Source organism: Protopterus annectens, chromosome 9.part0 (genome assembly GCF_019279795.1).
Source record: "Protopterus annectens isolate FY-2018-M chromosome 9.part0, PAN1.0, whole genome shotgun sequence".
Taxonomy (NCBI): domain Eukaryota; kingdom Metazoa; phylum Chordata; order Ceratodontiformes; family Protopteridae; genus Protopterus; species Protopterus annectens.
The window spans coordinates 531,015,145-531,087,233 of NC_056743.1; positions in this window are offsets into that span (position 1 = coordinate 531,015,145).

Here is a 72,089-nt window from a genome sequence, read left to right on the forward strand (position 1 = left end):
GGGGGGGGGGGGGGGCTCACGTGCAACACTCCTTTCATAGAAAGTTAGACCATAAAAATAGACAAAGGAGGTGGAACCATGGGCTGACAACCTGAGATAGCTGCAGGATGTGCTTTGACAGAAGCATATAACAAACCATCTCTAAGTAAGTCACAAATATTTGAAAACCAGAAAAATGAAACCCCTTTTAGGCTAGGAACCACATACAAAAGCTCTTCCACTTATAAACATAACATTTTCTAGTTGCAGGTTTTATTGCCTCCTTAAGCACCTGCTGCATATCCTCATGTAAGAACTGCCCGAACATTTTGAAAATAGAATCATCCAGGCTGTCAGTTGCAATTGCTCTAACTTGGGGTGTACCATTTGCCCATGATGTTGTGTGAGCAGCTCTGGTCTGTGAGGAAGCTTGTGGTAACTGCTCTTGGCCAATTCCATTAAAAGGAAGAACCAGCTTTGTCTGGGCCAAAAAGATGTTACCACAGGGATTTTCCTAATTCTTTCTGAATCTTTAGAAGAACCTTATGAATAGTTGGAAAGGGCTGTAAAGCACATAGGAGCATTCCCAACCAAGGGAATGATAAAGCACTTGTCTTCCAAGCATTGCTGCAAGGATGCCCAGAAAATAATTATTTTCAGTTGTCTGTTTTGAAAAGAGGTGAATAGGTCTATCTGAGGTGCTCCCCAATACAAGTTCTAGAAGACTTCTACATGAAACTCCAATAAATGAGAGTCTGTCCAAGATCTGCTTAGTCTGTCTGCCACTGTGTTTCACTCTGACAGAACATACGAAGCCTGAAGGGTCAAAGAATGCTTTAGATCCAGCTTCAAGGCCATCAGTGCCAATGACCAAAGAGTGTAAGATCTTGTACCACCCCTCCACCTTCTTGCTCAGATACCACAATATGGTAGTGTTGTATGAAAACACTAGCAGAGGACCTTGAGTCCATACGTAGTGAAGGAATTTTAAGACATGAACCACTGCCAACATCTCTTTTACAACTATGTGCTTTGATGTGTCCTGAGAACTCCACAAGCCTTCCACTTGGAATCTGGGAGACAGCTCCCAACACAAAATTAAAAGAGTCCTTCTAGGCAGATTAGACTGGGGCATGAAGAGATAAAGGGAGTCCTGGATTCAGAAACAGTTAATTCTCCTACTACTGCAGCTGCTGTTTCACAAATCTCAGTACCTTGAAATAAGGAATAAAGGTGATGGGTCCAACAACTCATCAAGCAACAATGACTTTTTTTCATGTGTAGTCTAGTCTAACTACTGGTATTATGAGGATCACTGATGCCATGAAGACTATAATTTTGAGGATCTCTCTTGCTGAGGATATATCGCGAAAACAAATTCAATAAAGGGCTCTGATAAATCATAGCTTTGTCTGCTGGCAGGAAGACTATCCTTTTTACTTTGTCTATCCAATACCCCAGGAAAAAAAAACAACCAACAAGAGGGTGTGAGAAGGACTTCTGAAGGTTCGATTTTAAGCCCAGGTGGAAAAGGATGACTGTGACCTTGTCTAAGGATTCCAAGCATCTGGATCCATAATCTGCACAAATCAGCAAGTCATCAAAATAAAGAAAATGTGGATGCCTAAGGTTCTGCAATAGGCAACTACTGGAGATAGAAAGACTTTGTAAACTCCCAAGACAGAGTGGATAGCCCAAAGGTTTATACAGAAATCTGATAACGTAAGCCAAACACAGCAAATCTCAAAGATTTCTTGAAATTTTGAGAAGTAAGTGTATGATGATGAGTCTCCATGAGATCTAAAGTCACCATTAATCAGTGGTCTGGCTGCAACACTAGGACTGACTATAAGGTAACTATTTCGAATTTTTGAACTTTTATAAAGGTGATTCGAAAGGAAAAATTTAGGATAGGTCTCCATGAGTACTACTTTTTATTTGGTTTTCAAACAATCAATCAATTACAAAACAGATAACTGTTCATATAGCTTACATGGTCCACAGCTAATCAATACATCAAAGTTATATATCAACAAGTAATATTTTTCAAGCAGGTCTTTAACTTTATACCATGATTTATATGACTGTGTAACATTAGAAGTTTTCAGCTTTATAGTATGTAATTCACTACTTCAAACATTTTTTGCCATACTAACACACACAACACTAGAAGGGTAACTTTACTTTCAAATTTTTAGTAATTAGTTTTCTGGCTATAGCAAGGATAGACCAAAGAAGAGATGCTTGCGTTTTTGGAATTATCTCAGGAATCAAAGCATTAAATAAAACTAAAGATTTAGAAATTGTATAGCTATCTGACCATTTAGCTTGAATAAAGTTATTAATTTCTTTGCAAAAAGGGGAGATGACTTTACATTCATAGCCCATATGCATCCAAATAGCTATTATTTCAGAATCACAACTCCAGCTTTTAATTCTATTAGATTTATGCACAATTGTAATTTTGTTAGGAATGACAAAAGCTCTGTGTAAAAATGTCTAAGGTAAAATTTTCCAATATAATGAAGATGTAGTTTTATCTGTAGATTTTAGTATTAATTTCTTATATTCTTCAGAAAAGCCTTTATTAGTTTTGAGGAGTAGTTCCAGCAGGAATTGTCTAAATTTGTGAAATCTAACTTAAGAATTTTATAAATTTCAGACAGACTGGATTTATTTTTCATTGCATTATTACTGATATTTATTAAGAATTCCAATAATTTGGGGAACAATTTCTTATCTAGGTTAAATATCTTGTTTACCTCTGTGTTCACAAACTCTATAAATATTTCTAAAATTAATCAGTTCTCAGAATCTTGATTGTATTTGAACCTTAAATTTTCCTAAGTATATATATATATATATATATATATATATATATATATATATATATATATCAGTACAATTTAAGAATTAATGCCAATAAATTAAATTACTTTATTTAATTGCTAGCATTTTGTTGAAGTTTTGAGTTTCTACGCAGTCATTTGTATATGCACTTGGGAACATAAAACATATTAATTATTTAACACATTGGTTAGAATATGTGACCTTTTGGAATGAGGAAATAATGTGATTTAAAATAATGTTATTTAAATACGGAAGTTGAGAAGAGGGTATAATACAAGTAAAAACGAACACCGCCGGCTCCACAATAAAGGGTATATCCTGTGGTTAAACACTGCAATAGCCAGAAAATCCAATATTACTGAATGGTGCACAAAGTACAGTCACTGGTCGATGGACCAAAATTTATTAAACATATAAGACAGAAACAGCAACCAAATCCCAGGTTGCTGTTTCTGTCTTATATGTCTAATAAATTTTGGTTCATCGACCAGTGACTGTACTTTGTGCACCATTCAGTAATATTGGATTTTCTGGCTATTGCAGTGTTTAACCACAGGATATACCCTTTATTGTGGAGCCAGCGGTGTTCGTTTTTACTTGTTTGTGCTTTTAGCGGAAGAGGGTATAATACCATTTATGCAAAAATATTTTAATAACCAGATACAACTACTTGGTACTATTTGTGTATGACTGGTTGTAATTTACTTATTATTTACTAATAATATTTCTTGATGTATTTGTTTCCATTTTGAATCATAAGATGAATTTACCCTAGTAACCCTACCCTAGTTCAATTACTCCACTCCTACATCCTTCCCACTTGCCTCCTTCCTTTCCTCCACTTTTATATGAACTGCAATTACCATCTCTACAAATTTTTTCACCTTCCTTCTTAAATCTTAGATTCTCTCTACTTTATTCTACCTAATCACCAACTTCCTGTGCTGATGAATCAACCTACCATCTTCATATCTAATATATTATATAGATTAGATATTCATATCTAATCTGTATATAGATTTTATATAGATGCATGGAATCAGGAATACCCGACAGGGCTAAATCATCCTCCGCATGGAAGAGTAATCCTGTCTGGTGGGCATCTGCAATAAATAAACTCTATAACAAAAGGAAAAAATTGCCATCCAAGACCAAGAAGGAGTAGCTGCCCAATTGGAAGCAATGTCTCCTTACACTGAACAAGCAAATAAGAGCACTACTGAAATCCTCCAAAGCAAACTTCGAGTCCAAACTGGCCACATCTACTAGAGACAATCATAAGGCCTTCTTCACATATGTCTGCAATCTCAAAAGAAGCATCTAGATCTGTTCAGAACTGGTGGTCAAGGACACCACATATACAAATGCTGTAGATATAGCAAACTTGCTGGCTGACAGATTCAGTGAAAACTTCACCCCTCTGTCCCCCCATCGGTAAATCAGGACATCCCCAGTACCTGCTCCCTCCCCTTATATCTAGGGAACAGGTCATCACTGCTCTCTCAAAGGCAAAAAAATACAGCCTCCATTGGACCCAATAACATACCCGGTTGCATCCTATGTGAACCCAGGCAGGAACTTGCAGCACCATTAGGCGCCCTATTCAACCAAAGCCTGAGTACTGGCTTCATCCCAGCTGAGTGGAGGACAGCCACCATCATCCCTTTACACAAAGGAAAAGTGTCCCTCGATCTGGGAAATTATACATCCATCAGCCTTACTAGCCTGATCTGCAAGGCCATGGAATGGATTATCATGGACCTCATTAACAAGGTCTGCTAAATATGATCAACTTCTTTGAGGCAGTCACCAAAGCCATGGACTAGAGGAAGATGGCACAGACCACTTACCATGACCTGGCCAAAGCCTTTGACACTATTCCCCACTCGGGCATAAGAGATAAATTCTCTGAACTAGGAATCAATCCATATGTTACCAGATGGGAAGCAAACTGGATCACTGATAATACCCACCTAGTCAAAATAGGGGAAGCCACCTGAAGCAGTAGACCAGTAACAAGCAACGTACCCCAGGGTTCAATCTTGGGGCCTCTATTATTTGGGATATACTTTTCTGAGGTGCAAGCCAAAACCAGTCATGGCTGACCAAGTTTGCAGATGACTGCAAGCTGGGTGCTGTTATCAATTCCGCTAATGATGTAGACATCCTCCAAGAGGATCTCACTCAGGCAAATGACTGGTGCCAGAAACATGGCCTCAAGCTGAATACCAAAAAATGCATCTTCTTCCCCTTTGGGAAGAGTGACGTCCTCACAAATTATCACATTAACAACAATGTCCTAAGCATCCAATCAGTTGTGAGGATTTGGGCACCCAGGTTGATAGCAACCTGAATTTTGGCCACCATGTTCCTTCCTGTGTAAGGAAAGCCTTCTACACAGCCCACTTCATAAGTAAGGGTATCTCATCCAGGGACAAGCAGGTCATAACAACCCTGTATTCTTCCCTTATAAGGCCCATTATTGAGTTCAATGACCCTTTAAGCATGTACCTCACAAAGCACATACAGCAGCTGGAGAGACAACAGAGGTTCCTCACCAGGAAAATCCAGGGCCTCAAACATTTACCATACACAGATAGGCTAAAAGCCCTATCCCTCTACTCAGTTTCACACAGACTCCTCAGAGGTGATCTCTGTCAGGCATACAAGGCAATCACGGACCCCACCTTGATGGGACTGCTGCATATTCGCAAGTAAATCTCCACTCAAGTAACTCACACACGTGGCTTCAACCTGGTCTGTGACATCAACTGGACTTGTTGGCGGGACGGATTTGTGTCCCAGAAACTCCCTCATCTATGGAATAGACTCCCTCTCCACATCAAGCAGAGTACCTCTTTACTCCTTTTTAAGTGCAACCTGTTTAACTGGGTGGGAAACAAACTATACCCCTGGGATTCCACCCATGACCCTGCTAGACAGGGGCATTGGGTGGTGACTTGTCTAAACATGGGCTAAACTCTTGGCTAGGCTTATAAAGACCTCAGGGCCAATAGCCTAGTAACCTCCTATGATATCTTAATTCTTCCATTCCTTTACCTCACCGAATTCCAGTTTTAAGTATGTTTCTGTACAACTTCTGCTAATAAGCAAGGACCTCTGCATTCTGTCAAATAACCTGACCAATTATAGTCTCTTTTTATTGCCAACACACCTATGTAACTTTATCACAGTACAACTGTGCCTCCTATAAATATCTTATCTGCTATATTTTGTTAAACTTCCTATATAAAATGTGAGATTGCTAATCTTCTCTGTAAAAATGTTAAGTTTGTTAGATATGTTTATACATGTGTGTTTACCTTCCCATGTAAAAATTTATATATTTTTTGGGGGGAGTATCTGAAGTTGACTTTTCTTCTGCTGTTAATTATGTAAAATCTCTATATATTTATTTTCCTTTTCTTTGTACTAGAGTTTTCTCCCCAGGCCTCCAATGAAAATGGGTTTTCTACCCAGATGGACTTTCCCAGTAACCAAATGTCAAATAAATAAAAGTTATCCACAACTCTATAACTTTTGCAATTGTTGAAGTAGCATACAAATGAACATCACAAAATCCTATTCAACCATTATCCCAACCTTTTCTGTATCAATGAAAGGAAACTCTTGGTTTGTAAGGATGACAAAAAAAAAAAGTAATTCATCATCTTCATTTTTTTTTTTGGAGACAGTACTAAAGACTGTAAGATTTGGTTGTATCATTTCTTTACTATTAAACATACTAGTTATACCAAGGTATTTTATTTGATTGTTATTCCAATTGAAGTTAGAATATTTTTGGTATGAATTTTTTATTAATTAATAATGTACTTGTTTTATTATGATTAAATCTTAAGTCTGAGATTTCTTCAAAATGAATCACAGAATTAATTATATGTTCTAATGAATTTTCTATATTTCTATTAGTAAAATATTGTTGGCAAAGAGTTGAATCTTTAGATCAAAATCTTTTATTTAGATACTATTAATGTTCTTATTAGATCTGATGACTATTAGCAAAGGGTTCTATAGCTAATGCTAAAAGTAGAAGTGATAATTGACATCCTTGTTGTATGCCTTTTTGAAATTTAAAGGAATTAGAAAAAATAACGTATTTTAAAGATAAGCGCAGGGGTTCTTGAATAATTTAGAAATGAATGCAATTAGCGCAGGTGAGAAATTATATCCTTTAAGTTTTTTAAACAGGTATGACCAATTGAGTCAAAAGCCTTATCTAAATGAGGACTAATGAAAGTTCTTTTTTATTTCTATTTGCATACCATATTAATATATGTATTCTTATTATATCATCCTGTACTTGTCTATTTAAAATAAACCCAGTTCGATCATTGTTAATTAGTTTAGGTATTAGGTAGTAGATTAGTTCTGTTAGCTAAAATAGACATGAATATCTTATAGTCCACTTTTAAAAGTGAAATGGGTTTGTATGAGGAACACTTTGTATGATCCTTATCTTGTATTAAAATAGGTGATATAAGGGAATATTTCTAAGACAGGAAGACTTTATTACTCTATAGACCTTATCTAATATTTTAACTGCATCATCCTGTAGTATTTTATATAGTTTTGGTATAAGGTCATTTAAGCCCGGCGCCTTATTTTTTTTTTTTTATTTGCTCTTTTAATTCTGTTAAAGTGAATGGTCTGTCAGTTTATTTATTTGCTCACTTGTTAATTTATTCTTTACATTTTCCCTTAAAAAATATTAAACTACATCATCATTACCTAGGTGTTATTTATATTTTCATAAAATATTGCAAACTCCTCAAGAATACCTTTAATATCTGTTCCACTTACTTTTTTATTTGTGTGTTATCATTTCTTTGATATTATTTAGTTTATTCATTTTCTTTGATCTAAGAGCAAGTTTATGCAAGCTTAAAGAGTTTGCTGAATATGTTTGAAGATTAAGTTTTCCAGGTTTATTGAAACTTTATGATTTAGAATTTCAACAGATTTTGTCTTTATAACAATAAAATCAAAATGAACACTGCAACACATTGAGCAAATGATATACTCAAAAATATACTGTAAAAAAAATCCAAAGAGTGTTACCAACACACAATCCAGACTTAGAAAATATAAAATGCAAACTCGTAGGCAAATCTGACTCTTTAATATAAAAAACTGGTTAATGCTTTCACAGTACAAAAACCCATTCAACTAATCAGCATCTTCAGGGCTTAAAATAGAGTGAAAATATCACCTACAGGATAAAAACTACAGTTAAACATTTCATCACAATCATCAACAATGACCATTATAATAAGCAGACAGCAAATACATAAATATAATTTGAGAAATATAATGCAATAAACAAAAAGTTCTACTTAATGTATGCCTCTAGATTTCAAAAAATGGCTTTAACAGAATTATATTGTTTAATCCTTTACTCATGTCCACTCGCATTCTAATAATTCACTTGGCTCAACAGTTTCAGTATAGTTCTTAATATCACCCTTGTGGTCACTCTCCTTCAGTCTATCAACCACCATAAACTTAAAAACATGATCTTTACTTATATCCCTCCAAAAAAAATCCTGTCAGCAAGTTATTATGAATAAGGAAAGTTAAACTGGTGTTCAGAATTTTTATTATATGTTGACCAAACTGAATAACTCTACCATCATCTTTCCCTGTACCTCACATTATCTCTCTGGTCTAGCATAGGGAGGAAATCAATTAGTTTTATATTTATTAACTTATAGGTCAGATAGTAAATAGAAAAAAATTAAAATCATGTGTAAAGTTGTTCATAGGATCATACGTTCTTAAATTAGTACCATGCCAACCCTCCTTGTGGGCCATTCCAAGTCCAGCAAATTAATTCATGTGAGAAACAAACCCTGCACTTTCTGCCTATAAGGTAAACACTTTAACCAGCATGCCAACCTCCTACCCTTGTACATGTTTAGATTCTTTAACTATATAAATATTTACTTATTCTCATCTCTTTATATTTCAGTTTGTATACTATGTCTTGTACTATTACTATTACTATATTCCTAGGTTTTATATTTTAGCTATAATTCTAGTATACAGTGTCATATAATAGAACACTTATATTAACAATTATATATTTGATACTCTTTAATCTAGTACTATTGTTAGAATCCAACCTATTTTTTTCTTAAATGTTATATCTAATAGTTTCTGAACAAATATCTGGAAACTATTCCCTTTTAAGATTCAAACTTTCCACAACGCACTGTTCTGAAATATTACATTTTATTATTATTAAAAACAGACAATAACAGAGAAACACAGTCCTGATTTTTTATCAGAAGTGTCATTCTATGGGCTAGTGTATAAACTATCCTTTTGGTATACTACAAGCATTCAGAACTATTTAATAACTGACAGTGGTTTAGAATGCAATTCACTGTCTTCTGAATATCTTACTTATATTAACTGACATCTTAGTATATGGTTCAAATTATTATGATTGTTTACTTTTAAACAGGAAGAAGTAACCTGGACAGTTATTAGAATTTTAGAACTTCCACAGCATCACAAAAGTGCTCATACCTCTAAACTGTTTCAAGCTGGTTTTCATGATAAGGGCTTGAAAATGAACAATCCATCATTTGCAACCCACACAAAAATGCCCACAAGTGAAGCCAAGCCACCTACACACCACACATCAATCCCTCAAACACCTCCAAATTACAAAAAAAAAAAAAAAAATCTTACAATATCCCAACCATCAAAAACCCATTACACTCAAATAAATATCATTTAATGATTCAGCAAGCACTATATGCATGAGATGTTTAAAGCAGGCTGTCATTTTTTAAAGGAGACATAGCATATATACTTGCATTAAAAGAATGACAGTTATGTGTGATCCAGGTTTAACTTGTAAAAATGTGAATGTTACTCAAATGATTTGATATAATTCCAACAGTAACTTTTATAAATGTAAAAATCTATATATTTTTTATAATATAGCATGTCTTTCTTGGGTGCTATTGCATGTCAAGTATACTATTTGTTGCACACTAGTGGACCATTTTAAAAACCCAGAATGTAACTTTAACATGCCTCTTTAGGGTCATTTGTTACATTTTGTATTATATTTAATAGCACATTACAGAACTATGCCAAGGTATCAGAAAGTATGCCACCTAACATAAGTTTCATCATAATAATGATTAACCTTTAATAAGATGAATAGTTTAACATTTTAAACTCTATGTGAAAATACATGGTTTTAATTACATACTTAAATAATCAAACTCTAACATTTTAGAAAGGGAACTAGTAACCATTTGAAGTAGGAAAAGAAAGTAATAAATAATTTACCTTGTAAAAAGTAATATGCAGCACCTGTTCAAAAGTATTCAAGCACTTATTAAAATGAATATGAATTCATAACCATGAAATACATTAATTTTCATTTGTTCTTCATTTTTTACTATTTTTGTCTTATCAACTAGCTATGCCTTGTTGCATTTCTATTCATAGATTTTGAAAGATTCCATTCCATTTCTTCTTTTTTTCTAGGATTTTATTTTTCTGAATAAAGTCCATTGCATTTCCCAAGATCTTAAAAATCTTCTTTCCTTCTGGAAGGTGAGTCCTTATTTTTACTGGAAACAAAATTTGTTCTTTAATACTGTTATTCTTCAAACACGTAGCATACATTTTTCGCTTGGATATCACTAATGTAAAATAGTCAGTGTCAAATCTTGTAGTATTTCCTTTAATTTTTAACTGGATATTTAGTCCATTCAGCTTTTAAGACTAAATCCTTATCTTGACTTGAAAAAATCTTATGATCACTGACCTTGGTGAAGATATTTTTTTAAAGATGAGTTAGAAAGTTATCTATGTGCCCTTTCAATGCCAAAGGAAAAAGCTTTAGTTGGGTTCAAAGTTTTAGGCGGCCAGGTACAAGTTGAATCTTACTGTCTCCCTCTTCTTTTACAGGAATTCCATAAATTCTGATGTTATCCCTTCTACATCTGTTCTCGAAGTCCTCTATTTTATCCCAGAATAAGTTTTGTTTCAGAAGAAATTCAGTGTTATTCTCATTTTCAAGTAATCTTCCATCAAAATCAGACATTGCCTCTTCTTATACTCGAGATTTGTGATGATTGTTGTTTAAGAGATTCATGCAGCATTTTAACATGTTTTTCATATTCCTCTTTAAAATTGTCTGTTTTGCGTTCTAATTTATATATCATTACGGATAACTCACTGATGTTACTTAGTATAGCCTGTGTGTCTTTTTTCATAGTACTGTCCTGTACACTGGGCTCAGAGTGGTTCATTCCAACACAATTAATTCTTTCTACTTTTCTTGACAGGAAAAAACAATTAAAAGTGCTTTAAACTTGTTAATTTTCTGTAGTAAATCTTTCAGCAGATGCTCCGTTATAAATCCATCAAATTTTGTAACATTATATTTGAGTAATTTAGTAAACATCATGTCAGAGATGTTAAAATGAAGCAGAGATAAAAAAAAAAAATATTTCTGTTAACTGCTCACCATCTTAGCCACATCCCAAAGAATACTACTTTTTTGGCACCAAAAAGATTCTGGAAGAAAACCTTTTGTGTATCACAGACACTGCTTCTATGACCCCCACTTTGACCATGTGATGGAACACCTGAGGAAACTGCTCTGTCTGCTCTGGAGGATGTGGGAAATTCCTCTGAAAGAGGGATAATTTTCTATACATTGCCCAGCATATCCTCTCAGAGTTCAAATTATTCTCAGAATCCATTTATCTGAGACTATTTGCAGCCTGGATTCATGGTTGAGAGACAGACAGAGACTGCCAAGGGGAAGGTGGAAGAGAAGGAAAGGTGGAGGAGTAAGGTTGCTCTCTGACTTGTTATAGTTATTCCTTTGCAGGGGAATTAATTCATTTTCAGGAAGAAACCCCTCTTACTTGGTTTTGCAAATTATCCTCCTGTCATTTCCATTTTAATTCTTTGAAAGAAGACACCTGGTTTGGAGAGAACTTGGGTACATGAAACATCCAAGATACCCCAAAGCATTAATTTGCAACTACCATCCCACTGTTTAAAAATCTTTGCAGCAGAACATAAAGGTGTATTCAAAAGTCTGCATTTTAAATCATCAGAAAAGTCCTGATTACATAACCCAGCATACCATCTTACAACAATAGAAGAATAAACATTTCTCCAGACTGTATCTGCACAGTCGAGTACATGTCTCGAAGCATGTTATCGAAACTGTAGTCAAATAATTAACAATTTCATTCACATAAGTCTACTGCTCTGTAGGTAAGGATGCAACAAAATCATCAAACTATAAATATAATGCTAAATATTTTCCAGGTTGGTAAGAGATGGGGGATAGCCACAGAACTGGACATATCATCCTCCATAAGGTTACATACACTGCCCATCTCTGGTATAGTTCCCAACTACTCCCAAGCAAAAATATCACTAAATCTAGCAATCATCTGAGGAAAAGTGAACACTTCTCTGGACGCAAGCTCAGTTTCACCTTCTGAAGAATCAGAGTAACTGGACAGGATGTCAACTATAAAATGACCACCTTCCTCAACAGACTCCTCATCACTCTCTGCAACAACATAAAGTACTGTAGCCAAACTAGCACTAGAGCCAGAGATGGGAACATAACCACCAGAATTGTCTGTCTACTGAACACTCTTAGCCAAGGAAATCACATTAGCCTTAAAAACAGCTATAATGTGATTATCAGCTCTGTGATGGTCCCTAAATTGTGCTAGTAATCAAGAAGCCTCAATCTTCACCACTGAGGGACTGCCACTAGGAGCAAAAATTATTACACACAGTATTTTCACATGCAGTTTTCTGCACCAAGCACACTTTTCCTTAAGAGCACACAGGGTGCACCCTCCAGACATGTGGTTGGATTATCTATCTCTCTCCAGGCCTCAAACAAGACTCCACATTGACTACTTTGGAGCTCTATTGCCCTGATCCAAGCAGCTGACACAAATACTTGGATATTTTATTTTCACATGCACACACACATAGGAAAGGCTGGCACAGATTTATCAGCTGTGCCCCCTCTGCCCAGAATATAAGGTAATTACACTGCCACCAGTTAAGACTCTTAAAAGGGTACCCAATTATACAGAATACAATTAATACTAGTACAAATGGTAGGGTTTAACCAATGCAGCAAGGCTTTCAGGGTCATCCACAGTGTCGCTAATATAAGCATACGTACTCTCAAGCTGTTAAAAGTATTCTCTAAAACACCAGTCACAATGAAAGATGTAGAAATATTTATTAATAAATAAAACAGAAAACATGAGAATACTGAATATCTAGTTACAATAAACACCAGAGTTTCAAATCACAGAAGTTATAAAAAATAACACAGCTGGATAGATTCATACAGATGCAGAAAATCAATACTTAACTAATCTCACTATATTTTCCTAACTGACTAAAGAATTACTGTTTATTTATTTATTTCCAGTTTTTTACCGGGGAGGTCCACTGGGCTCAAGAGTCCATTTTCAGTGGTGGCCCGGGGAGAAAAGCTCCTCAAAACACAAGTTACATAGCATATAGAAATACAAACATTAAAAGTTACCTAAAGATATTGACAACTATAGCAAAAATTTCCATTTCATTACAGTATGGGGAAATGGGGATCCCTGAAGCAAGTTACATTACAAGACAAAAAGCAATAATTACAAAGTTACATAGCATAATGAAGAGAAACATGAGTAATTGCAGTCATTATGGAGTTTTACAGTAGAGCAGCAGGTAGAGTTGTTGAATGAGATGGTGTTGATTACTTATTTGCTAAGATATTAAAGACAGAGTTTGTAGGAGAGGATGAGAGGCATAGAATATGAGGTGGGAGGGGGGATAGGTTACTGCTAAATAGTGAAGGACTATAAGAAAGGTTAGAAAGGGAAAGGAAAGGATTAGCCTGGAGAGTAGGAAGAGGGGAGGCTAGGAGGTAAGGGGTGAAGAGTGCAGTTACATTTTCTATGAAGAAGTAGGTAAGAGTGAAGAAGTCTTTTGAAGTTGCTTAGGTTTTCACAGGCTCTCAAGGTAGAGGGCAGGGTGTTCCATTTTTTGGCTAGAGTGAAGGAGAGTAAGAGCTGACCAGCAGGACGTTTAGGTTTGAAGATGGAAATAAGGTTTTGGTGAGTGGATCTAAGGGGTCTGAGAGGGCTATATGGTAGGAGGATATTGGATAGAGCTGGGCAGTTGGTGGGTTGAAATAGTAGTTTGTGGGCTGTGACAATATAGATGTAGTCTAGCTGATTGGGGAGTTCAAGCCAGTTTAAAGTTTGTAGGGAGGAGCAGCGATGAGAGATGGCATTTGCATTTGTGGCAAATCTGGAGATTTTATTGTAGCATACTTCTAGTTTGGAGATGACGGTGGTAGATAGATTAGTAAGGAGTGGAGCGCCATATAGAAGAGATGGGAGAAGGTATGCTGTGGCCAGGGTATGTCTAGTAGAGGGGAGAGGAATTGATTATTCCTGTACAGTAGGCCGAGTTTAGTGTGTGTTGTTGATGTTAAGTTGGATATGAGTATTACATTTTAAGTGTTCGTCGATGGTGACCCCCAAGATTTTGGCAGAGGGTACAATGTCAATGATAGAGATGTTGAGGCTGGTAATTTGAAATGAGTTTTATCTAACGGAGTGCATTTGGAGGGAGTGAATAGGAGGATTTTAGTTTTGTTTGCGTTAAGTGAGAGGTGGTTCTGGTGCATCCATTTTTCAGTGGTTGAGAAGGCAGTTTGAGTTAGAGACTTGAGTTCAGTTTGGGTGGAGGCGTAGCAGATCAGAGTGGAATCGTCTGCGTATTGCACAATTTTGGTGTTAGGAATGGCTTTGTGGAAGTCATTTATGAAGATGTTAAATAGAAGAGGGTCTAGAATGGAACCCTGGGGAACTCCATTGGGGGTTGGAAGGAAGGGGGAGCAAGACTGTCCCCATTTCACTGCTTGTGACCTGTCTGAAAGATAGCTGGAGAACCAGGATAGAGCTTCTGTGGAAATGCTAAGGTTAGCTAGATGGTTTAGTAGATGGGAGTGAGAGATGGTATCGAAAGCTTTAGATAAATCTAATAGAACAGATGAAACAAAGTTACCCGAGTCTCGTGCTGAGTTGATGGAGTGTAGAAAGGAGAGAACGGCTGTGTTGGTATTATGTTCAGGGTGGAAGCCATGTTGGGTAGGGGAGAGCAGTTGATGTTTGATTAGGAATGGCATAAGTTGCATATGTATGCATTTTTCGAGAAGTTTAGAGATGGGAGAGAGGATGGCTATAGGGCGGTAGTTGGTAAAGCTGTAGTTTTTGCCATCCTTGTGGAGTGGAAGAATGAAAGCAGAGCGCCAGAGTTTGGGTACATATGACTCGAGTAGTGATCTATTTATTAAGATGCTGATAGGGAGAGTGATACTGTCAGAGGCAATTTTTAAGAAGGAGGAGGGAATGTTGTCAGGAGCATTGGTGCAAGGTTTAAGTTGTGTGAGAAGTTTATTTATGAGGTAGGTGGATATTGGTTTAAATTCAAAGATAGGGGGAGTGGGAGGAGGAGGAGTAGATGCTATGGAAGAGGGGGGTGCAGGGGTGTTACTGGGGAAGGTTTTAATTAGCTCAGCAATAGAAGAGGTGAAGGAAATGTTAAACAGTTTGGCAATTTCTAGGTTGGATTTGCTAGTGTCTGGACAAGGGTTATTTGTGGTTCCAGGCTTGAGAAGGGAGCGGATAGATTTCCAGAATTGTTTGGGTTTTTTTAATATGATTTGTTTGTAAGTGGTTATAGTAGGATTTTTTGTCTATAATGACATGTTTTTTGGCTAGGTTTCGTAGCTGTTTGTATTTTAGTAAGAGTTCAGGTTGTTTATTATGGAGGTAGGTTTTCCAAGATTTGTCTCTTTGTAGCATAATTTTCTTGGTTGCTTTTGTAAGCCAAGGGGCTGTTTTGGCTTTATCTCTTTTGGTGCGTGTTGGAGCAATGGAGTTTAGGATAGAAAGGAATGTAGAGTTGAAGAAATCAACTGCTTCATCTAGAGGTAGGGTATTTAGTGGGTTCCAGTTAGTGAGTTTAAGGGAGTCAGAGAAGGAAGAGAGTTTGAAGTTAGATAGGTTTCGAGTGTGTAGGAGTTGGTGTGAATAGGGGGAGGAGGATGTGGCTCTGTGGGTGAAGGCAGGGAGGCGGTCTCCTAATGGGTCGGGAGTGACACCAAATGTTGTGGTTTTGTTTGGGTGAGATACAAGGATCCAGTCTAGGATGGAGCCTGGGTGGTTGGTATTGTTGGGCCTAGTAATGGAGTGGATAAGTTGAGTAAAATTGAAGAGGTTGATTGATATGGTGGGATTGGGGTCAATGATTTTTTGCCAGTCAATATTTACGTCTCCCATTATGTAAGTTTCATGTTTAATGTTAGAGTAGGTCCAGGAGAGAAGATTTTTCCAAGGTATTGGTGTTATTACCAGGGGGAATATAAAGGGAGATGATGCAGATACTTTTTGGTCATTTAATTTTAGCATGCCAATTACTAATTCAGTGTTATTGAAGGTTGGAATAGGGTTAGAGAAGGGGGTAAGAGATAACTGATTGGAGTAAACTGAAGTGACTCCACCAGCTTTTTTATTTAGGCGATCAGTTCGGAGGCATTGATATCCAGGGGGGAAGGAATTCTGAGTCATTTATATGTGGTTTTAACCAGGTTTCAGAGATGGCAACTATGTCTGAGAAGTTATGGTTGAGCCAGGCATGAAAGAGGGTTGTTTTGTTGGTTAAGCTTCGGGTATTAATGGTGAGGAATTTGAGGTCTTTATGGATAGGTTTGTTATTAGAGCTGAGGTTTTTTGTTTGAGAAGTGTTTGGTCTAGGGTGTGGATGAATGTCGCCAGCTAGGAAGAGGTATAGGAGGTGATGAATGATTTTGTTCAGATTGTGTTTGGTTATGGAAGGAAGGTAGGGTGTAAGTTTAGGTTTGTAGAAATTTGAGGGGATTTGAAAAAGTTTTAAAGTTAATAGAGAGATGGGGTGAATGGGGGTTAGAGAGGCAGAAATGTTGTTGAAGTGATTGGAATGGTTGTGGTCTGGAGGTGGAGGTGGAGGGTGTAGATGGAGATTTGTATAAGAGGAGGCATGGTAAAGAGGAATTAGAATGAGGAGTAGGAGACATGCAGGGGTAGGAATTGTGGAAATAAAAGGGGGCATTATTAGAAAAGTATGGTTTGAGGAGATGGGAGTACGGAGATTTAGAGACAGATAAAGGTAGGTGATTGAGGGGAGGAGTAATGAGCTGGATGTGATTGGTGGAGGGGGAGGAGTTATGTGGTAATGGGATTGGCTGTTGTAAGAGAGGCGTGATGTGGGATGGCAATAAAGGTAGGAACACTGGGGGCAGGTGAGAATTGGGGCAGGGTAGGGGAGCGGAGTGAGCCCGCAGGGCGAACGGAGTGGGAAAGAGCAGCAGGGCAGAAAAGTGCAGCTGAAAAAGTATCAGCCTCTGCAGGTGAGAGCAGGGGTAAGTAAGCAGAAGTGTAGAATGGCCAGGCAGAATTTGCTGGAGAAATAGAGCAACACAAGGGAAGAGAGATAAATTTAATGTTGGGAGAGAGGAGTGGAAAAGTTGTGATGAGTAAATGAGGGGAGATAGTAGTAAAAAGTGTTGGTATGGCAGGCTGCGGTAGTAGAATTAGAGGTGAAGGTGGATAAGTGAATGAGATAGGAAAGTTTTAAAGAAAGATAGATCAGGCAGAAATGTGGGAAGGTGCTGCTACCTAGTGGAGAGAGGAGAAAAGGCAAGGCAGAGAGGGGGAATGAAAAAATAACATAGGGCAGAATGGGCAAATGACTAAGGTAAGGAGGAGGTATGGGGAAAAGTAATGAGAGGGTAAGACACCTGTGGGAAGCAAAGCTGGGGGTAAGTGAGTTAGAGGGGGACTTTTATGGTCTGCGGCAGGCTGTTGGGTCACGCACACAGATGGACAGATTAGCAAAAATAGAGAATATGTATAATTTAGATTTGTTGCGGGCTACATACATTTACAGAGAACAAAATAGGTAGGGGGTCCACACCAGGGTTCTTTTCAGGAAGGCCCTGATTGCTGAGCAGTTTGAGTCCAGGTGGGCCGACTTGGCGTTTTGCAGTATTGAAGACCTTGTAGTTCAGGGGGTAGAGACGAACCTTCAGGAGAGGAGTGCTGTAGGAGAGAGGGGAAGAACAAAACAGAGTTGAGTATAGGGAGAAAAAGGGGAGGAGGAAATGTAAAAACTAGACAGTACAGGAGAAAGGAGTAGATTACAGGAAAAGGAGAAAGGAACAAAATGAGGAGGGGGTCTGGAAGAAGGATAGAAATGAGAGATAATAGGGTAGTGAACAGCTGTTGAGGAGAAAGCAGGAGAGAGAGAGAGAAAGCTACACGGACAAGCCTTATTAATACATCTACTATTACAGTATAAAGACAAAATGCAGTTATACAATTTAGCTGTTTGGTGTGAGGAAGCAGAGAAATACAGTATCACAATGTCAAGTTCAGGCAAAACCCATACATTACAAACAAAATTAAATATACATGTAACCTCTATTCAATATATAAAGGATGGTTACGAATAGAGACCTTAGGAGTTAGTTCCTGCAAAGCTATAGAAGGTTGTTACTGTAGGCTAGGGAAAGTAAATGAAGGTAGTAGTATACAGACCCATGGAGCTCATGGGCTCAATAGATACACTCTGCATCTAGCGAGATTGGCCGCTGAATACACTCTTCATTGGGGTACTAACTCAGTAGAAAAAGTAAAATATGGATGCTACTAATCGCCAAGGGGTAGAAAACTACCACTCAGTTTGCAAAGAGACACTGATAAGCCAATGGGGAGGGTGGAAAGCTGCACCCGTTTGGTTTAATCTAGACAAGGGATTGTCGTAAGGTGGCTCTAAACTTTATCCCTTTAAAGTAACAAAAACAGTTCCCAGACGAGTAAATAGCTTCGTCTCTAGAAGCACGTTAGAAAATGTATTTAAACACTTCCATGCTTTAGAATAAAAATGTATTCATAATGAGCTTAAATGGACCCTGAAGTAGGGATAAAGAGACTGGAAGTAGGCAAACAACATCCGGGCAGTGGTATATAACTATTCACTACATAAACTAGGATTAAAACATTTGAGTGTTTACCGAGCGGACATAAATTGAAACATGAGTTGAAAAATTAATCAAACAACATCCAAACAGTAAAATAAAGCTATTCTCTACTATTCACTTCAGAAACTAGGAATCAGTATTTGAGCGTTTACTCAAGCTGACACAAAATAGAAAAAATGAACGCAAAAAGATAGACGACCAATATCTGAAACAGTGAAATTAAGCTATTCTCTACTATTCACTACAGAAACTAGGAATTAACATTTAGGCAATTACCCATGCAGACAAATATTGAAAATGAACAGTAAAATAAGCAAACAACATCTGAACAGAAAAGTAAGGCTATTCTCTACAGACACATACCTGGGAGTGAGCAATCAGCACTACCGCATAACCGAGCCAGAAGGGGAGAGCGAGGTGGTGTGTTCTGGTCGGGAGTTTGAAAAAGAAAAGGGCGCCAAAAGGTAGAGGTGGCTAGAAGTAAACTCTGGGGAGGTGGTAGGTAGAGGGGGAAGGGATAAATGTGTCCCTAGAAAAGTTACTTACTACAGCAAGGCAAGATAATGAGTGCTGAGTTGCTTACTACAACAAGGCAAGATGAGGTATGAGGATGTGTGAGATATCTTTGAGAGCTCTTTTCTGCCAGGTTACAAGAAACAAAGTGCTGCTGTAAGAGTTCTGTCATATCTCTCACTAATATCTAAAAAAAAAAAAAAAAAATGTCAGAGCTGTTATAGAATGACATCACATCTGGTCACCCGACTCTCGTACAAAAGCCACCCAGAGCTTTGCTAAGATTATTGTAGCATCCGAAAGCTATAAAACAATCTCAAAAGCTGCACCCTTACAGGGTATCAAGTAGTTCACTCCTAAGGACAATACAGTAAGATTCCTAGTCCTGGTTTTCCCAGCCATTTATGTCTCTGGCTGCAATAAGACTTGTAAGATAAAATCTTTATGGCCTAGACCATCCCCGTTTAATTTTCAACCTAATTTTCATAATCAGATGGATTGAGATTAACCTCTTCACTTCTGAAATTCTCTGTTAAAACATATACATTTAATCAGTTAAAATAATACTGCCTGACAAATATGTACATCTCTTTTCTATCCAGCAGGACCCACTGTTGATGCATTTTTAACACAAGCAACTTTACAAATACATTTTAATACAAGCATCTGTACAAATCAGTATGATAGTGAAATGACATACAATTATTTACAAAACCCAAGCTAGCTATGCTGACATATGTTACATATGCATTGCTCTACACTCCTTAGCACAGATGGCACTACCTCATATCATCACTTCTTTCCCCCCTTTGAACACTCAAGCTAGTTTTTCAAGTGACCCTGGAAAATCATAGCTTGAGAAAAATGGGCCTGTCTGGGAACACATAAATCTATACCCTGTCTTGAGACCCCATCTGCACTGGAACTGCTGCAACCCTAGGCTCTACCATAATAACTAGGCATTTTGCTAGTTGGCATGATGTAACTATGTTAAGTGACTGTGGTCTGTATCCACAGTGAATTTCCTTCCATACAGAAAGGGCTGAAGTTTCTGCAGTGCACATAATATGCTTAGACGTTTTTTTTTCTACAGCTGCATCACATTCCTCCCTGGGTTGGAGTCCACAGCACAGACACACAACTAAGTGCTCGTCTTCCTCTGAGGAAATCTGGCTGAATATAGCCCCCATGCCATGGTTTGAGGCATCCACCTTCATAAAAACTTCTTTGCTGTAATCTGGACTAGCTAACACAGACAGGTCCTCTCAAAGCCCCTGTAAGCTTTTGGAATGCCTGCTCGCAGGCTAGGATCCACACTACTTTATCTGGCCTGTTTTCCTTGTTGCGAGGATGGCATAATGGTTAAGGTGTTTACATTGCAGACACAAGGTGCAGGGTTTGATTCTCACATGGGGTAGTTGGCTAGGCTTAAAATGGCCCATAAGGGCAGTTAGCCTAGTACTAATCTATGAACCTAAGTTTGTGAGTGGAGCAGCTATTGAACTATAATTGAGGATGAACTTACTATAGTACCCTGCTGAACCCAAGAATGCCCTCACCTGCTTTTTGGCAACAAGAGCAGGCTATGCCTGAACTGCTTCCACTCTGGCAGGTTCTGGCCTTATCTGACCACTACACACTCATTGTCTGAGGTAGGAGACAAAATTGTGCTCCTGCCTAGCAGTTTTACCATGTAATTATCATCACTGGCCTTCCTTATGACTTCAATGGTTCCCTCCCAGCTGGCTGCAGCTTACTGTGTCTCACAGGAATGAGCACCATAACTTACTGTCCTACAGAATCCTCTCGGGTTCAAGCATTCCTGTCATACCAGACCTTTGTCTGCTGTTGGGCTCCTGCCAGGTTCTCCTAGGCCAAGACCATGAGCTCTCTATGCCTTGTCCTGAGGTTTAGGGCATATGCCACAACAAAGTCCTTGTGGGATTCACACTCACCCTTCACACTCATCACAATTCAAATCTAAAGGCCCCCTCACACTATGCCCATACAGCAACTCAGAGGGTGAAAATCTGTGGATTCCTGTAGTACCTCTCTGTATGCAAACAGCAGATGAGGCAAATATTTGCACCGCTCTGTTTTAAACTGGTCTGCAAATTCCACAGCATGGTCTTTAGTGTAGAGTTTAACCTCTCCACAAGACAATTCGCCTTGGGGTGGTATTTAGGTGCTTCACCCCATAGCACTTCCACAGACAAACTAGCAGGTCTGACATGAAATTGGCACCTCTGAAGGTCAGTATTTCTCTCGGGAAACCTACCCTGCTGAAAATCTCTAACAAAGCATTTGTCACCTTCTTTGCCTTGATGGAAGACAGAACCACCACCTCAGGGTTTCTAGTAGCAGAATCTACTACCACCAGGATATGCTTCTTCCCTGTGGAACTTGGGGTACTAAGAGGCCCCACAACATCCATAGCTACCCTCTGAAATGGCTCTTCAGTCACAGGCAAGGGCTGCAAAGGAGATTTGACCTTATCTCCCACCTTGCCTTCCTTTTAGCACTGCTCACAGGTTCTGCAGTACCTTGTTATATCCCTTGCAATTCCAGGCCAATAAAATTTCTGCATAATAAATCTTTTGGTACGTTTTATGCCCATATGGCCTGCAAATGGGATGTCATGGGCTATGGCTAAATGTGCCAGATGGTACGCTCTATGCACTACCAACTGCTGCATTACTTCACCCTCTAGCCCTCCAATCAGGCACCCACTCTCTGTACAGTAATCCTTTGTTCCAGTATATTGACTCTCCTTTTCCTTGAGAATCAGGTGTCTCCTTAGCTACCTCCCTCAAGCTTCATAAGGTAGGGTCAGAAAGCTAAGCCTGTCTGAAGTCTACCTTTGGGACTCTTTTCAGCTCCCTTTCCACAGAAAATCTGGTAACTTCTGACAGCAGCACCTCACTCTCAGCCTGGGTACTACCACTCACCTCTGTCCTTGCAGTCACCCTATACATTGGAACATCAGGACATACCAGCAGCTGTGGCTCAATTTCAGGCTCACTGCTACAGGGTAGCTCCCTGCCTGAAATAGCCACATCAGTGCCCCAGCTTCAGGTGTGCAGTCTGTCTGGGTCTACACCAATATACCAGACCCACATGCCTGTCTGCAAGCTTGATTGCATGTAACTGCATGCATACAAGGTACTGCATGATCAAATCATTCGCTACCAAGACATCTGCAGGGATATCTTCAAACCCATCTACCTGCTTACTTCCTTCTCCACTCTCCCAGTCAAAATTAACCCAGGACACAGGTATTTAGAATGAGGTCCCTCCTAAAGCTCTGACTGAGTGGAATGTCCAAGCAAGTACTGCTCCTTTTTAACCACTGCAGGCACTCCCTTAGCACTGGCCGGTCTTCCATCTGCTAAGATAGGATAAAAACCTCAGTGATAGTTTGGTTCCTCTTTTTTTATCCGGACAACTTACCACTGGTATGTTGTTACTCACACGTGCTGGCTCTCTCACCTTTTGTTCCCCACCTTACTAAAGTGGACATTTGTATGCTACATAGTCTCTCTGGTTACATTTGAAACATCTGACCCTTGATCCTGGTTATGTATCTGAACGAGTGGCTTCCCCTGTTACTGGTGGACTCTTTTGGAGTGGTTTAGGCTGCCCACCATGGGTTCCCTTATATCCACGTGCAGCACTGGGTATTTCGTTCTTGTGCAGTGATGACATTTTCTCCCTAGCTCATATGCAGAGTTACACTCCCAGTCTGCCAACTAGATGCTCATGTCAACAGGCAAAGTGTTAAGGGCTTGTTCCCTCACCAAAGGGTCTGCCAGCCTTTCAGAAAGGGTGACTTGACACCAACTCACCCATCTATGAAAATAGATGCTTAACTCTGCAATATAAACACATACACTTTCATCTACCTTGCGTCAATGCTTACAAAACTTTATTCTATAAGGTTCAGGTGTTATCTTAAAACATTCCAGTAAACACTGTTTAACTTTATCATAGTTCAAACAACCAGTATCATACAATTTAAAAACAGTGGTTACATCTTTACCATGGAGTAAGGGGGTCAGGAACCATGCCCAGAGCCCTTGGTCAACATAACACTGTTTACATACTCCTTCAAATATATGAATAAAACTTTCAAAATTATCACCCTCTGTAAACTGTGAAAGAAACTTACTGACCTTTATTGTTTCTGGGGTTCAGTTATTCCCTTTCCCATTACCTCCTTGATTCTGATGATGAGTCAACATCTCCTTCTCATGTTGATGCTGTTTCTTCTTCTCTTGGCCTCCAAATGCCACCGTTTCTCATTCTCCTTGACCTCCAAACACTGCAGTCTGTCTTTCTCTTTTACCTTCAAACACCACAGTCTCTCTGCTGATTATAATTCCAAATGTTTGCCCTCCAGTTCAAGTCTCCATAACTCCAGACAGGTGTTTAAGTCTTTTGGGGAAAAGGTGAAGTGTCTTATTTCTAAAGGCTGTACATCGTCATCAGACTGGTTGTCTTCCTGGTTGCTGATCTATGCTGCAGCTGCAATTAAGGCTGAAATAATTTCCCCTTTAGTCAGGTTGGCATGCACCAGTTCTTTGGCTTTGCAAACCTTGGCTGACTGTTTTTTTATCAGCTTGCCATAATCCATGGCTGACATCTTTGCCTGCTTTCCATACCTAAACTAAACTAACAAAAATAAATTAAACTGTTGTGAAAATGAAATACTGGATGTTTACCCTGTGGCTGCTATGAGTACACACACCTTCATTGACAACTGCCCACAGGCTACTGAAGTTCAAATAATTTCCCACCCAGCTGGCACTAATATATACCCCTACTCTGGGCCAGTAATCAAGGAGCTTCAATCCTCACCACTGACACCAGTGAGGGATGGCCACTAGGAACAAAAATGGAATGGATGCACACAGTATTTTCAGATGCAGCATTACGCACCAAGCACAATTTGCCTTAAGAGCACAAAGGGAGCACCCACCAGACTTGGGGCTGGATTCTGTCTCTCACTCCAGGCCACAATCGAGACTCCACACTGACTGCTTTGGAGCTCTGTGTCCCTGTTCCTAGCAGCTGACACACACAATTGGAGATGTGGTTTTCACCCACACACAAACCTGGGAAAGGCAGGCCCAGATTTACCAGCTGTGGCCCCTCTGCCCAGACTACAAGGTAATTATGCTGCCACCAGTCAGCTACACTAAGGATCTTACAAGGGTACCCAATTATACTGAGTAAAATTAATACCAATATAAATGGTACAGTTTGACTAATGCAGCAAGGCTTTCAGGAGGAGGCACAGTGTCACTAAAATAAGCATAAGTACACACAAGATGTTAAAAGCATTCTCTAGTACACCAGCCACAATGAAAGGTATAGAAATATTTAATAATAAATAATAAAATAGGAAACATGAGAATACTGAATATTTAGTTACAACAAACACCAGAGTTTCAATCACAGGAGATATAAAAACTAAGACAGCTGGATAGATTCACATAGATGCAGAAAAACAATGCTTAACTAATTTCACTATATTTTCCTGACTGACTAAGGAATTACAGTTCCATACTTGAATTACTTACTACAGCAAGGCAAGATGAGGTGTGAGGTTGTGTGAAATATCTGTGAGAGACCTTTTCTGTCAGGTTCTGAGAAACAAAGTGCTGCTGCAAGAGTTCTATCATATCTCTCACTACTATCTAAAAAAAAAAATTTCATAGCTAGTTATAGAATGACATCACATCTGGTCCCCTGACTCTGGTACAATAGATACACAGAGCTTTGCTAAGATCTGTTGCAGCATCTGAAGATAAAATCTTTATGGCCTAGACCAACCTATTTAATTTTCGACCGATTTTTCACAACTAGATGGAATGAGAACAATTTATTCCCTTCCAGAATTTTCTGTTAAAATATATACATTTAATCAGTTATAATAATAATATTTTCTGACAAAAATGTATATCTCTTTTCTGTCCACCAGGACCCACTGTTGATGGATTTTTAACACAAACATCTTCACAAATACATTTTTAACACAAGCATCTATACAAATCAGTGTGATACTTCAAATAACATAAAATTCTTTACAAAACTCCAGCGAACTAAGCTGGCATATGTTACATATGCATTGCCTTACTCTAGATAGCACTACCTCATATCATTACAAGCTCTGTCATGAAGTATCTGTTTCTTTTTCTTGTAAATTTCAATACTAGATAAAATACTTGTAAACAGAGAAGTATGTCTGATAAGGGTTTATTACCCTGTACTACTCCCAAAACTTAAGGGTTTGGTTCTCCCATACTTACCCCAGATAATGGAACAGCTACAGAGGATGTGTCTAAACCTGTTCCATAGAGGTTGGAAAAATTACACTAGAGGCAGTTAGGATAAAAGTGAGGATGACTAACTGTAGCCTGAGCCATACATTTTTTCTTAGGTGCAACTTCAAATCAGGGGTGAGAACACCAGTCAGAAAAATAAGTCTGTGATACTGGATAATGTATAACAATAAGCATTTAAAGTTTCTGTTATTAAGTATTTCTTCACAGAGCTAAACTCTTCCAAACTGTGATATTAACAAAAAAAAAGTCTGAAATGTGTTCAGAATTCTTTTAAAACTGACAGAAGTTTAATAATTTTATGTATACAAAGTCCAAAGCAACCAATGTGAAAAATTGGCACTATATACTTAGACAATGTTAAACTGCTATAAAATAATATTTAATAGTAATGTAAACTATAATTTCATGTCAGAGATAGTAAAATATCCACAAAACATTCGAATAACTTCATTTGAGGTAAAAGTGGGATTCCATTTTAAAAAGACATAAGAGTCATACATATAGTAAATAATGCATAAATGTTGAAAAAAATCCAAGTTCTGCAATATCTGCCTGGCAAAAGATAAAATAAAGCAGAGTAATGAGTAAACACAGAACTCTAGTGTCTAACAGCACACACACACACACGTTGCACTTCTAAGAAAAAATATTGAAAGTTTCCTCAGATACAGCAAAAAACTAACATGTTAATAATAGAAGCTAAATAAACATTGATCCAAGCAAATATTCCCACAGGAATTGCTATAAATACTGAAAAAATAAAATATTTTAAATAAAATAAAAAGAGAATAATAAATCTAATAAAATGAGAGGAATAGGGTCCTCAAATGGGGCTTTTCTAAGCAGTAAGCTGTAAATTCAGCACTGGATGCTATGAAGAGTCACAGGACCTTCTTCTTTGGATGACAGAAAAAGACTGAACTCTCACCTCCTCTGACAGCTAAAGGCTTCCCTTTCTGAAGATATTCAGCCAATGATAGGAAGAGTGAGGGAGGGGAGGTGAGCTTTTGAAAGCTGGCCAGTAGTGGGCTACTTGGCAAATAAACTAAAATACCACTGAGTAACTTGTGTTTGAGACTTGTGGTATTAAAAAGAGCAATATTAACATGATCCAGATGGTGTCTCACTTCCTAGGTATACAGATTCATTGCTTACAAGGCTGTACAAGTACAGGGTTACAGTCAACATCCTTTTGAGTGTCAGGATCCCTGACATTACAAGTTTTCTAAAGACCCTTTCCCAGAACAAGTATGAATAAGATATGATGTGGTCCACTTGGGAGTGAATGACACTGAAGAGAAAAACAGAGAATGGCATGAAGAGTGGCACGTCAGAACTCTCCTTGCATGTGACAATTGCAGGAAAGACAAAGGCCCTGAGGAGGGTCCTTTAATCTCCAATAATGATGTCTAGTTAAAAAGGACAGATAGCCTGGCTTTCTGGTGTCATCAATTAGATGAATAGTTGGAGTCATTCTAGGGTGATCCATGATGAGATCATTGAGAGTTTAACTTGTTTCATACAAGATGACCTGCACCCCTGATCCAAAGGCTTCTGCTCTGTTACTAAAGCTGTTGCTGGTGTCTTGTTAGATGAAAGCCATTTAATGGCCATACAAGTGTAGTAAATTCATCAAACTACAATAAGGATCACATTAAGATTGCTCTTTTCAATGCCATAAATCTCAAACACAATTTGCCTGATCTTGAGGTTCTTCTGCATCTTGAACATATGGCTTAAAAGTAATAAAAACTCTCCTCCATACCAGGCCACCTTCCATGTCCACAAACAATCACACTATATTCCTTATGGTATTAGATGAACTCCTTATTAACATGAACTCCATTATATTTGGAGATTTTTATCTACTACACAATTAAACAACTATGCCTTCAACCAGGGTATGCCCAGAAGTTAATAGGTTCATAGGTGTGTACTAGGCTAACGGCCCTAGAGCCTTTACAAGCCTAGCCCATAGAAGTACCCTGGCATTGTGCCGCCCGACATTAGTTCCCAGTGCCTCTATCAAGTAGAGCCACTGGAGTGATCCTCGGGGTGAACTTTTTATTACCCATCCACTCATCAAGTTTTCTCTTGAAGAAGGGACAGCGAGGTGCTCTGCTTGACATGTATGGGAAATCTATGCCAGAGCATGGGCAGCCTCTGGGTGAGGAAACTGTCCCTCCAACATGTTCTGTTGATTGTGGCAATGAGGTTGAGGTCTCTGGAGCGTGTGGTGTGGAGGAATTGGGATTTCTTTAGATGTAGCATTTCTAACAGAGCTGATTCAGACATGGATTTGTAAGTCAAGTAGAGATTGCCTCTAAATAGGTGATATTAGACAGAGAATAGCTGGAGTCTTTTGAGTCTGTCCATGTAGGACATGTATTTAATGCCTAGGATCCTCTTCATGAGGTACTTCTGTGGCCTCTCCAGCTGTTGCAAGCATCTAGTGAGGTACATGCCAAATGAGGCATTATACCCTATGACTGCTCTAATAAAATCCAAAACAAGTCAAAAAGCCAAGAAATCCACAGTCCACGGTAAAGCAAACGACACTGCAACAAAATAGCGTATACTCTTTAATTATCCGCTTTCGTAACAAAACTTCATCAGAATGAATTCAATAAACTCCACTTCCTTCTTAAGTAATAATACCAAAGTCAGGTGACCAATTAAACAATAAAAATTCAACTGTTGCAAAAACTCAACTGTTATAAAAACTATTTTAAAATGGCTTATAACAAACAAACATTTCACTAAAAAACAAATGTAGTCAGTTATTAATTATGTTTTAAAGCAAAATGAGTAAAAATTGCCCCTTCATCCTTGTTAATATTGAGTTTACGTTGTTTTAAAAAACACTTAACATTAAAATTTATTGAATTCATTCTGATGAAGTTTTGTTCCGAAAGCGGATAATTAAAGAGTATACGCTATTTTGTTGCAGTGTCGTTTGCTTTACCGTGGACTGTGGATTCCTATGACTGCTCTAATGAGGGAAGAGTAGAGAGAAATGATTACCTCTTTCTTCCTGGATGCAAAACCCTTGGTAATGAGATGTGCCACACAGAAGGACTTTCTGACCACAGTGGCAATGTGGTGGTTGAAGGAGAAGTTGCTGTCAACCTGTGTCTCCAGATCTCTTATAACCCCTTCAGTGTTAAGTGGGCTCCCATCGATGTGGTAATTAGTGGGAACTGAGTTTTTACCAAGGGGGATGACGACACATTTTTTGGAGTTAAGCTTAAGGCCATCATTTCAACACCAGTCATTGGTCTCAATGAGGCGTTTCTGTAGGATGACACCATGTTCATGGACTTAATTATTAAAACTTCCATAGAACAGATATTTAATTAACTTCAAAGAAGACCTACTATCTTAGATATGATCCTCACAAAATATGGCCTCTAAAGGTTCTATTCCCTTTGTTTCTCCTTCCCAGGTAAGATGCAGCATAAACTCATGATATTTGCTTTCAAAATCTCCAAAACCACCATCTCTGAATTTAAGGACTTCACTCAGACCAGCCTCATTCAATTACATGACAACATTTCAAAACTCACAAATGACACAACCCGCTCAGCATTCCAATGTGGTCAGCTTCACAAAAAAGTTGTACACTCACTTAGACAAATGCATAAAATTAAAGGATCCAACCAGCGAAAAAACAATGGTCGGCCAAAATAAATAAACTTTGCAAGAGAAAATTCCTTAAATTTTGTAGCAGATCCATGAAACAATCCATGAACTTAGGCTAAGTTCTGAAGTTAAGCATACCTACAAGCTATTAAACTAAGCAGCAACCTTCAACAATGCTGAGAAGATATCAAACACGACCATCCAATTTGACCCACTAGATATCTCTAATATACTAACTGAAAAGTTTAGTGCAAACTGTACCCCAAAAACATCTGTCCATACTCTATACATCCTGGGATCCCTTGCTCCCATTTCACCAAGGAACTCATTCTAAAGTTACTATCAAAGAACAAAAATATCATCTGTATGGGATCTGGTAACATACTTGGATATTTAATAAATAGTACCAACTATGCCTTCACTAACTTCTCATCAGTTGTTTAATCTAAACTTTACCCCAAGATTTCTCCCAAATTATGGCACACACAGTGGTGACACCCACTGCAATGGTAGCACCACCTCAGACTCTGCTAATTACAAAACCATTAGCCTTTAAGCCTGATCTGCAAAGCTACAGAAATATCATAGTAGATGTCACCAGTTATGGAATTAAAAATCTCAGTAGGCTAGACCCCCAAGTTTGATTTCACCAAAGGGAAAACCTATCTATTAAATCTAGTTGACTTCTTTGAAATGGTCATATAGACTGCTGACAGTGGTTTCACTATTCTCACAATGTACTATATTCACAATGCCCATATGTGGTATGGTGCCAATATAAATACTTTAAATATAGCATGTGCCATGGTAACTGGCAAAAAGAAAAGAACCCACATAGTTTGTGTGATGGGTACTTCATCTGAAAGTATGTAAATAACTGAGTCCCCCCAGGGAATTATACTGGGACCCCTCATTTTTGGCATTTATGTCTCTGATCAGCAAGCTGAAAAATAAAACCTATGGTTACATGAGTGTGAAAATGATTGCAAACTGGGTGTTACTGCTAATACTCTATCAGAAACCTGCATGTTTTAGTGCTAATGCCTGGTATACTGAAAACTGTCAACATAAACACAAAAAGCACAGTATTATTTTGTTTGGCAAACAGCCTCTACCTTCAATATATATATATATATATATATATACTACTGACAATAGTACACTATTAAATGAAAATATAGTCAGGCACCAGGGTATCTGTGCTGACAGCCCCCTTCCTTCAATGATAATGTAACGACTTGAAGTCAGAAACTCTTTCTGCTTAGAACAACTAATAGCCAAGGGTATATCATTCAGATCTAAAGATGTCATTATTCCATTATATTCAGCACTGATTAGACCAATTATACAGTACAGTATTGACTTTTAGATGTATGCCACTCAACATATCAGACAACTAGAGAAGCACCAGAGGTTCTTAATTAAGAAGATTTCAGGCTTAATAACTCTGTGATACCAAGCATGGCTAGAAGCTCTAGCACATTACTCAGTATACCATAGACTACTGAGGGATGATTTGTGCTTCACCCATCATGTCATATCCTTGTTGTTGACTTCGTGCATCTGTGCAAGGCTAATAGCTAAGCAAATATACAAGAACCAGGGACTTAAATCATCCACACCAGATAAATCATCCACACCAGATAAAATGAACATGAAGGAGAAAGAAACATATTACTCGGAGCTTCACTCTTCTCTGGAAGAAATTTTCCATACATGTTAAGCAGAGTGATAAATTAGCATCCTTCAGACAAACAAAGATGACTAGATAGGTACACTCAAATTTACCCCAGGACTTAACTGGTCTATACCACCTTGAGAAAGGGAGTACAGTCTGAAGGTGATTACTGGTTAGGCATTGATGGCTGAGTGACAAAAATTGCCTAAAAACTCATTTGAATCTTATCGATTGATTGGGTCACTACCTTCACTACTGAACCACCATCACACACTCCCCCCTTTCAGAGAGATCATTTATTGCTTTTCTTAACCAGGGACTTAGTAATACAAGAAGCAGAACTGTTAATAGTGCAAAGTACATGTAATGACTATAATTATCATAGAATACATCAAAATACAAGAGATAAAAAACAGCAGTGACTAACAATATAATTTAAATAAAGTACTTACAGATGATAGTACATCTTCCATGTACTTCTTTACATCTCCTCTACAGCATAAGTACATTTAGAGCTGAGTATGGCACCAAATCAAACTTAGACTGGAATTCCCTATTTACTTTTCTATTTATAGCAGGCAAAATCTGGGAATGATGGCATCATACTTTGGCCAGTGGAGGAATTTTCTTTTACTGTAAAAGAATTGAGATCAGTTAAATATGATGCTACCATCATGCACTTGGAAAATGAGTACAAACTTCCTGTGACCACAGCACACTTCTATAAGGAGCGACTTACCGCTACTCCTGAAATTAATACGGCACCCTGGCCATGCAGAACTCACCCCTCAGTATCTGCAAGAAAGTGTGCTGGTGCAGAAACTCCTACTAATTTCTAGAAGGAAAGGTGATTGGCATCAGCTGCATAATCCATTCCACTGTGGGTATCTCTGCTTCTATTGAATATGCAGCCATCTTAGTTCCAACTATTTTCTGTCCATATGAAATACGTCCACACAACCAACACTGTACCATACTGAACTTTTGTTTTCTTTATCTTTACAAAACTTAAAAGAACAAAAAATTTCAATGAAATAATTCAGTTTATTTTGGTGTTTTTAAAACATGAGTAACTTTTTACACTTCTTAATCTTAACAGTCTGTCTACTGCATTATATACAAGTACTACAACCTCCCTACTTCATGAAGCTTTGTATAAATATACAATACAATATAATGTATACCAATTTTCTGCTTCTAATAAAATTTATTAAACTTTCAAAAATATTTTTTTTATTAAGTATAGTAATAGTACCTGCACTGTAATTTAAGTCATTCTTTTCTTGAGAGAATTTTCATTATTTACACATTGTAGTGCATAACGATAAAGTACAATGAATAGTCAAATGTGTTTTTAGCACTACTCTAAGTTTGTTTTTGCTAAAAATGTTAGCTCACCATTTATTGCTATCCACTTCAGCCCTGTTTGGTTGACTGTGCTCAAGTCATTGCTATCTGCTGTCATTAATATTGTGGGTATGGAAATTATCTACCTGAAGTCGCATTCACTGCGTGTGTGTGTGTGTGTGTGTGTGTGTGTGTGTGTGTGTGTGTGTGTGTATATGTCACTACAGTAATTAAACATGCTATCCCTGCAAATCATATCTTATTTTCATGAGAATGGAATTGATCTACATTTTCTAGTGGACTATGACCACCATACCTGTCAACTGTACAGATTTTTGTAAAATGTCCAGATTTCTGCCTCACATTTTGAGTCCGTTTTTCACAAAATTGTGGTTTTCTGGCAAATTGGTGGCAAATCATTAAAGACTGAAATTAGAAAATAATAAATGACATTTGAGTTTCATAATTGTGGCGCCATCTTTAATTCTTGGACTAACCCTCGGCTGCTGAGCGTCCATACCTTGTGTAAGTAATGCATTGCTGCAACTATTTGTTTCAATAGCTACATTTTACCTACAAATGTGATAGCAAGGGTTTCTCATCAGCCTAATGCTACAATTGCTTAACTAATACTGTACTAGTTTTATTTCACTGTTAACGGCTACTTGTGTACACGTTTTTAGCACGTGAAACTGATACTGTATATACCTGAAGGAAGTTCCGATGTTACCTTAGCGTGTAATGGTGCTATTTTAAACAGAAAATGTCAAATTAGAGTAGCATTTCTGTAATGTAGATTGCTTACGCCTGGAATATTGTGAAAATACAAACTAAAGAAGCTGTCCTATTTTAAACAGAAAACCTCAAGTTAGAGTAGCGTTTCTGTAATGCAGACTTTATACGAATTGAATATTGTTATAATACAAACTAAAGAAGCTGTATTGGTCCCTTTTTAGACAGAAAACGCCACGTTAGATTAGCGTTTTGTTATTTTGACTCCATACAGGTGGAATTTGGCTAAATGCAAACTATAACTATGAGAGACCTATATTTACTTAGTTATATGCAAACTAAAACTGCTGTAACAGTCCTGTTTAATACAAAACATGCCAGGTCAGCTTAGCGCTTCTGTTAACTTGATTGCACACAAGTGGAATTTGTTTAAATTGGGACTACTAATGCTGTTTGGTCCTATTTCATACAGAAATCATTAAGTTAGATTAGCGTTTCTGTTACCTGGTCTGCACTCATGTAGACTTTGTTATAACTTAAACTAAAACAGCTGCTTTAAATACCATGTCCAATGCTGTGTGACTAGTTAGACTGCTTTAGTGTATTACTGTATCTAGACTACATATACATAGCATTAGTTACATTTTTATCAAGAAAAAGCTGCTTTCTAGAGTGTGTTTAATCCTGTGTGGCTATATGCTGAACTAGCTAGACTGCTTTAGTGTCTTAAAACTGTGGAAGCATTATACATGCAAAGTACTACCTCTTTGTCCATTTTGGGCAACTATAATCAGCACATGAAAGCAAATGATTGTTTAGTATTTCTGTACTGCTGTGTTTTTGAACTGTATAGCTGTGGATATACTGAGTCTTTCAGAAACCAGTGAGTATTTTTAGACTGTATAACTGAATCGACCTTGCAATTTTACTTCATTAGCTATTAAGAATACTCAGAAAAGTAGCTACTTTTACCTGGCTAATATACTGTTTACTTTACCACTTTTTCTCTCTCTATATGTACCCAGCTCTCCAACCTGCCTGTCCTGTACTAGGGATTGAGAGATTGCCCTGTCTGACGACCAATAACCTTATATTTACATAAAAACTGCTGTCTCTTCCCTAAGCTAAGGAATAGAGACAAACCACTCCCTGAACATCATTCCCTCAAGGAAACAAGAAAGTATGTGTACTAAGAATATTGTGTATAAAGGATAAAATTGTTTAAAATACTCCAGGTTTTTAACGTACACTCCCTAGCCAGGACAGCCAGCAGCCAAAGCCTTTTCTTCTCCCAACTTCCATACCTTCCCCTCTTATAGGCTGTGTATATAAAAAAAAGTTATGTACCTACCATAACGTTCCATGTTAGTTGTCTCCTCTCGCCTTCTTTCTTGCTGGTTGGGTTCGGAGCCAATCCTCGGCTCCAACTCGGCCATCTTCTAAAGCTCGAGAGCTGTTTACTGGCTCGAGGCCTCCCCATATCCCATGATGCCTGGCGTGAGATACCTAGATCTCATTTGGTAAGACTAACAGCAGACAAAATAATGAAGGAATCATATCCTATCATACATAAACCCTACTATAGAGACTACCAGGTAGAGTGGAATAGCCAGAGAAGGCTCAGCCAGTGCGAATCCATAGAGAACTCTTCTCGGTCTACTAGGATAGGGGGATGGAGGGTGGGACGCAAGAAAGAAGGTGAGAGGAGACAACTAACATGGAACATTATGGTAGGTACATAACTTCTTTATGTTAAGTTGTCTATCTCACCTTCATTCTTGCTGGTTGGGACAGCGTCCCTAGCACCTAATATCCTGGGTGGCTCAATGGAACAAACTCTTCAAAACAGTGGAACCAAAATCAGCTCTGCTCCTGGAAATCACATACAACTTCTAATGCCAGATGAAAGTATGAGGGTTGGCCCATGTGGCCGCTGCACAAATAGATTCCGTGGGCAACCTAGCCTGAAAAGCCACAGAAGTGGCTAATGCTCTGGTGGAGTGACCTTTTGGTTTAACAGGCAATTGTTTATTCCTTAGCTGATAGATAAAAGTGATGATAGAAGTCAACCACCTGGATAAGGTTACTTTTGATACTGGAAGACCTTGTTTGCCCTCTGCATAAGAAAGGAAAAGCTGGTCCGATTTTCTGAAGTCCTTAGTCCTATGCAAATAAAAGCGCACTTGCCTGTGAACATCTAACTGATGCAACTTATATTCCGCCCTGTTGGAATGGTTGGGAAAAATACAGGAAGGTCAATGGACTGATTCAAGTTAATCTCAGAAGAGACCTAAGGAAGGAAGGAAGGATTAGTCCTGAGAGCAACCCTGTCATTGTGGAACACTAGGTACGGGGGACGGATACAAAGAGCCTGAAGCTCCGAAACTCTTCTGGCTGAAGTAATTGCTACCAGAAAAAGTGTCTTCCAAGATGAAAAATTCAAGGAACAAGAAGCTGCAGGTTTGAAGGGTGGCAAAATTAGAGAAGCTAGAATCAAATTCAGATCCCACGGGGGTGGAGGATCTCTTACTGGGGGCCTGAGAAGAGTAGTCCCTTTGAGGAAGGCCTTACAAAGCTTATGAGACATTATATTACTTTCTGATAGGCCAATGTGAAAATTTGAAATTGCAGCTACCTGCACCCTAATTGTAGTGGAAGCAGACCCGGCATGAAAGAGCTCTGCAAGAAATTCCAAGATGTGGTGTACAGGGGCTGAAAAGGGGTCTATACTCTTAGCCTCTGCCTAGGAAGAAAAACGTTTCCACTTACTAGCGTAAGTTTTTCTAGTGGTAGACTTGTGCGATGATAAAATGATTTCACGCACTGAATGGGAGCTATCAGGAAGCCTGGCTAGGGTTGAAAGTGGAGCAACCAAGCCGTGAGCTTGAGCGACTGTAGGGAATGATGCAGCCCACCCGATTGATGGATGGAACTGGGCCCAGAGTCCAAGGCTGCTCGAGAAGATGATGATGATGCAGGAACGGGAACCATATTTGTCGAGGCCAGTAAGGAGCAATGAGGATCATTTTGCAACCCAATACGGTAGCTTTCTGTATCAGCTTGGGAATTAGGGGAAAAGGAGGGAATGCATACAGAAGTCCGTGAGGCCAATCGTGGACTAGACCGTCTCTCTGGGGGAATGTCCTGGAAGTAGAAGGAGAGAAAAGAAGTTGCTGCACTTGCTGCTGAAGGGGGCGGCAAAGAGGTCGCAGTAAGGTTGCCCCCATTTGCGGAAGATTTGGTCTGCCACTACCTGATTCAGAGACCACTCATGAGGCATGAGAATAGCTCTGCTCAGCCTGTCTGCTATGACGCTGGATCTCCCAGGAATATGCTTTGCGGTCAGAAACCATTGGGAAGAGATTGCCCACTGCCAGAGTCTGAGTGCTTCTCGACATAGAGGGTAGGACCTGGTTCCGCCCTGCTTGTTGATGTACCAAACGATTGACGTATTGTCCATTTGAATTGCAATGGTCCCGGTAGGAAGAGAGTTTTGAAGAGCTTCCAACGCTAAAAGCACAACCCTCATCTCCAAGACGTTTATGTGCAAATGGTACTCTTGAGGTTGCCAGGTGCCCTGGACTGTTCTGCCCTGATAATGCCCTCCCACCCGATCAGGGAGGCGTCCGTGGTCACCGTAGCAACTGGAGGGGGAAGTACAAATGGTCTGCCCAGGGGCACTGATGAGGAGACCATCCACCATGCAAGATGCTTTTTGCATGTTTCTATGATAATAATCATGTGAGACATGGGAAGCTGGTGAAAGGACCATTGGGTGAAAAGAAGCCACTGGAGGATCCTCATGTGGAAACGAGCCAGAGGGATGAGTATGATTGCTGCTGCCATGAGACCCAGGGTTTGGAGGCCGAACCTGGCTTGAATTCTCTTGCATCCTAACAAGACCTGGACATGCCGCTGAATGACTAACACCCTGTCTGGTGGAAGGCTGGCTGACCTGTCTTTTGTATTTAACTTTGCGCCTATAAAGGTGATAGACTGACAGGGTGACAATGCAGATTTTTCAAAATTTATAGTGATACCTAGTCTGGAGCACATCTGGATAGTGTAATCTCTGGCTCGCAGAAGGTGATGCCTGGTGGTAGCAGTGAGGAGCCAGTCATCTAGATATGGAAACACCTGGAATCCTTGCCATCTCAGGTGAGCGGTAACCACTGCCATACATTTGGTGAACACCCTGGGGGCTGTGGTGAGACCAAAGGGCAGAGCTCTGAACTGATAATGGCTGGCTCCCAGATGGAAGCGCAGGAATCTTCTGGAGCGCCTGTCCATTTTGATGTGGAGGTACACATCCTGAAGTTCTATGGAGCACATCCAATTGTCCTGACCCAGAAAGGGTAAAATGGACTGTAGCGTGACCATCCAAAACTTCGTTCTTTGTACAGACCTGTTTAGTCTGCTGAGATCCAAAATGGGTCTCCAGTCCCCTGTATTTTTTGGTACCAAAAAGAACCTTGAGTAAATTCCGGATCCTTGCTGGTCTGCTGGGACTTGCTGGATGGCCCTTTTTCTTAGCAGTTTTGAAACTTCTTGAACTGCTTGATCCCTTCGATTGGGTGGAACATCTGGAAGGGACTTGTTTGACAAGAAGGGAGCGAGAACAAAGGGAATTCTGTAGCCTCCGGATATAACAGACTGTACCCATTTGTCTTGTGTTATGTCTTGCCAGACTCTTGGGTACAGCGATAATCTTCCGACTGCCTTCAGAGGTGGGCAGCCGGGCAACCCTTCAGGGATGCTGGAAGGGCTTGTCAGAGAAAGATTCTCTGCTGCCCTGGTTTTGCAGACCCCCTCTGCCACGAGGGCAGCACCTGTTATTGCTTCCTCCTCTGCCCCTGGAGGGAAACTCACCACGTGTGTCTGGCAAGGCTCCCTGGGATTTCCGGAACCACATCTTTCCACTCTTCTGACCCTTGGGATATGGTCTGGAAGGAGTAGAAAAACAGACTCCTACAGCAGAGAGAGTCTTGCCTTTCTGCTCACACCTGGTAAGGGTGTCCACCTCCAAAGAGAGAGGAACCATCAAAGGGTGTGTTGGCGAAAGACGCTCTGAAAGGTTCCGCAAAGTTACAAAGCCGTATCCAAGTGTGTCTCCTTAGGGCGACGCCTGTGCCTGCGGCTCTACTCACACCATCGGCTGCATAAGAAATGAGCCTCATGGAGGAGTTCACCACTGAATTAAGAGTCGCCAGCTGGGAGACAACCTTCACCTGGGCCCCCTCAGCTGATGGATCTTGGAGGTATCTCCAAGCTCTTTGAGGAGATCCCTCTATAGACGGGTAAAGTGGCACAAATAATTCAGAGATTTCATGGAGAAAGTTGCTGAAGAGAACATCCGCTCCCCATATCTGTCCATCATCCTAGACTCCTTGTTAGGGGGATGGACAGATGAAGAAGTTTCAGCAAACTCCTTCTTTGTGGCCGCCGCTACCACCATGGCATCAACGGGAACACCTTTGATCAAAAACTGTTTGTCTTGTGGTGCAGTAATGAATTTTGCAGGTCTTCAAGGGGTCGGTTCCAATGTGTCTGGAGCTGACCATGCCTTCCGAGCCACCACAGACATTAGTGGGTTGAAAGGCGGAGACACCCAGGAGGTGGAGGGTCAGGATCCAAACGCATCCAGGAATACCAATTCATCCTCGGAAGGTTCAGAGGGGGATCTCGGGGACCCTTCCGATTCCTCCAAGTCAGTATCTGGTGTGACAGACTCATGGGAGTCAACCTGCTACCTCTTGCATTTCCTCTTACGAGGTGGCTCCTCTGAATGATCAGGGGAAGCCTCAGAAGAGGAATATACACCCAATGGGGTGCCCTGGCGCATTGGTTCCCCACGCTTGGGGTCTGGAGGAGGGGCAGAGGCAGGTGCAGGCACCATAGGGGGAGGAGCCGAAGGGGAAGATTGTGGAGCTGACTCAGGGGCCAGCATGCTCCTCATGACCTCGAAGGCGTCCCTGCTCGGATGCTGAGAAGGCTCCGGTTCCGAAGATATCTGAATCCCTCTCCCCACCGAGGGGGACGGCTCCGAAGCCAATGTAGGAGCCGAGCTGATCTGCGCCGAAGTTCCAAGGGGGAGAACGGGGTCAGACAAGGGTACGCTGCCACTCGCCCCCTCGGAGCGGATGAGGGAGTCTCAGCGCCCCGATCCCTCCAAGGACGGTACCAAGGAAGTGATCGGAGCCGACGATGGAACTGAAGGAGAAGGAATCGGTGCTGAAGGTTCCACGATTCGAACCCCAACGAACTCCAGCTCCGAACTCAAGGGAGGAGTCGGAGGAAGAATGACTGCAAACAAGGATGGAGCCGAACTCTGTTGAGAGGGGCTGGACAACATTTTTGCTAGGGCCTGCGATTTTAAGAGCCTGCTGACCACTCTCTCCAAGTCATTTTCAGATTATCTCAATGACAGAGATGAGTGGGAGGACCGATGACTACGCTCCGAATGGAGCAGTTGAGACCTTGGAGCCGAGAGTATCGACTCCAGGGAGGGAGACCTGGATCTTTTTCGACTCCCAGACAGCTCTGAAGTATGCGTCGGAACCAACTGAGAGACAGGAGCATCGATTCCAGCCGGAACCAAGGCAGAAGTGGAAGCTTCACCTAACGACAGCTCCGAGCTGGGAGCCAAAGGTTTAGGTGGCTTGGAGGACTTCACGGGCTAAGCCTTTGCCGGTGACTCCTCGGGTTTAAGTAAACCCTGTAGGATCAATTTATTCCTACGTTCCTGCAGGACTCTTGTACTGAAAGCATGGCAGACCGAACAAGAGTGCTGCAGGTGCACGGCGCCGAGACAACAGACACAAGAAGTGTGACCATCTGTCAGAGACATCTTCTGATAGCATGAATCACACTTCTTGAATCCGGACACCTTGGTATCCTTAGACATAACTAAAGCAAGGAATACCAAAACAATACACAAAAAACTAAACAATTTGGGTATGAAAAACTGTCAGACACACACACATGCAAAGACCACACCCAAACAACAGTCACAAAGCCTAACAAACAACAATTAGACTACTAAGACAACTAACTATTTTTTTAAGGAAGAAGATTAGCCTCTAACTGAAATGGCTAATAGAGAGAGAAGAGAGAGGGGAGAGGGGAAAACTCTCTAACTTAAATGAGTTTTCTGAAGGGACGGGGAATACAGGTAAAGAGAAAATATATACTACATAAAGATATCCCTAAGAGACAGATACTAAAAATTACAACCTACACTAAAAAACTACTAGTTTTTCTTATCAAAAACAGAGAAGAATAATCAAAAATATACGACCTGAGCCAGTAAGACAACCTCGCATCAGACACGGCAAATGAGATCTGGGTATCTAGCGCTAGGCATCATGGGATATGGGGAGGCCTCGAGCCAGTAAACAGCTCTCAAGCTTTAGAAGATGGCCGAGTCAGAGCCGATCAAGAATGAAGGAGAGATAGTCAACTTAACATCTCCTGTTTTCCCTCCTTTTACCTCTAGACCTGCTAGCCCCCATAAGTAGCCACTGCTGCAATATAACCTTTGCCCACTAGATGGCACCCTTTTCGTAGGACTAATCTCCTTGAACATCTATCCTACTGTCTTAAAATATAACTCTCAGGCATCCAGTTTTTCCATTACTTGTCTTTCTTGCAGTCCCACTCCATCCTTCTATTTTTTACTGTACATCACTCAACTTGCCTGCCTACTATCTCCTCCTAAATTTACCTTAGCAGTCAGCACTCCACTGATTGTTCTCACAGGGTTTAGTCCTTCATTGGCTCTACCCGCTCCATAAGCCCTGCAGGCTCACCCTGCTCCCCTACCATTCCCCCAATTTCCACCCACCCCCAGTGCTTCTACATTAGTACACCCTAACCACACCCTCATCCATACAACCAACCACCAATCACATGTTCCAATTCATTACAGTGCTATAACCTACTTCCCACGAGTCTTTAACGTAGTAAACTATCAGTACTTATCCCTGTATATTAACCTATATATAATACTTCCATTATGCCACCTATATCTACCTCACCATTCCAGAAGTTCTTACTCTTATTCTCACTCTTACCTTTTCTATCTATACCTTACCTACTTACATTCTATGAACACCTTAACTGCCTAAGATTTCATTGCCCCATAAGGCAAACCTCCACACCAACACTTGTAGTCTCTCATAGCCATACAAACACACCCAGCACACCAAACTACCAACCAGCTAAATATCATAGACTGACTCACATCACATATTATAGTCCTTGAGCTAGGAAATTCCAAAACCTAATATGCAAACTTCTAAAGCTTACACTGAGAATACAAGTCCACTCCTTAACAGATGGTGATATACACCCAAATCCAGGCCCAAATTCTTCCACAACCACACAGCCCCACACCGCAACTCATGCTAACACACAATTTCACCAGACTCCCTAAATTTGTCCTGATAGCCATATTAATATTCGGAGCATAAATAATAAAGTTGCTCACCTACATGATCTCATGGATGTACATTCATTTGACATCCTATGTCTCACTGAAACATGGCTCAAGGCAGCAACACAAGACAATCAGGTTATTCTACCTGGATACAATATCTTGAGACTAGACCATAAAGCTAAGAAGGGTGGGGAAGTAGCTATTCTATATAAATGTGGATTACAGGTGACCTCTATAGACTCTAAACCACCACTAACTAGTAATGCTGAAATCCTTATTTCCAAGATTCAACTTAATAAATGTAAATCCATCTATATCATCTGTTTTGATCTTCCCCCAGGCAATAACTCTAGCACCATAGAGGATATCCTTAGCTGGGTTTCCACTACCTACCCCCAAGAAACTATAGTACTTGGTGACTTTAATATCAACTGGAACAGCCTTCTACTCATATTAACCTATATGGTTTTACTCAAACCATTGCATCCCCCACAAGGACCAATAAACTTAATAACATGGAAAGCACCTTAGATTGGATTCTCATAAATAGTCACCACCAAACTTATAAAGTAGGGACCCTCCCTGAAGATATAAGCAACCATTCACTCACCTTCATAATTAGATATACGAGTGACATTCCAAACCCAACCACCTATAGGACAATAAGGACCAACAAAAAATGTAACCCTGACAGCTTTCAAAATGAACTTAAGGCATGTGATTGGTCACCCCTGAAACACCTACCTCTAGAAGAAGCAGTAAAATACTTTAATTCTAAATTCTTGGCCTTTCTAGACTACCATGCGCCAACATGTACAATTAGAACAAGGATTAAACTGGCCCCATGGTTCAGAAAAGCAAGCAAACAAAAAATCCTCCTTAGAAATTAAGGCTGGGCCAACTGGCATACTACTAAAAGCCCTGCAGATCAATTAAAATTTAGACAGCTAAGAAATGATACAAAAAAGCCATACTGTTGGATAAAAGAAACTTTTACTTTCAGCACCAGCAAACCCACCAAAACAAACCACAAAAATTTTGGTCAGGCATTAATAAACTCTTACACACAGGTTGTTCAGTCATACCCACACTTGTAGGCTCTCATCATGATAGTCCCAAGCAAAAAGCCAATACCTTTAATACTTTCTTCACAGAGACCATTAAATCTCTTGCCAATCAGCGATCCCCTGACACCTCATCTCCAAACATCTCTATCTCTAATACCCCCCCATCTTTTCCATTTCAACCTGTTCCTGCATCCCTTGTCTGCATGCTTATTCAAAAACTTAAACCAACCACCATCTCTGCAGATCTACTACCTGCAGAATACCTGCAAAAAGTTGCAAATGCAATTATCCCCCTGCATAAAGGTGGTAACTCCAAATGATCAAACTATAGACCTATAGCCATATTATCTCCACTGGCAAAAATCATGGAGAAATGCATTCATAAACAACTGTTAAACTACCTAATAGAAAACAACTTACTAGCTAACTGCCAACATGGTTTTAGGCCATTCCATAGCACCACCTCTGCTCTCTTATCCTGTAGTAACAAAAATCGCAATAATGACACTATCCTCAGCCCTCTTTATTGATCTTTCAAAAGCCTTCGATATGGTTAACCACCACTTAGTCATAAATATACTCAAAAAACTGTTACTAGATGCACTGGCTATACAATGGTCCCAAACCGACAAACAACAGACAGCAGGCTGTACTATGGGAGAACAACTTATCTTCCCACCTCCCAATTGCCCTCGGTGTCCCTCAAGGCTCCATATTAGACCCGCTCCTATTTTCTAATTTTATAAATGACCTACATTCTGTAATACCTCAAGCTACCTGTATCCAATAAGCAGATGATTCCACGCTAATATGCTCAGCCACTTCTCCATCAGACCTACAGTCCCTAACCCAAAACGTGTTTGATACAGTCGAGAAATGTCTTCAACACCGATGTCTCATATTGAACCCCAAAAAAACAAAACTGTTACAATTCACTCTCACCCATAGGGCCTCCCCACTTAACTTTTCTGTTATATCAAGCAATGGTACTATCATATCTCCTGATCCTACTATAAAACCTCTTGGGGTACTAATTGATAACAACCTTACCTTTAATTCTCATATTAACAGTACTATAAAAACAATCAACAAAATATTAGGATCCCTGTACAGGATCAAACCCTTTCTGACTCCAGTAGCCAGGGCCACTATTGCCAGTACCCACTTGATCTCTACCCTTTTCTATGCCCCCCCTATATATACTAAACTGTGTAAAAACAACCTGAATAAGCTGGCTATCTCCTACAATAATATTGCCAGATTTGCAACTGGGTCTGCTTTCAGAACCCATCATTGTAACAATATTGAACTAGGATAGCTAGAGTTGCCAAATCTACTACTATTTAACCAATTTACAGTTGCTCACAAGATCCTGTATCAGCCTACTAACACACCAATACTTGCAAACCTTATCACCCCCTATAATAACCTCAAGACCCAATGCTCATCAAATAAACTACTTGTGCAAATAGGTAAAACTAACAATATGGCTGGTGACTCCTTGTTCTCTAATACTGTGGGTAAAACCTGCAACTCCCTTTCCTCAATAACACTATTTAAATGCAAACTGAAGCCATACTTTAAATCACAGTGGTTATGCCCCTGTGCTAACCCTGACTAACTACCTCACTTATCTCTGGGTACTAATCACTATACCTGTATAAGCTAGTTACTTTTCTGCTAACTATAAAGAGAGTATGCTTTTATATTTAAAATAATGTTATTAGAGATATCTTTGTATGGCTAACCATAGCTGATATGTACTATGATTCTTTAAGCAGAATTGCAATGAAATATAATGAATGGCAAAAATCTGTAATGTACCTGCATTTGTAAAATGTCACAATATAAATAATACTGTGTTTTGTGGAGCTTTTCTCCTCGGGCCTCTACTGAAAATGGACATGTATCCAGTTGGACTAGCCTGGTCAACAAATGTAAAATAAAAATAAATAATTCATACCCTTCAGAAAATTCATGCTAATGCAAAACCTGTCATTCTATCAATTTTCTAATATTGTAAGAGCAATATTTAAAAATTGTTCCTATTTTTGGACCTTTGCCCAGATTTTTTGCTCTAAGAGGTTAAAAGGTATGACAATCATATAAATTACGACCAAGCTCTAGATTCCAGTCTGCCTTTCTAAACAAATTCCTGTTTTGTCAGATATAATTATTGACTTATGACTAACCACCTGTTCATCTCACAAACATACACAACTACAACTGCATATTCTCAATTTATATTCTTTTGCTATTCTTACCTTAAAATTACAGCATTTGTGAGAAATCAGTAGAAGTTTATTGCAGGAAAGAAGAGGAAAAAATGGAACACACTACCCTAACATAATAATTTTTTTTAAGTTTTTTGAATGCTCATTGTTCAATTTTTGTGCTTTGAAGGGTTTTACATATCACCCCTCACAAAAAAAAAATATATATACATATATACATATATATATATATATATATACACACACACACACAATGGTTTAGCTTTAAAATGTCATGTCCCAGTTCAGAGAGTCTGAAAATGTCTTAACCAAAATGTCATAAGTACAGAAGCACGTACTCCTGGAACATTGTATTTTTCTCAGGGAAAGTAACCACTTGGCCATCAATGAAAATACCACAAATGGTTGCAAAGTACACCCATCAAAGTGGGAGGATTCACCCCCCCACTTAAATATACTAACTCAGAGATTGCACCACAGCAGAGAAAGGGCAAAGTTCACAAAGGTGGCCAAGTGCTTACTTACCTGGAGAGGAAATACAAACTTCTAGGAGTTTGTTTCTCTACAATTACAAGGTTTTTGTCTTGACATTTTCAAACTCGAAAAACTGGGCCGTGACGTTATGAAGAGGAACCGTATATAGAGCATGTATGTGTGTATAAATAGTGTGTGTGTGTGTGTGTGTGTGTGTGTGTGTGTGTGTGTGTGTATATATTTATTTATTTTTTTTTTTCATCAAAAATAGTTTAGAAATATGTAATATGCCATCCAAAGTAAACCATGGAACATTTAGAAGATACCCTGAACTACACCTTTTCAAATAATACTCAGGAATCACACAGCAAAGACAACTGTGTTGCCAATTACAGCAAACCACACTCTTACTATGATGTAAAACTGTAGGTGAAACAGTACAAAACAAGCATAGCAGATGGGAGATTAAATATTTCAATAAAGCAACAGTATTTTGGGGTTCCATTGATATCACAATTTTTTTTGAAGTTTTCAGCTTTTCCTGATTTTGCTTTGGTAAGAAGCCACAGTGATACAGTGGTAGCATTGTTGCCTCACAGCAAGAGGTTCTCCTGTTCGATTCCCAGCTGGAGTGCCTTCTGTGTGGAGTCTGCATGTCCTCCCCGCGGTCGAGTGGCCTCTGAAAGACATGCGTGAATGGGCGTGCCTTCGCTGAAGGTTGGGTGTCGGGCTGGCAATGGCACCATAAAAAAAATAGACTGCCAATCATTAGTGGACCGGAGTTCCGCTGTGACGACCCCTAACCGAGAAAAGCCGAAAAGACAAACAGTTATTCAGTCTTTTAACAAATACCACCATCAGCAAATTTATAGCTGTAGGACTCTTCATGTTTATACATTTGAACAAGGAAAATTTTTGCATTCAGGAATACAGGTAGTTAACGTGACTCTGCATGAGTAAGCAGGTGGTAAAGAGAAGAAATAAGGTACACAGAGAAAATGGATGTCAAGCAGGAAGACGAGCAGAATGTTTACAAAATAAATGTTTTGAATGAAGTCAGGAATACTCAAAAAAGCTCTCACACACTCATTCTGAATTTGTAATAGTTTTGATGTTAAGACAAAGCTTAAGGCAGGCTATTTTAGTTGTTGACAGCTCCATCATGAAAGCATTGTTTAGATGTAATTAAAATTAAATATTGCATTAAATGTCTTTCAAGAGCTTTATATTGTGTCACTCAAAGGCAAACACTGAGGCAAATAAATTATAAACCAAATTAATCTCTGTTAAAATGCTGGCATTGAAATGCAAAATGTTCAAAAAGAATAAACTAGGTTTTGTCATTCACGTCAGCTGTAACAGAAGGTGATGAAATGCTATTTTTCAATTTGAAAACATGGCATTCATGCAGTAATTTACACTAACAATGACTCATGTTAATGGAAGTTTGAATCATGTGAGAATTTCGACTGACAGAGTATGCATAATTCTGTTTGGGCATCAGACAGTGTATGGACATAGTAAGAAAGAATGTAGAAGTTTACAGATCTTGTTATAGAGATCACCCTGTATAAGGAATGATACTTGGAAAGCTGCTTTAAAATGTAAAAGTGTCCAATTACAGTAAAAAAAACTATTTGTTCAAATCTGAAATCCAATTCTTTGAATTGAGGCACGCAGAGTTTCTGAATGGGAAATTAGCAGTTATCAAGAGAATACTAGAAGATTGCAGCAACATATCCAATAACTAGACAAACCTTCAGCCAAAACACATTTCTATAGTGGTGCAGAAATCATATGCAACTTAAATACTACTTAACTAAAAATATCTACAGCACATTTTAGACCAACATTACTTTTAATGTCATGCTCCCTTCTCAATTGTGCTCAGGTAAGGCCTCGCTCAATGTACTGTCTGCACTTCCTCAGGTTTGACAAGAAGTCCAGAAGAATGCCATTTAAACTGTATTTTGGATGGGGAAAATTAATATGAATAGATATCAGGGAAGTTTCATTATCTCATTAGAGGTATAAAGGCAAGAGCAGAACATGACATCTGCTCAAGATACCGTCAGAGAGATATGAAGGCATCATTTTGAATGAAAACAAGATGCAGGATGGAATATACAGCAGAATACATAGATTATCCATTTCCTGGATCTGTAAAAGTCATACATGTCAAATGTCTAGATTGTTGCCTCATATTTTCGGTCGGTGCTTTATAATAATTATAATCTTTGTGTTCTTTTGGCAAATCATTGGAGATTTTTATCACTGAATAATGACATACATTTGAGTTTCAGACTTGATATCCTTCAGAAAATGTATGCTAACATAAATCCTGCTATTCTAGCTACTTTCTAAGCTTATAAAGGCAATATTTAAAATGTGTCCCTATTTCTGAGTCCTTGTCCTCCTATTATTTTAGGCTTTGTCCAAACTTCTTACACTTACAGTTTGAGAGGTATGGTGAAAGTATTTTTTATAGAAATAATTGTACAGCAGTAGAATGAACTACCAGAATGGGGATTAGAAAGAAAACCTGAGCAAAAACTTGGGAAGGTAAGGGTGCATAGCAAAACAGTGAGTGTAAGGGAGAAAAGGTGGGGTGGAAGAATTTTAAATGTATATGAAGAGCAAATCAGAGGAGATATCATCTGCCAGTGTTCATCTGCAACCTCAGAGTTTCCCCTATGACACCCACAGGATAGAAAACTGGATTAAAAGACTAATGCAATAAGAACTGGAGGTACCCCTCTCTGACTAAACGGATACCAACAGTGCTGTCCCTTACATCTTTGTCCTTAACCACGTCATTTTTTTGGACAGTACAGTCAGGTAACAACTTACCATAACAGTATACGCCCTACGGATTGCTGTTGCAGTTTTCTTTACATTAGGGATATCCTACTGAGGATAGCCATATGTCCAGCCAAAATAAAGAAGCTTAGGCCCTTCTAAGTACTGTATATCAGCCATGTCCCCTACATTCAAGACATAAGGTACATAAGTGATTTTCAAGTGCCAAATACTCAAAAAATGAAGTGCCCCAGGAGAAAAGAAGCAGCCAAAGAAGTGAAGGAAAGATGGCGCATGTATATCCAAACAGAGGAAAAAGAACAGCCCTCAGCCAGTGAGAAAAGAAAAATTCAACAGAGTGAAGGAAGAAGGGACGGAATACTGCAACAGTGATAAGTAAGATACTGTTATGATAAGTTATTACAGAACTGTACTATGTCCTTCCTTAATCACTGCTGGAGTATTCCTTACGATAGGGAGAGCTACTGCAGATAACTGGAGAAGGACAGAGAAATGCTTCACAACCCTTGGAAAATGGACCTAGCAGAACTGTACCCTTAAATAAAATTGCTTCTGATAGGCAACCAGCCTAGCAGAATGACCACAAGCATTAGTATAAAGCTGTTTGCCATGAAAAAAATACAAAACAAAATGGCTTTAGAAATCCAAGTAGTAATGGTTTGCTTAGAAACTGCTGACTACCGTTTATTATCCTGTAAATAAACCAAAAGTTCCTCAAATTTCCCAATACCTTTAGTCTTGTTTAAATAATACCTGAGCTGTCTATGCAAATTCAAAGAATGGAGAATTATCTCAGCACTATTTTGTTGAGAAAGAAAGAACAAATGCAGATGGATAGTCTGATTCAAAGACACAATCATTGACCACCTTAGACATAAAAGAAGTATTGAATCAAACAGACCTTTGTGGAAAACCAGAAAAGAACCTGAAAGTCAGAGACTCTCTTGCCAGAAGTCTGAGCCACCAATAAGACAGTTTTCCAGGTACAGAGTTTTAAGGAAGAAATAGTTGCTACCTCAAAAGCTAGTAGAGTTATTTCTCAAGAACGCAATTAAGGTCCCAAGAAGAAAGAACAGATTTTCTTGGGAGGCCTAATATGAAGAACACTTTTAGGGAACTATTTAAACTTGAATCTAGAAGAAAGTGGTGGATTTAAAGGCAGAGAAGCACAAATAGCTGACGAACAGGCTATAACAAAGGAGCATGCCAGACCAAAATTGATCAACTTACTCAAATAAGGAGGAACGAACAGTAAGGATATACACTAGTGTGTTTCAAAAAAATAGTTTTTCTCTAATCATTTGCATAGGTTTCTAAAATGTGAGGTTTGGTGAGTTGTGTATATCTGCAAACAATTAGAATTGCCTGCCTTCATTAAGGAAAAACTTACAGCATGTAAAAAATCACACTGTTTCTAGTATCGCTAATGAATTCCAGTGTTGTATTTATCTATCTCCAGTCAGTTTTATTTGAGCTTCCATACCCTACTTTACTTATTTAAAGCCTTGTGCACTATTTAATTCTATTTTCATTGTTCAAAATTCTATGCTGTTTCCCGTTTACTCTGTGCAGAGTGAAACATTGTATTTAATTACTTTTTAACGATTTATCAATTCATATAGTTTCTGCATGTGCGGCTGGCAATGTTAATGTTAATTGATAGAGCCCAGTCCCCCTAATGGGGAACCATGAGCTCAGTGAGAAAGTCAACCAGAGCTGCTACTCGTGTCTGGCTTGTTGGCCAGCAGTTACCTGCCCCGAATATCTCAACTTGTTCAAATCAGCTTCCAACCAACAGTCACATTTTACACAGACTGTCCTATGATCTTAAAACCAACAAGTTAACTCTTTCAGTGAGCTGTTTAAACGCTGTTGATGAAGTTTGGCAGTTAGCTAGCATACCTACAACGCAGAAGTCAAATGCAGTGGCAAAGGTCAAAAGTCTGTATGAGAAGCATTCTAGAATCAAGAAGAATAAGAAGCGCCAGTCAGATGCACAGTCTCAGAAACAGATTTTAGCAATGCACTTTTGAAGCTTTTTGATGTTGGGCATGCTGATGCAGAATTATTGATAAAGACTCAAGAAGACTGGGATTTTCTACAAGATCAACGTACAGACAGAAAAATGATAACTGATGGAGAGGACATTGAATTCAAAAAACGAATGAACAGAAAGGAAAAATGACTACATGATAAAATGAAATGCAACGATAAAGAACAGCTGAAAGAAACAGAGAAGCTGGAGAGCTGACAGAGGCAGAAGACAATAGTGAACATGAAAATGATGATGAAGATGATGTAGCAGCAAACATGTCAAAATACCACCAGAATTTATGAACTGGTAGACAGCCTGTCAAAGACATTAGCACAGTAGATACAGAATGGCCTGAATCGGTATCCAAAAAATGACCGGTGGATGATCCTCTTTTTGTTGCCTGCTTGGACTGCACAAGAATAATTTCTCGTTACACCGGCGCTGCAAGCGGCTGGTGCTGATGTAAATGATCTGGTCATGTCAACAAGTTCAATACACAGAGCAAGATAAGTTGCACAACAATCCATTGCTGAGAAAGTAAAGAAGCAGTTTCAACCAACAGCACTGCCTTGTATAGCCGGCCTTAGGCATAGGCCAACTAGGTGGCCACCTAGGGTGCCGCTGTAGCAGGGGCACTTTTCCAGTATTTATTGGTGTAGGTAGATCAGGATGGGGGCACCAGATGGTGTGGAAGGGGACGCCGTAGAACCCTTTGGCCTAAGGCACCAGTTGACCTAAGGCTGCTCCTGACCCCTTGTAGCATATTTTGATAGGAAGCTGTTACCTCAAGGTGATGGAGAATGTGCTGATTACATGCCAATTGTTGTTACAGGTCAAAATACTGAAATACTGCTGGATGTACATCTTTCAACAAGCATTGGTGAGCTGATGGGACAAGCAGGGGTACAGACATTGCATAGCTGGCCAGGTGTTCCAGAATGTCTAGCCCGTTTGTACACTGGTACTACCAGTGCCAATACTGGTGTGTGCACAGGTGCCACCACAGTGATTCAGCGAGCATTTGAGAAACGACTTTTTACCATGCAGACATCACATTTTAGAAATTATTTCTATGGCAGTGCTTGACATGTTCTTCCCATCTTCAGGACCACAAATAGCAGTTTTTAGAAGATTTAAACAATACTGGAAACTTCTTGACTTGAATGCATACGCACCACTAATTAAGGAAACTGAAGGTAATGGATACCTTTTACACCATGAAAAACACTGGCTAGCTGAGAAGCGAAGTGAGGTTTTTGCACTACTGTGAGACAAGCTGATGTATGAAACAAAGCCTCGTGATGACTATCTTGAATTTCTCAAGCTGTCACTGCTGGTCCTCAATGACAAACCACAAGGTGAAGCATTTGCTTTCAGTCCACTCAGTGCATGCCATCATGCCAGGTGGATGGCAAAAGGCATATACTGCCTTAAAATCTACTCCTTCCGGGAGCAGTTTAGATTAACTGCACATGAAATTCAGGATTTTCGCCAAATCTGCCTCTTCACAGTGACAGTGTACGTTAAGTCATGGTTTTCACTACTGACACTTGCAATGCTCCACTCAATGATCTTTGCCTGTTGCAGACATTGGAGTCATTTACAGACATAGACAACCAGATGGCTCAAGTTGCTTTGTGAAAGCTCAAGGGACACCTTTGGTATTTGAGCAAAGATCTCATAGTACTGCCCTTGTTCTCATATCGAGTGCGGAACGAACAGAAACAGCACATTATTGAAGCCTTGAAAAAGCAACCCAGCAAGGAAGATCTATGAAGAATCAATGCAAAAGCTGTTGCCAGTTTCCAGGGCATGACCTTATCTGACTTCCCAACAGAACAATAAATGAATCTGTTCACTGCTGTCAACATAAACCCATATTTTCTAACAGCTGATCCTGCAGCATGGAGTGACATGCCTGAGTTTATCATTGCGAAACAAACTGTTACAGCTTTGTAAGTTGTTAACGACTGTTCCAAACTAGCAGTCATATTAGCAACTGACTTCTGTCAAGTGGTACCGCAAAACAAGGAACAGCAAAAGTCGGTATATCAGATCGTTGAACACCATCGAAAGAAAGTCACAGAACCACTAAAAAGACACTATAGTACTATAAATGAACTAATGTAAACTTGAGCTTACTACCTATGAATGTTAATTTTTACTAGGCTTATTTTTTCCTAAACTATTTGACATTTTTGTTGCTAAGAATTACAAACAGACATTTCAGATGCAGCATGAAACTGATATGTGCCATTTGAGTACGGATTTGTGAATATATTTCATTTCTATTGGCGCAATTTGGAAAAAAAAATTAAAAATCTCAGAATAAAAGTGCACTGAGCTGTCACTTAACTTAGAGATTAAGGCTTTAAATTTTATATGGTTCTATGTCCTACCAATCTTCATAAAATCAGAGAGTATGGGAACAGAAAATCAAAAAAATTTTTTTTTGCATATATATATATATATATATATATATATATATATATATATATATATACATGAAACACCCTAATATACACCAAATTAGAGAGCTGTTTGACATGACAAAAAGCACGAGATTTCCTAGCAGTGGATTTTCTGACCTTCATTGAAAAGGGATCAAAACCTCATCACCAAAAGAGTCGACTGTAGGGTGAGCAGATGAGGATGAATTAGGAATCCCTCATCCTATGTGAATAGACCTATCCTGTGGAGTAGCTTGTGATGATTGTTTCTGGACTGATGAAAAAGAAGGGGAAACCAATGCTTGTCGTGGCCAAAAGGGAGTTACCAACATGATTTTGAACCTGTCCTACATAATCTTGTGTAGGACCTTTGGAAACAGGGGAAGATGGGGAATGCATACAGCAACATGCCTTTCCAAGAAAAGGGCATGGAGTTCAACTTCAAAGCCTGAGAACTTGCTACTGTGGAGCAGAACATGAGGAATTGTCTGTTTGGAAGGAAGGCAAGAACTATTTGAATGTCCAAGAAAACGTCTCTGTGAAGCATCCAATCATGATGCTCAGCCCAGGATATTTTCGGACTGTTTGCCACGATACTGCCTTCAGAGGGAACATAAGCTGCCTGAAGAATCAAATGGTGGTAGACAGCAAAGTCCTGTGATAAAAGGAACAGTCTGGAGAGACAGTGCTGTGTGTGAAAGCTCTGAGAGGACCTGGAGTCTGAAGGAAATACAGAGCTTGAACAGCCAGGATAACAGCCTTCATTTCCTTGATGCTGTTATGCTTTTTTACTTCCTGTGATGACCAGATCCCCTGAACCTTAATATGATTGGAATAGGCCCCCGTGTTGGATCTGAAGGAACTGTAAAACAGCTTCTAATTGAGGGGAGGTCCCTGAAAGAGAGACCTGGACTGTGAGATATTTGGGTGATACAATTCCTGTTTTAGGCAAGACAAGTGAGGAATGAGAAAGTCCAGAGGGTGATAATACTGCAGCCAAACTGACTGTAGATACCAGTATAACTTTCTCATATAGAGTGTGGCAAAATGAACCATTCAAAGAGTGGATGCCACAAACCCCAGGGCTTATAAAAACACTCATGCTGAAATCTCTTGCAAAGGAAGGAGAGACTGAAAAGAAGGCTGTCAAAGAGAGGACCTTGGAAAGAGGATTAAGGGTCTGAATCTTCCACCTCAAGAAAACTTGCTCCTGAGGAGTCATCAGAATTGACTTCTTTAAACTGAGAGTGAAACCCAGACTGCAAAGAAGAAGTCTATATCCTATAGAAGAACTCAGTGGAGAGGAGTCCTGAAGAAGAAGGTCATGTGGATAAGGAAAACTTGAATGCTAAGTTTTCAAAATGTTATGACCAGAGTTATACATTAGAGCTATTTAATGATCAAAAGGCAAAGCAGTGAAAGAGAGAGAACCATACAAATTTCATGAAAAGAGGGTGAATTGGAATATGGAAATAAGTATCAGTCAGGTTCAGAGAAAGCAAAAAAGACAGAGGAAGAAGCAAAGGGAAAGAAAGACTTAACATTTTAAAGGAAGGAACTTTCAGAAAGATGTTGACAAAGGACAGGTCCAGTATGTGCCTTCAAGAGCCCTCCTTCCTGTGAACCAAAAACATTCTGGATCAGAAACTCTTGCCCTTCTGGGCAGGAGGCACTGGCTGAAAAGTACAATAAGCCAGAAGGTCCTGAAGAAGAGGAAAAAGAGGCAACAGAAAAGGAGGGGGTTGAGAAGTCCCTGCAAAAGGAGGAGGACCTTCCACACTATGAAATAACTTTTGTAAATTACTGACAGATCCCTAGAATTTATTGTGATCTGATGCCAAAAGGGAAATGACACAGTTACAATTTGGTAAAGAGGAATCTTCTGAGGGGAACAGAAAGATGATCATCAAATAAAAGCTGACTTGTCTGGAAAGAAAGAAAGATTTCTGTCCCCTGAAATCCTGACCAGGTTTCTTAGAAGAAAAAAAAAAACTTAAGCCTTTTACCTGTTAAATGACGCTTATGATGTTTATGCAGAAAGAGAACCTTCATGGGGTAATTCCTCTGATATTTAGGAGTAGGAGAGAGGAAAATATATTTAAGGCACTGCACAACATTTTGTAAGGCTTTAAAAAGAGCCTAATACATTTTGTTTATCTAAAGGGGAGTCCAAAAATTTTGCCTTCACATCCTCATTGCCAGGAGTCCTCCTGATAACTTATAACTGACCCTGATGCAGCAACCCTAGAATATGCATTAGCAACATCTTATCTGTATTTGATAGGCTGGTGAGCTACTTGCAAAGAAGAACTCAAGGAAACCACACACCTCAGTTTGGTAAACAGGGCAAGAGCAAATCTAGTTGTGTCTGGTAATAAATGGCCATGAAAGCTAAGGTAGCAGAGGTGTACACCTATCCATGGTCAGACAATCCTTTTCTGATGCTAAGAGATTAGAAGAATTAAGCAGTTTAGTAGGCTTGTTAGATGTAAGGGAAATCACAGAAACGTCTGATGAAGGAGTCTTATGCAGATATTTTTGTGCTTCAGGCACCTTACAGAACCTGTTTTTTTTATTCTTTTTGTTTTTTTTTTAGGAGCAGGGGGCTCAGAAGCAGATGCAAAAGTGTCTAAAAGAGTTTATACCACAGGAGGAACTACAGAGAGTCTGGAGAAATCCATCTATAAGAGGTCATATCATCTCTTTTGGACATCAGACATCTGAGCTTTTCCAGTGAAAAGGTTCCATCATTTTAACAATGGTATCCTGCTAAAAAAAGTTCTCCAACAGGAGATTCAAAGGAATACTCCTCATTAGACCCCAAGGCAAGATGTGAATATATCTTGGAAGAATACTCCAGAGAATCCTCCCCAGAATCCAAGTCCTCATCATAATCAGAAGAAGGGAGCAGAAGAGGAAAAACCAAAAGTAAAAGGAAGTGACAACCTTGAGGAGACTTCAAAGTCATAAGGCCATGAAAAAGATCTTGGGTGAAATGTGGCCACTCCTTTTGGTGGCCATTACCAACAGAAGCTACATGTCTTGTCTTTTGCTTCTTCTTGACAGGAATATCAGCTCTAACAAACCTTGTCTAACCTAAATAAGTGGACCCAGAATTTCCTCCCTTCAGAAATCACCAGCAGCTGTTCCCCTTCTTGTCCCGAGCAGATGTCGGCTCATCCTCAGAGGACATGTGAATGGCATGCCCCATGTTAGCCTTCAACAGAAGAGGCAGGAGTCAGAACTGGACATTCCTCAGTGTCTTCATCTGACCATACCAAGACATCTAGCAGAGGCTGGACAGCAGAAGTTTCTGGTTACATCTTCTTAGACTTCTTTTTTGAATGTAGCCCAACATATGGTTGGGATGATTCTTAAGCCATATCACACTGTTTGTGATTCATACCCAAACAAAAAAAAGGGCATTTTTCAAGTCTGTTTTTATGGGTAGTCTGCTTCCCACACTCACCTTTTCCCTTTGAGCCTGAGATATCCCTTCAATAAAACAGACATCAAAAAAGAGTAGACCCAGTAGGGAACATGGAAATATATGTCCTAGACTCAGAGAACAGTATAAGATATACAACCTGTACACTAAATTCAAAATGCTGCTTGCAGATTGGCAGCAGAGAAGTTCTGAGGATTTGGCGCTCATGTCACTTAAGTACTTTATGTCTGAGATGTTGGGCATGTGCCTGACATATGGTGCTTGGAAGAGTCCAGGCTTTGGTATGCTGGCTGAACATATGGCTATCCCCAGCTGGATATTCTTATAGTAAGGAATACTGCAACAGGAAGGACATCTACTTTTTTAAGGTCTGGTTGAAAATCAAGCTATTGCTGACCTGGTTTGCTGAACATAACCCCTCCACCCATCTATCACTAGAAAGCAGGTCCTTCAAAAGCTCTCCTAAGGCAAGAATACTGTATCACTGACCCCCAGTAATATCCCAGGATGTCTCCTAAATATCAAGAAGCACCACCTATTAAGACTGCTAGAATCACTATTTAATCATAGTCTGCAGACAGGCTTTGTGCTATGTGAATGGAGAACTGCAACTGCCATCCTTATGCACAAGAGCGGTCCATCTACAGATGGAAACTACAGACCCATGCCATGGAATGCATCATGGAAATGATTAACAATGACAAAGGAAATCTTCTGACACTAGATCCAACCCAGTTTGGTTTCATCATGGGCTGATCATGCCTGCTCAACCTGATGGATTTCTTTGAGAAAGTCACCATACAATGGTTGAAGGCAAAACAGTGCATACGGCTTACCTTGTTCTGGAGAAGTCACTGAATACAAGAACCTACTAATGCACTGTAGACAAACTCATTGAAATAGGTATAAATCCATGTGTCACCCAATGGATAGCTGGGTGGCTCACAGATGGGACCAAAGATAGGCGAGTCCATCTCCACAAAGAGGACAGCCACTAGCAGAGTCCCACAGGGTTCTGTGTTAGGATGACTGCTTTTTGGCATCTACTTCTCTAAATTCAGTCATCATCAAAGGTCTCTGGCAGACCAAGTTTGCTGACTATTACAAATAAGATACAGTCACAAAATCCTCCCAAGATACAAATATCCTCCAAGAAGGGGCAACTCAGACAAATAGCTGGTGTCAGAACCATGAGATCTGAAACTCAATTCCAACAAATGAATGATAATATCTGTTAAGAAGTCAGTCCACCCCTGACAACTACCTCAATGATAATACACCTGTAAGAGCAGATCCAATAGTCAGGGATTTCAGGAGAAGTGTAGAAAGTAACCTGGCCTTCGACCATTGTGTCCAAGGTAGTAAGGAAATATGTTGCACAACTTATAAGCAAAAACATGGCGTCTAGGTCCTAAGAAGTCTTCATTCTACTTTATTCTGCTCTCATAAGACAAATCATTGAGTACAATGCCACCTTTGGAAGATACAAAACTGTAAAAAGAAACAAAAAAATTCTTTAAGATGTCTTTTAAAATTGAAGTCTAGAAAGATGAACATTCAGCTTTGTAATAACATGCAAAGTATCATATGCTTACTTTTGTTAATTTTTAACTGTACAGGAAAGTTTATTGATTTATTGTTTTTAATGGTTGCAATCTGTCATAGGAAGTGATGTCATTCTTTTTATATTATATACTGTGTAATTTCCTGATATTTTTTTTGTCTGAGGAAGTTCATTTACTAAAATAAATGAAAGCGCTAACCACATTATTTCCTAGCCTTTCCGTTTTTTTGCTTCTTTTTACAGTTTTGTGTGTTTTTCACCTTTGGAATGTACCTAACCAGGCACAAGCAACAAGTGGAATGTACACAAAGGTTCCTCACAAAAAAGGATACAGGGCATAAACAATGTCATACACAGATTGCCCTATCCCTGTGTTCAGTATCCTACAGGCTCCTACAAAGTGATGCATGTCTCGCATACAATGATCCTTGGATCCTACTCTTATGGACCTTCTGCAAATCCACAAAATAAATAAGAGAAATACCTGATCTAAGGACTGAACCTTGCTTGAAACATAAATAGGAGATGTTGGAGGGACCAGTATGTGCCAAAGAGAGTACCCCTTCACTGGAACAGGCTTCCCATCCATGTGAACCAGAGTTCTTCCCTAAACAAGTTCAAGCATAATTTGGACCAGTGGATGGGGAACCCTAACCTAAATATACTGCTTATGATAATGTTAACTTCACTAAATTTGTCAGATATATTTTTTCGGATGCATGGCTAGGCCTATGGTCATCAGCTTAGTACACAACTATGAATCTTTGACTGCAAACTGGATGTTCCTGCATACAGTCTTATGGATACTCATATAGTCCAATAAGTATTGGACTAGACTAACACATAGTGTAGTGACCATGTTCTCAAAGTTAACATTAAAAACACAGTGTGGATTTGAGAAGGGATATTTTCTTATTCCATACCATATTAATGATGCCCTCCCTTAAACCTGACACTGCCCTCCCTTAAACCTGACACTGTAGTCAACGAGCTGGATACGGGTCTATATCACCACATCGAATGATGATAAGTTCGAACGGCCTTTGTTGGAGCCTAAAAGTCTAAAAACCCTAAACAGTGAACTCACAGAACAGTGTTTTTTTTTCCCAGGGAAAAAAAATCGCTGCACTGTGAAAAAAAAAATCACAACTTTAAAATAAACTGAAGTGGGGAGCTTCACCCTCCACACCACCCAATGTGGGAGGCTATGCCCCCCATACCCCCCCTACTTAAATATACCAACTCTGAGATCACACTACAGTGGAGGAAATGGCAAAGCCCTGAAGACGGCCCACAGATTTTTTTCCTTGGGATAAAAAAAATCGATGTTCCGTAACTTCACTGTTTAGGGTTTTCAGACTTTTCGGTTCGAACAAAGGACGTTCGAACTTATCACCATTCGATATGGTGATATAGATCCATTGGATACTACTGTTGGCAACACACCATTATTGACAAGTATATTTTATACAGAGTCAGGAAATTATTTCTAAATGTATATTCTCTATGATAAAAGAAGTCATAATTTCTAAACTCGCAAAACCTTACACGTAGAAGGCTAAGCCACATGACACACATACTAAAAAAAAAAAACTTGAGCTAACGGTTAACTGTACAGTGGTGGCAAAACTGCCAGAATACTAAATACACTGTAAAACTTATAGAAATTATTATTTTTTTTATTAAACTGAAATGTATGTCAAACAGACAGCTAGCAGCTGTCTTCAAAAACAATACAACTTCTTCTAAAGGAACCAAGCATCAATTGCTATAATAAACATGTTAAACAAAAACTCGATTACATCAGTATTGCACTTGGAATCATAAAACTTTAACTAAAATCTCAATATCCATTTGCAAACCTTTTGTATCAAAATTAGACATAAATATCATTTTGTGGTGCACAAATTAAGAGTATTTCTTCCAAACATGATATAATAGATGTAACCAAGTGCTAGCAGTTTATAAAGTTTACAGTTTATTTAATATCTCTGCAGTTTCATGTCATTGTACAGTTAATGGACTTATCAATTTATACATCATTCCCTCTACAAAAAATCTTGCTAGCTAGAAAGGCCCCAAAGATTCCTAAACAAGAAATTAACTGGACTAAACTCCCTAAGCTAGAATGATAGATTAGAAACCTATGTTTCATCCAGTCAGGCCTTTTCACTGTGATCTGTAACTAGCCTTATGTGCCCCAAAGGACCATGCCCTGCTTCCGGTCCTTCACCTCCAGTAGACCTGTGACAACATCACAGACACTCACACCAAAGACATAAACCATCCTTGCACAAAAGCAGGGCACAGTGTCATGATAAACTCCTGACCTAAAATATTCTCCCTTACTTAGGGAACAGACATACTTGCATAATAAACAAAGCAAGATCTGAACTAATTTTAGGACCCAAACATGACAACTGAGTGGTATTTATAAATTCATCCTTATAATATGGCTTTCTTGACGAGTACATCTAATAATTCTTAAGCATCATGAATGTAGAGTGGCTAGGCTTGATAATTACAGTCTAGACCACATGTACCTATGATACTATATATTCTTTACAATTCGTATTTCAAGGAGCATAGCATTTATTCTATTTAAGTACTTTGCAGTTATCAGTGGTAATTTATTCTGAAGTGACTTGACATCAAATACCCAGAAAAAGCTGGTGTCTTATCTAAATATTTGTTTTCTTTAATGTATTACCAGTGACCACATTAGTTTATGACTTTAAAGGAGATTGTATAAGGACATCATACTTTTTTTTTTTTGCACAGAAAATTGAAACAAACTGGAATTTTGCTTGGGGATAACATTCGTCAAACCTCTGTTGCACAAGTTTGCTCAGTGTGATTGTGGATTGTGACTCAGAGACTGAGGTAGTGTGGCACTACAGTAGGATGCTGATGGCAGGTCTCAGCTGGGCAAGGATAATGCTAATTAACTATGTGCTCATTCACAGACATTTTTGCCTGTACTAGAATAACACAGTATATTGATTAAAGAAATAGGTGGACCAGGTGTGAATAACATGAAAAAATAGTGTAGACCATGTTATGTTATTATACAAATATTACTTTTAATTGCAGTAGCAGGTTTGGTAGCACCAGAGTAGGTAAGTTCTATAAGCCATCTGTGTGTATGTGTGACGGTTGCATGTGGGTGCACGTGTGTCTCTGTATTTGTGCATTTATATGTGTAGCAGTGGGTCTACTTCTAAATTTCAAACTTCCAAACTGGTAACTATCTTATGGTCGAGACCATAATATCAAAGATTTGAAACTTCGAACCATTTAAATGGAGATTTCCATACAGAGCAAAATTGTATATTTACCATTTTCCTTGTGTAGTGCTATTTCAGAGTTGGTATATTTAATTAGTAGGGGGTGTGGGGGATGCAAGGGGATTTGCCCTTCTAAAAAAAAACATAACAGAAAATACTTTTTTGTTTTTATTTTTTATTTAAATGTTGAAGTTTCAAAACTTCGATCTTATGGTCTCAACCATAAGAAAGCTGTTGTTTTGAAAGTTTGAAATTCAGAAGCGGACCCATAGAAGCATGCTTGCAATTGTCTGGATATGTGTGTGTGTTTCTGTCTGTGAACATGTATGTATATATATATATTTATGTATGTATGTATACATGTGTGTGTGTGTGTGTGTGTGTGTGCCTGCTCGCACTTGATATTATTCGCCTATGCAACTGTGTTGCATGGGTTTCTAACATCTCTCAACTGCCCAGATTTTTGCCTCATATTTTTGGTCTATTTCTCATAAAATGTTGTGTTTTCTGGCAAACCACTGCCAGATTACTGAGGACTGAAGTCATAAAATGATGACAAGACATTTGAGTTTCAGGCTTCATACCATTTAGAAAATTCATGTTAATGCAAAACCTGATATTCTATGAACTTTCTAAGTTTGTGAGAACAATATTTAAAAAACTATCCCTTTTTCAGCCTTTGTTTCCCCCCATTCTTTATGTCTTTGTCCAGATTTCTTGCTCTAAGAGGTCGAGAGGTATGGTTTATATTGAGAACACAAGTGTGGTTAGCTCTAACTGTTTTAATGCACAACACAAAGACATGATAATGAGCCATCAAGAGGAAGCTGCACAATGTGGCTTCTATCATGTCTTTTAATTCACAAATATTATCATCATGTTACTATACTATTTAGGGGAAAATCATACAGTGACACTTTAAATCCTATAAAATCAAAGGTTCTTTTCATTAAGCTTAACCCCACTTTAAGTTTGTACTTCCAATACACATTTAAATGGTGTGACACTGTGTATGTCTAACAAAGATATGCAAGCTAGAACCCTCTTTTATGAATACATTTCTTACAAATATGCCTGTATACATTTTTAAAAAGTTTACTTTTGCACTTCATTTCAGATTCCAGTACATGATGGGCCTATGTATGGGTCACTGGAGGACAGCAACTTAATTCTGTTAATTCATAATTCAAAATTAATTTCCTTAATTTTCTTCCCTATTTCTTCTTAAATGGCATACATTCAGACTCTGTAGAATAATAAATCAGCAGTACATTTCTATGTGGAGAACAGTTTTCTGAAGCCATAGTAAATGTTCCCTGTTTCTGTTTCCACAAATAGCTGCTAGGCTGTTGGATCATGTCTTCTGACAGTCCTGGTCATGACAGCAAGTTAACAGCTGGGTTTTCTAAATTATTCCATTATCTGTTAATTGGCAAGATCTGATCTTTTCATGGAAACAAGAGGAGAGAAGTGAGGCACATCAATCATTTTATATGGGAACGATGTTTCAGTTCACAGCATGCATATACGCATGCACACTGAGAGGCATCTCATCCAAAGGAGGATACACTCAAGACTCCTCTCACTCTCTCTCCGTGTAACAGCAGACTGGTTGAGCATATTCTGAGATGGAAGCCTTTGCCTGTTACAGGAAGCATGCTCAGACTTTATTGCTCCTACAAAGGAGAAGAGGAAAGTACCTGAAACCAGAATCATGTAGCAAGAGTACATTCACAGCCAATTGCAGTATCATATAGAAACCAAAACCAACAATAACCAAATTAAAGGGGATGAAATCCACCTCACAATCCAGGGAATGGCTGGCGGGTGCTGCCACTAAGACAGTGAGGAATTCAAACATCTAGTGTTACAATTAAGCAGGATTTAACACAACTCTACTATGTTCATCATTCCCACTGCCTCAGTGTCATTTTGGGTATATTCCCAAAGCTTATCCCTACCCGAGAATTGGAAGGATAGGGATACAGAAGTGCCTGAAGAAGAATCCTAGCGAAGCCTGCTCTGAACTTGAGAAGAAATCTAATTTGTAGTGCTTTGGGAACATATGAACAGAGAAATAGAATGCTTCTAGAGTCCACCACTTTCTAACATGACATCAAAGAGGAAAAGGCCCTAGTCGAGTGAGCCTTAACTTTGCCTGGAAGAAGATTTACCAAAGCACAAGTAACAAAAAACAAAAGCAGATGACAACCATTGTACAATAATTTACAGTGAGACAGGTTTTCCTTTCTTAGCCCGAATTAGGAGACAAACAGAAGTTCAGCATTCCTAAAGGGTTTTGTACTGTTGAGATATTATCTGATCTGCCTTTCTGCATCAAAGGAATGTTAAATATTTCCTCCCTTGATTTATAGATCAGGATAGAAGACTGTGGCACTGATGGTTTGATTCAAGGTAAATTCAGAAACATTAGGCATGAATGATAGACTAGTGTGCAACACAACCCTGTTCTTATGAAAAATCAGATAGGGTCGGCCAACCATGAGTTTGTAGCTCAGAGACTCTCCTTGTAGATGTTGGAGAAATTAGTAAAAACGTCTCCCAAGTAATGAACCGTATATCAGTGTGAGTGGCAGATTCAACAGGAGATAAGGTCAATTTTTCAAAAACAAAGTTGAAATCCCAGGGAGGAGGAATTTATTTTTGAGAAAGTCACATGTACAACACTCCTTTCATAAATTGTTTGACCACAAAAAGAGACAAGAGTTCCATGGGCAGGAAAACTGAGATGGCTGCAAATGCACCTTGATAGAAGCATATTTTTGTCATTTTTATTCTTTTGTCAGTTAATCCACTCGTTTTGAAAAACAGAGACAAATCATGGATTAGCTGGCAAAAGAATAAGTCAAGAAACAAGTTAATACAAATAAAAAGTTTTATTATGCTCAACTACAAGATAACCATAAAAACAGCCCTGAAAAATTCTAGTCTTCCATATTCTCTCTCATCAACCCAGATACAAAATAGGATCCCAGTCCATACCAAGACATTCCCCCTCTTCAAACAGCTATCTACTTCAATACATACTTCATAGAATGTATAGCTAACTTACCCTCAAACTCGCCTAACACATCCCTTCCATGCAACTAACTTCCCCTGCCTTAGACCCTAGCACATCTCTTTCACAAAATTCAACTAAATTTAACCTCTCTGATACACATGTAGACATCTCCACCCACTTTACCATTCAACCAGTTTCTATAACTCTCATTAAAAAAAAAATAATAAACTTTTGCATAAACTAAAATGGTGTTTCTCCTCAGTCAACAACCTTCTCCCGGAATACCTAAAACTAGCTACAGATGCAATAGCATACCCAATGACTATTCTTGGTAATAGAGCAATTACAGAATCTTGTGTACCTAATATATGGAAAATGGCACATACTACCCCCTTATATAAAGGAGGTAATTCCACTGACTTTACAAATTTCCATCCAATAGCTATCCTGTCTCACCTCTCGAAAATCCTTGAAAGATATATACATCAACAATTTTTCCACTAACTCTTACAAAACAAGCTAATCACCAATATGCAACATGGATTTCAGCCAGACCACAGTGCTTCCACTGCATTACGATCATTTACAGACACTGTCAACAAAACTCACAACTCTAACAAACTTCTATTAGCAGTATTTCTAGATCTTTGAAAAGCCTTTGACATGGTCTCTCACACTAAACTCTACAATCAACTTTCCACCCTAGGTCTAGTCAACCATTCTTTAGCTACCTTGCTAATGGACAATAAGTTGTAAAATGGCAAGGCTCCATCTCTGCATACCGTCCCTGTTCCACAAGACTCCCACAGGGATCCATCCCTGGCCCTCTACTATTCAATATTTTTATCATCTACATTCATATTCTTGTGAAGCCTCCTTGATTCAGTATGCAGATGACTCCATCATCATCTGCTCTTCAAACACCTTTAATCACCTCCGATAAATCAGTCAACAAGTTATCTCCACTGAAATCTGGCTTACAAAAAACCCAACTCTTACTCAACCCATAAAAAACAAACTCATCTTCTTCACCCCCAAAAACTTGCACCCTTAGCAAAGTATCTTTCAAATTTTTTTCAGCAAATGGCAATGGAATTGAATTAGTTCACCATACCAAACTAATAGTAGTCATGACAGATGCTAATGCTAAATTTGACCTCCACATCCAAAGCAGTATCAAGAAAACCCATCAAAATCTAAATATACTACACAGAAAAAAAATTTTTTCTGAGCTCACCCACAAACATTATACTAGCCAAAACCATACCTCTCAACATTTTAATAAGAACTCTGGACATAGCCAAACTTAACGGGGTGTTACAATGGCCCAGAAATAGGAACAGATATTAAATATTACATTTACAAACTTAGAAAGTGGCTAGAATAATAGTTTTTTAATAACATGTATTTTATGAAGGATATGAAGTCTGAAATTTATGTCTGTCATTATTTACCAACTTTATTCCTCAATGGTTTACCACAAAACCACAAATTGTATGAGCAACAGACCAAAAATGTGAACCAAAAATCAAAACCTGTCTTTTGCCATCCATACTCAATGGAACCCCAATTCTAACCAATTTACAATCATCCATAAAAAACAAACTTGAAAGCTGATAGAGCAAAATGTGCCAAGCTTGCTACAAAATTCATCCTGCTTTACAAATCACTGTAAATATTTGCATACCCTTAATTGACTATAATTCCCCCTCCACCTCTCCTAAATTCAACTTATAACAATACATAAAATCATACACAAACCATTAGCCTGCCCATCTCTTACGCTTTAGTCAACATATATTTCTCTAAAACAACTCTGACATGAGAACTAAAACACCTTCTTGTCATAAATAATCCAAAAAAATCCCCTGGATAAAGCCTATATTCATATTCAGTAACAAAAAAAAAAATGGAACTCCCTACCTCAAGTCAACAGAACTAAGTCTAACCTACTCACCTTTAAATGCTCCCTAAAAGGATACTTAACAAAATCATGCATGTGCTCCTGCACCAGTCCTGGTTGAACGTACTCACTATACTTCAATCACTCTCTTCAGCTTAAGTCACACCTGAAAACTCTCTCCAACCTCCTACTCCACTCCTTTCTTTTAGTTTTTCCTACTACTTTACCATATCCACTTTCACTCTGCAGACCTTTCCTCTATTTTTTTCTCTCTTCTCGCAGCTCACCTAAGCTAACTTAAGATATTTTACCCTGCACTCTTCTTATAATATCCTTTTCTTTCCATGCTTACTTCCTTCTATATACCTACTATGAACACCCTCTCTCATACTAAGACATCATTCAATTTTCCCTCACTGTCAATAATCATGTAATGTGTAATATCTCTTTTAAATATCTCATTAGAGTTGCCTCAGGTCACATTCATCACATACTAATATATGCAACAAATAATCTGACTAATGAGGTTTTCCTCACATATTTTCATTGACTCATGTCATTATTTTTCATTGTACTTTAGTATCATTAAAGAAGTTATGTACTCAACCATAACATTCCACCTTTGTCCATTTTCATTCTACCTCAACTTATGGGTTCAGATCCAATCCCTTTAATCCCACTCAGCAATTATAATAGCTCTTGGTAACCAAGACGCTCTCAAGCTGTTCCTTTACCCATAATTTATTTTACATCTGTTAACCGGGAAAGTCCGACTGGACACATGTCCATTTTCAGTGGAGGCCTGGGGAGAAAAGCTCCAGATATACATAAGTGTAATTACAGTGAAATTCTTACTTTGTATTATAATGATATGTCCTTGTACTAACCCTGACTAACCCCCCCCCCCAATATAACATTATTCTATAACTCTCTTCCAATAACCCTCTTTGCAGTATTAGCAAATTCATCCCGCACCCCCTTCTTAGTATCTTATTCCTAACCTGCTTGCACTGAGTATGCTCCTAACAACCTTGCCTTCTTCAGTGAGCTCTTATCTTTCCACCTTGTATATAAACCAATCTATTTCATTCACTATGACTGTAACTACTTCCCCATGTACATACATTCAATAATTCTATTACTTCTCAGTGTTATACACTTTTTCATAACCAATTTACATCTTTACAAAGGCACATTCATACCCAATATACTAATCAAGGATATCTATCTCTTTCCCTTGGTAATAATACTGTATTTTACCTTATTAAACTCAGTAGTCACAATCTGTATATTTTTAGTTCTGTATAACTCAATTTGATGAAGAAATTCTTCAAGTTTATGAACTGTATATATTGCATGGACTTTTGTTTGTCTTGATTTATTTAGTTTAAAGTGGAGCTTTTCTCCCGGGGCCTCTACTTAAAATGGACATGTATCCAGTTAGACTAGCCCGGTCAACAAACGTAAAATAAATAAATAAATATATATATATATATATATATATATATATATATATATATATATATATATATATATTTAATGCTATATACACACAATTACATCCTTTTCTAAAGTACAGACAGGAAATAGATGGAAGTTAGTAGGTAAGGAGGAAATAGATGGAGATTGCATCTGTGAAGAGGAGACATTTAGCCTTAAGATCGTTGAGGAGGGGGTAGTTTGAGATTATATCTGAAAAGGGGAAACACATAGCCTTAAGGTGGCTAACATATATGCTAACAACCTTATTTCAAATTTTACCAGCAGGAGAGACAAATTAATTCAGAGCAATTTAAGGATCAGAGTTTTATACGTGTAGCTAGGTTCTCATATATTGTTTCTGTTTGAGTGGGGTTAGTCAGGGTTTGTGCATAGACAAAGCCAATATGTTTTAGGTGTTTCTTTAGGGATATTTTGAATTGGGGTAGGGAGGACAGAATAGTAAGTGCAGTAGGAAGTTCCAGTTTTTACCAGCAGAGTTGGAGAACAGTGATTCACCAGCTGAGTTGTGAGCTTCAGTAGTTTGTACTACCATACTGTTGAAAGAGCGGTGGGCTTTTAGGTTATTGTAGGAAGTGATAATATTTTTCAGTATGGGTGTATGGTTTGGTTGGAAGAGAATTTTGTGAACGACTATAATTATTGAAGTTGATAGGGTAGTTCTAGCCAGTCCAGGGATTTAAGGTTTAGGTAGTAGTGGGTTCTATAAGCTGAACCTGTAGCAAATCTGGCTATATTATTGTAGCAGCTAGTAAGTTTATTGAGGTTTGATTTCCTTAGGTTTACGAAGATGGGTGAGGCGTAAAGAAGGGTTGATAGTAGGTGTATCCAGGCAATAACAGCTCTGGCAGCTGGGGTGAGGAATTGTTTAATTCTGTATAAAGAGCCTAGTTTCTTATTAAATGTTTTGATAGTTTTGTCTATGTAAGCATCAAACTTCAGGTTGTTGTCGATGATTACCCCTAGTAGTTTAGTACAAGGTTCTGGGGAAATTATGGTGCCATTGTTAGATGTTATGGTAAGGGTAGGTGAGGAATGTTTGTGAGTCGGGGAGAAGAGTAATAGTTTGGTTTTATTTGGGTTTAATAGTAGTCGGTGACTAATGAGACAGTTCTCTACTTTACTGAAAGTGATTTGGGTTAAGAATTGTAAGTCTGTGGGTGAGGTGGCAGAGCGAATTAGTGTGGAGTCATCTGCATACTGAATATATGCTGCATCTGGGATGATTTTTATGAAGGTCATTATTGAATATGGAGAATAGGGGGGGACCTAATATAGATCCTTGGGGGGACTACAAGGGTGTCCGGTAAAAGGGGGAATAGGTGATCTTTCCATAGTACAGCTTGTTGTCTGTCACTTAGGTAAGAATGAAAACAGCTAATTGCTAGGTTGTCTATAGAGTGATTTTAGTGTGTCTAGGAGTAGTTGGTGATTTACCATGTCAAATGCCTTGGAGAGGTCTAGAATGAGCGCAGCGGAGAGCTTTTTGTCATTACGGTTTTGATTTATTGTGTGAGAGAAGGAGAGAAGGGATGAGGTAGTGTTATGGGAAGGTCTAAATCCATGCTGGGAGGGGGCTAGGAGATTGTTCTGATTCAGGTAGGCTAGAAATTTCTTATGGATGCATCTTTCCATTATTTTAGCAAGGGGAAATAGTACGGCAATAGGTCTATAGTTTGAGAGTTCAGTTGAATGTCCCCGTTTATGAAGAGGAATAATATGGGAGATTTTCCAGATGGAGAGGATGTAAGATTCGAGAATAGTTTGACTGATTAAAATTGAAAGTGGGTATGCGAGTCTGTGGGTAGTAGGTCTGCTGATAGGGTGGTGGGTTTCAGTTTTTTAAGTAGGGACTTAATAAATGATATAGGTACTAAATCAAACTTGAAGGGGATTTTATTTTCTTGTGGGGGTATGGTATTAGTTGAGGTATTGGGAGATAGTTGGTTGGCTAGGGATTGCATGGTTTCTGTAAAGAAAGTGATAAAGTTATTAGCAACAATTTTAGGAGGATGTTGTAGGGTAGCTAAGGGGGTAGGGGTTGTTGATTTACCTAAGTGGAGGAGTCTATTTATGTCTATATGTCTAGGAGTCTATAATGCGCCATTCCTAGTTATCTTAGATCTTGTTTGCTAATAAAAGTTTGTGGAAATATCAGAAGTATCCAGAGAGACCATATCTGAAGCTCAGTAGATTGCAAGTTCCCACCTAATCCTACTCAGTAAACTAGGAGTTCGAAGGCAGGGGGCTTGTGGGTGGGGAGTTGAGGAAGAATGAAAATGGAGAATACAGATGGAAAATTATGGTGAGTACATAACTTTTTAATGGGTGTATATTATGTTATCGAATTTTTTAAAGTTCAAACGTCATATGGTAGAACCCATATGATCGAACTTTTAAAAGTTCGAAAAGCTAAAAAAAAAATTAAGAGAAAAAACCTACCTGACCTTGTTAAGCAGGGAGCCAAACACCCCTACACCCCTCACACCCCCCACTCTTTAAATATGCCAACTCCGAGATCACACTACAGTGCAGGAAAGGGAAATCTTCCCATTCCATACTGTACAGAGATCTCTGCTGAAACGTTCAAATTTTAAAAGTTCAGTCATATGGTGTCGACCATATGACGTTTGAACTTTTAACAGTTTGATAACATAATATACACCTCTATTTTATCTGATGTTGTCAATTTTCATTCTATCCTCAACCTATGGGGCAGAGTCCCCAGTTACCTTAGCTCCTGAGTGGACTCAAGGAATGATGTTCCTCAGCACCACTAAATCAAATGATGCTGTACACCTGGAAACCAGATCCAATATCTAGTGAGGTATGTGGAGCAGGCCAGGTTGCTGCTGCACAAATTTCATCCATAGAAGCCCTAGTTTGAAAAACAGATGTAGTAGTCATTGTTCTAGTAGAATGGGCTTGTAATGATTTTGGCAATGCCATGCCCAAATGGTCATAAAGGAAAGTAACGCAATGCTAAACCATCTGGACAGGGAAACTTTGGTGACTGGTTTACCTAATTTAGCATCTAAGAAAGAAACAAATAATTGGTCAGATTTCCTGAAATCTTTTGCTCTATGAAGGTAAACATGTAAATGTCTGTGAACATCGAACAAATGTAACAAGTATTCATCTTTGTTCTCAAATTTTGGAAAAAATACTGGAAAACCGATGGACTGATTAGTATTTGCCTCTGATACCACTTTTGGTAAAAAGGTTGGATTAGTACGGAGAGATACTCTGTCTTTATGAAAAATCAAATGTGGCGGTTTTGAAGATAAGGCTTGAATTTCCAAAATTCTACTTGCAGAAGTCATGGCAACCAAGATAGTCCTCAAAGAAAGAAATTTGAGATCACACTTAGCTGCTGATTCCAAAGTGGGGTGTGTAATGGTAAGCAACACTAAAATTAGGACCCAAGGGGAAGAAGGATCTTTATATGGGGGTCTTTAAAAGGTGAGTTCCTCTTAATAATGCTTTGCAGAGTTTATGTGAAGCAACTGAGGAACCACAGAAACCAATGAGAAAACTGGATATTGCTGCCAACTGAAAAATGATAGCTGAAGAAGAGGAACCATCACTGAAAAGTTGATAAAAAAATAAGAATATCATGAACTGGGGCAGAGAAGTGATCAATATTATTCTGTAATGCCCAGTGAACAAATCTTTTCCATTTCCTGGAATATAGCTTACTTGTAGATGGTCTATGAGAAGACAGAAGTATATATCGGATTGAAGAGGAGAACATAGGTTTGTCTGGCTATTAGGGGAATTGAAAGCAGCCAGCCTGAGATTGGGTTTGTCTGGATGAATCATCCCCACTGGGTGAGACAGGACGCCTGGAGTTGGATCCGAATCCACAGTTGGTCAAGTGAATGAGGCCATAGGAAGGGAAACCAAATTTGTCGCAATGAGGATTACTTTGCACTTCAACATGGCTGCTTTCTGTATAATTAATGGGGTTGGGGAAAGGCATAAAGGAGACCAGGGGGCCAATTGTGAAGAAGAGCATCCCTCAGTGACTCCCCGCTTGGTGGGAACAGGGTGAACTAGTTGCTGCACATGTTTAGAGAAGAAACAAAAAGATCACAGCAAGACTGAACCCCATCAACAAAATATCATGTCACATTCTAATTGAGGGACCATTTGTTGGGTAAAAGGATGCACCTGCTCAGCTTATGAGAAAGCGGTTGAAACAGATCACCCATTGCCACACACTGAGAGTTTCTTAACACAAGGGGTAGGATCTGATTCCTCCTTGTTTGTTGATATACCAGACTACTGACAAGTCTGACTGAATTGCAATTGTTCCTCAGTAAAGAGCATCTTGGAAAGCCTGCAACGCTAAGAGAGAGGCTCTCATCTCTAGAACACTGATATGCAAATTGAACTCTGTGGGGACTAAATGCCTTGGATGTTTTTGCCCAGAAAATTCCCTCCACCCTAGATGGAAAGCGTACATGATAACTCTGACCTTGAGCTAGGGAAGAACAAACGGGGGACCTTTTAGTATCTGATCTGAATGAATCCACCATCTGAGATTCTTTTAGCAAATATTGGTGATTCTTATTTGAGTTGACACTGGTTGATGAAGGCTACACGATTGTGCTGTTAACAGCCAT